Below are 72089 nucleotides of genomic sequence, written 5' to 3'. Positions count from 1 at the left end.
TTGTTTTGTAATTTTTACTTCCTGGTTTTATTTTAATTAGTTAATTGATTAGTTAATAAATTAATGTGGCATGAATCTGGATTAAGGAAGGAAGGAGCAACCATTACAGCTTGTCTGAGTGTCCATTTTTTTTCTGTACTTTTTTCTCTCCTGCATTCCTCCTACAACTAATTTTTGGAAGGAATTAGATTATCTCTCCTCTCTAAAATGTTCCCCATGGCAACTTATTTAATGGAAGAAATTAGATTGTTTGTCAATGGGAATTTCCAGCAATCTGGCTTTTGTTGATTGCAACTGTTTGTTATTCTAGAATGTTCTTCAGTCTTCTCATTTGCCTTACTTGACAGTTAGATATAGAGTTTCATTCATATTTAAGTTTGGTTTATTTATTTGTGTTTGTGAGGCCTACTCCAGAGGGCCTGGCATGCTCTTGGGAGTCATGCTGCTTGGCTGTTTCTCCCCACAGAACTTCTGACCTCATTAATTTACCTTAGAGTATAACATGGAGGTAATTCCCTTCTACTCTTCCTTTTTCCCTAAGCAGTTAAACTGCTATGATGAATGGGAAAATTCTTTCTTGTTGTCTTGTGCCTTTGTCAGTTTGATGGGCAGTTTTGTGTCAACTTGACCCAGGCTAGAGTCATCTGAGAGGAGGTAGCTTCAACTGAGAAAATGTCTCCATAAGATCAGGCTGTACAAAAGCATGTAGGACATTTTCTTAATTAATAATTGGTGGGGGAGGGCCCAGCCCATTGTGGATGGGGCAATGTCTGGGCTGATGGCCTGGGTTCTATAAGAAAGCAATCTGAGCTAACAAGCCAGTAACCAGCACCCCTCCATGGCCTCTGCATCAGCTCCTGTCTCCAGGTTCCTGTCCTGCTTGAGTTCTGTCTTCACTGCTTTTGATAAAGAATTGCTAAACAGAACTTCAAGTGAAATGAACCCTTTCCTCTGCAAGTAGCTTTTGGTCACAATGTTTCATCACAGCAGTAGTAACTCTAACTAGGACAGTTAGATATATATTTTTTAGCCTCTATTTATTTACCAGTTTTTAAGCCATCATTGGCCATGTTTTGCTTTCAATATTACAGACTCATGCTAGGTATTTTTCCCATAAAAAGGATTTATTTAGCCAGGCATGGTGGCTCATGCCTTTAATTCCCGAATTCAGGAGGTAGAGACAGGCAGATCCCTGAGTTCAAGGCTAGCCTGGTCCATACAGCAAGTTCCAGAACAGCCAAAGCTACACAGAGAAAGCCTGTCTTAAAACAAAACAAAACAACAAAGATTTATTTTTATTTACATTTGTTAATGTGTACTCTCGTGTGTGTGTGTGTGTGTGTGTGTGTGTGTGTGTGTGTGTGTGTGTGTATGTGTGTGTGTATGTCTGTGTGTGTGTTTATGCTTGCACAAGAGAGTATTTGGTGACCTGGAGCTACAGTTTCAAGCAGTTCCAGTGTGAGTACTGGGAACTGAACTTGGGATATCTGGAACAGTAACAAATATGCTTAACTCTTGAGCTGCTTCTCCAGCTCTTTCAATCATTTTCATTACTTTCTTGTTAATGTTCATATTGCCCCATTTTGGGTTGGGGGCATGCCTTAGGTTATCTGAGCTCTTTCGATGAATCTTAGGAGTCTTTCTTTAATATTTGCTGTGAAAAAAGCTGTTTCAGGCTCTGCTTGTTTATTAATAAAATCATCCATCTCTCCAGAGAGTAACTTTATTTTCTGAAATAAAAGATAGGAAATATTATGTGTCATAATTATACTTCCAATTCAAAGCGAGCATTGTAGAGATTTTGAATAGGTTCTTTTACTTTACTGTTTTTCTTACTCCTTCATTGGGAGTTCTAATGCACAGGCTGTGATGAAATATTCCATAGGTATTTATTAAGGCTATCTCTTAATGTGAACACAATAGTATTGGAATTACATGTAGCCTCCTGCTAATAATATAATTTCCAAAAATAGCTCAATTTATTCTTCCAGTTCTTTGTGTCATTGCCTTGGATTTTCTTACTAGTGACACAAACCTCTGTTGAATTTCCAAGTCACATTGTACAGTCTTTCCCTCTGCCTGGATAGCTCATCATGGAAACACATGTTTCACTTTCATCACCTTTCTCAGGAGGGCAGTTTGCTTTAACTCAGTGGCAGAGCATTTGCTTGGTATGGATGAGGTCTTTGGCCTAATTCTCAGCATGCAAGAAAACATTTCTAAAAGCTTTTTAAAAATCAAAATTATTTTTTATTACTTAAACCATTTTTCTAATTCAAGAACCAAATAAAGTTGAGTTTTTATAAAATCTAATATCTACTGCTTTTCCTTGTTCCTGATTCCTCCTTTACCTTGATGTCTATTTAAAAGATGTTCATTGCTTTTTGTTTTTAAATGTAAAGTGTCTACAACATCGAAGCAACATTGTTAAATATAAATTGCAACACACAGTATCTACTCATTTTGTCTTGTTATTATTAGTTTAAAAAAAACAAATCAAAGCAGAAAACAAAAACATTTCCCTGGAAACAAACCCTAGTGGTATATAAACATAGTCCCCATTTATTTTTATTGTTACATAGTAGTCCTTTGTGACAATGCAATTCAAACAGTTCTCCACTGAGGTACATTAAGTTTCTCTAACCAACAATCCCAATAGCAAAATGCCTTTTACATCTCTTTCTTTTTTGTCTTTTAAGTGTTTTCCCATATTCCTGTGAAATATGTTTTTGAACATGGAATTGCTAGGTCAGAACATAAATGCTATGAAATTTTACTGTATCCTTTCAAATTATCTCCTGCAGCACTTGAACCATGTTGCTTTCTCTCTATCAGTAGATGGAAGTGCTTTTTACACAATTTGACCAAATATGCTTCCAGAGCTTGTGCCCATGTTATAATTGAAACACATCTGAATTTGCATGTCTTTATTGGTAACAAACTCACTACCACACATGGTTAAACCTGTTTGCTTTTGTCCTAGGAATTGATGTAGATCATCTTTACTAGCCCTTTCCCATTTTTTCTAGCAAATGTTTATTATAGTAGAAATATTAACCATTTATTTAAATATAATTATAACTAAGAAACTTACATAATTGCTTTGCTTACATAGCTAATTTTTTGCCAAGCCTGTTTTTTTCCTTTTCAGTGCTACAAAGGTTTTTTTTGTATTTCTTCCCCCCCCCCCATTCAGCTCTTATATTGGTACTTGTGCTTGGAGATGGGCTGCAAACAGAATCTACATTTTAGAATAGCAATTCAGTATCAGTACCATTCTGGGCTCTGTGTTCTAAGAAAGGTGCATTGGCTTCTGCATGAGAAATTGCCAGATAGGAAACATGATGGTCACCCCTCCCACTAGAATCTTGAAAGACTCTGTTCAGTGGAGAGCTGTTCTCACCAAGGCTGAATCTTTCACAGTGTGCAAGGTGTGGTGTGTTGGGAGAGCAAGCTGTGCAAATAGCCCCTTACCTTGTTTTTAAGGATCTATTTTTACTTATGTGTATACATGTATGTCTGCATGTATGCCACCTGTGAGCAAGTTCTCAGGGAGTGTCCGATTTCCTAGAGCTGGCATTGTGGGTAGTTTCGAGCTGTCTGACACAGGTGCCAGGAATGGAACTCAGATCCTCTGAAAGAGCAACAAGTGCTCCTAGTGTCTGAACTGTCTCTCCATCTCAAGGTGGTCTTTTTTTCCTAAGTGGCTCAGACTGTGATAAGGAATACAGAGTCATCATAGAAAGAAATCTGATCAGAGCCAACAAAATCTTTACAAAGCAGTTAATTTTCACTCTGATACTGGGAGGCACATATTTTTAAAGGCACTTAAAAAAATACAACTAGCTACACTGAGATGCCGTCAGTCATTTAAAACCCATTAGGATCTTTACACTTTAAAATTTTCCTAGGCACTCATGCTTATCTCATTTTCCAGGGCTAGAACTTGATTTCATTTTGGCTGGTGTGCTGCTGTAACTTCCTTATTGGACAAGATGATGTAAGATGGACATTTTGCTTTTTAAGTTGTACAGTCTTCAGAATCATGGGGGAAGGAGAAAAAAATAGTAAGGAGTAATGTTAATAATCCCATCAAAATGCCCTGGTTTGGCTGGTTGGTGGTGGCACATGCCTTTAATTCCAGCACTAGGGAGGCGGAGGCAGGGGGATCTCTTTGAGTTCATAGGGCAGCTTGGTTTACAGAGTGACTTCCAGCACAAGTGTCAAAGCTACATAGAGAAACCCTGTCTGGAAGAAACAAAAAACAAACAAAAAAGAAGAAAATGCCCTGGTTTGATAGAAATAATTTGATTAAGTAAAAAGTGTAACATTTTACTTGACTATTAAGTATTACTTAAGAAATACAGTTTGATTTACCCCTGATACAAGTAGAACAGGATATAATGTCCATCTTTTAAATAACTAGGCATGGTATACTCAAACAAGTGCTGATTCATGGAAAGGAAAAAGTAGATGTCAGGATTCAGAAAAAAAAAGTAGGTAAAATAGAACAGAACAAATATTAAACCAAATTAAAATGCAATAAAACGTAGTACCCAAGGCATATAAAATTCAAGAGAAAACTTGAGATAGTCATATACTTTGCTGAGTGCACACCGAAGCAATGCAAACCAGATACGTTTAAAACATCCCAATGGCAGAATTTGATGAAAACAAAGCAAAGGAAAAAAGTCTCGAGGCTGGACAATTTATAGGAAGAACTAGCCTCAGGCCTACTAGCCGTCTATTATTTTCCTCTTGTTGAAAGTTGTCATTTGGCTCTTCTGGGGGTATTAAGTGTAGCAGCCAGTGTTTGTCACCTTATTTTGCAGGTTCACAAAAGCATTAAAGATAAAAGTGGTCCAGACAGAGCTAGAGCCTTCCAGGTCTAAGGAAGGATTCTGAACTTGGCTGGCCTGCAGTTCCCACTGATGACCAGAGATGGCGCAGAGTGTACAGGGAAGCTAAGGCTAACATGAATCAGAAACTGGAAAGCAACCGTCTGAAGTGTTGTGTGCATGGATCCTTAACTAACCCCAGCAGCATGCTTACCTTCTAGGAGAGGGAATATGGAAGCAGAAGAACAAACCAAAACTACTGGAGTTAGGGGCGTCTCACAGTAAGAAGACTGTAGGAATAAAAATCCCTTTAGAGTAAGGTGGCCGACAGGACAACACAGGAGACAGCAGGGATGCAGACCAAAAGTTTCAGAGAACTTGAGCAAACCTGTGTTTCCTTAGGTGAAATCACCCCTCTTGAAAGAAAGTTTTTATTTGTCGGGTGGACCATGGGAGGTGCCAGGCTTTTATATCCTATATGCTGAGAGAGATTGTACTCCTTCCAGGTTTAACGAACAGAAATCCAAGAGCTGTTTGTGTAGAGTATAGCCGCCAAAGTCTCACGATGCATTTTAAATTTCCTCACCAAAACAGGCACCTTCTAAACTGGCATGTCCATCTTGAGCAAGGAAGAAGGTAACTGTTTTTCTTCTAGATGCACGAGGAGCTGATATATGCACGTACCTGCACTAATATTTGAAAAAAATAAAGGGAGACTTTATATGACAGACAAAGAAAAAAATTTACTTAAGGGCCCCTCCGGTCAGGGCGGCAGTCCTTTAATATAGTGTTCATATCTCTGTGTTACTTAACCGACTTCCAATCATAAGAAGGATTTTGAATGGAAAATAAGTATGTAGCCCCTGCCTCTCTTTTATACCTTCGAGTTCATTACTTTCTCTCTCTTTTTTTTTGTCAGTGTGTGTCCTTAAATCAGCAACAGCAGCAGTACCTATGAACATGTTAGGAATGTGAACCTCCAGAACCCCTTTCTGTCTGTCTGCCTGTTTTCCTGTCTACCTGCCTGCCTGCCTGTCTGTCTGTCTGTCTGTCTGCGTGCGTGCGTGCGTGCGTGCGTGCGTGTGCGTGCGTGTGTGTGTGTGTGTGTGTGTGTGTGTGTTAGGAATGCAGAACTTCAAGAACATCTATCATTTATCTATCATCATCATCTATCTGCATATATATGCAGAAATATATGTATACATAGGTATGTATATATACATGTATTCCTGTTTATATATGTATATATACATATATTTCTGCATATATATGCAGACATATAGATGCTCTTGAGGTTTGCATTCATAACATATATGTATGTGTGTGGATAGATAGATAGATAGATAGATAGATAGATAGATAGATAGATAGATGTGAAGTAAGCAGATGGTGCAGAGTGGCCTAACTATAAACAATGTCCTTAGTCTATGGATAAGAGTTCTAGAGAAGGGGAGTCACCATCACCGGGAGTTGTAGATGGAACTGGAGATAATGCTGAGAGAACTCTTGCTTGCATCTCAGACCAGAATCAACCCAACCTTGGAAACTAAAGGAGTATGCAAGTTGTCATGGAAGGACCATGGTATGTGGTGAAGAGGATTGAGAGGAACTAGTTTCTTAAAACATCTCAGTAGGATGAAGAAATGTGAGTCTAGGTGACTGGTAAACCCAGCAACATGTATACCTGACACGAGTAATTGTGAACATGTACCACTGCTGTAGTTAAGGAAGCCATTCCTGCTGTGGCAGGGCAGCAGTAGTAGAATCAGTCTGGGTGGGTGCCTGAGGGAACACACTGGTACCTCCACACCATGGATGCCATCAGCTGCCTGGAGAATGAGCCCGAGGTAGAACAAGTGCAGAGCCATTGGCGTTATACAGAAAGTTGGGCAGATGAACACTGCTGCTGAAGTCCTCTTCTTTTTTCACATGCACAGGAAAAAAAAAGAGGAAAAGGAAATCAGAACTCCATCTTCTCCATCACTCCAGGAGCTAAAGTTAAAACTCAAGTCTAGTTTTTAAAAGAAAATGTTTTAGACAGACAAAAACTTTAATAACTAGAACTAGGTTTATATTCACTTATCTGTTGGGGGATGGGAAGAATGATGTCATCTAGCAGTGTCAGGAGCAGCTACAGGAGAAAGGTCAAACCAGCTGGTGTTGTCCACCAACTTTTCCTTAAAGAGTTACAAGTATCAGTTTAAATTTCTATGTAAAGACATGTTTACATTTACTACATAAACTATCCTTATCTGCCTACTCCTTGGCAACCAAGAAGAGACCAGTGCTCTTTGTCTTCCTCCCACCCCTGTAGTCATATTCATTTATTGTTTTAGGTATTCTGTTTTCACTTTTCCGTAACCTTATATTAATTTTGGTTAAAGGGATGCAGTTTACTTACTGTTTATAAAAACAAAGTATACCTGACTCTCTGGAAGGAATTGAAAGGACATTGATGTATCTATTTTCTTTTTGTATTTTCTTTTGACATTCCACACATTCTCCCTAGAACAGTCAGTAGAGCATATCTTTTCCAGGTTCCTTTCTCTTGGCTCTCAAGAAAGGTCCAAGGGCAAGGCAGATACTAATCATGTTACACAGATTTTCAGTGGAGAAATGAAATGACTTAAATACTCTAGGACAGAACATGCCCCATCCATTTATTACCATATGCAGGTGGATGGCCAGTGAGGCAATTCACTCAATAAGAATCCATCCTTTTCTATGACTAACAAATGAAGTCACTAAAGATATAAAAGCCTACAATGATGGTAGAATTGAGGGATAAAATGTGGTGGAATGGAATCATTCCAAGAATAATTCCTAGAACTTGCTTAGATACGTTTGTAGGGATTGTTTTTGTTGTTTGTGTTCAAGGTCTTTTTTTTCTTCCTTCCTACAGTTTGCTTCCTAAGACATATCATTATGTGTTTTTAAATTTCAAAGAAGTTGTTAGGCACAAGAAGTAAAACTCGAAGCTGTTAGCTTTGGTGTTTCTATAACAAATTTGACAACAAGGCAAGAGGAAAAAGAATTTGAAACAGTTATCTCAAACATCTTTCACTACCTATGGAGGGTTTTTAAAAAATATTTACTTATTTATTTATTTTACATCCCGACTGACTGCAGTTTCCCTTCCCTCCTCTTCTCCCGGTCTTTTTTGCACAATCTCACCCCCTTCCACCATCCACTCCTCCTTCATTTCTATTCATGGAAATCAACAAAACGTGGCATATTAAGTTGCAGTAAGACTAAGTACTTCTCCTTGTATTAAGGCTGGGCAAGGAGATCCAATATGAGAAATAGGGTCCCCAAAGCCAGTAAATAGCCAGAGATAGCACCTGCTCCCACTGTTAGGAGTCTCACAAGAACACACAGCTACATAACTGTTACATACATGAAGAGAGCCTTGGTTAGTACCATGCAGGGTCTCTAGTTGTTAGTTTAGTCTCTGTGAGTTCCCTTAAGCCCAGGCTAGTTGTTTCTGTGGGTTTTCTTGTGATGTCCTTGACCCCTCTGGCTGTACAATCCTTTCTCTCTTCAGCAGGAATCCCTGAGCTCTGTCCAATGCTTGGTTGTAGGTCTCCGCATTTGTTTCTACTGGTTACTAGATGAAGGCTCTCCAATGACAATGGGGTGGTCAGGAATCTATGAGTTTGGCAGAATATTGTTAGGCATCATTACATTGACTTTTTCTTCTTCAGGCATGTTTAATTCTATCATAGGTCTCTGGGCCATCCAGCCTCTAAGTTCTGACCCTCCAGGCAGTGTCAGGGTTGGGCTCACTTTTGTGGCATGGGTGTCAGGTTGAACCAGTCATTGGTTGGCCATTTCTGCAATCTCTGTGATACCATTACGCTGGCATTATCTCACAGGTGGGTCAGACTGTAGGTCAAAGGTTATGTGGTTGGGTTATTGTCCCAGTCTCTCCACTGGAAGTCTTGTCGGGTCACAGGAGATGTCTAGTTCAGTGTATGTGTCCCTTATTGCCAGGTGACTTAGCTGGGGTCATCCTTGTAGATTCCCTTGCTGAGAGTTTTCTTAGCAACAAGTTTCTACCCGACCCCGAAATGCCCCCCTTCTCCTCCTCTCTTTTAGTACTCTCCTGCTCCATCCCCTCTGCCTGCTCCCTCATATTTCCATTCCCACCCACCACCAGTACACCCACAAAATCTCTTCTATTTTCCCTTCCTAGGGAAATCTGAGTGTCCTTCTTGAGCCCTCCTTGTTACCTAGCCTTTCTGGCTCTGTGGACTGTAGCATGGTTATCCTTTACTGCTAATATCCACTTATAAGTGAACATGGGAGATCTTTCAATCTTCTGATATCATATTTGTCTTTCTGGTTTTGGGTTACCTCATTCAGGATGATTTTTTTCTAGTTCCATCCATTTGCTTGCAAATTTCATGTCATTGCTTTTAATAGCCAAGTACTACTCCATTGTGTAAATGTACTACATTTTCTTTATTTATCCATTCTTCAGTTGAGGGACATCTAGGTTTTCTTCAGGTTCTTGTCATTATAAATAAAGCTTCTGTGAGCATAGTGGAGCAAGTGAACTAGTGGTATGATTGGGCATTCTTTGGGTATATGCCCAAGAGTAGTATAGCTGGGTTTTGAGGTAGATTGACTCCTGATTTTTCTGAGGTGCTGCTATATTGATTTACAAAGTGGCTATAAAGTTTGCACTCCCACCAACAATGGAGGAGTGTTCCACTTGCTTCACATAATCTCCAGCATGAGTTGTCACTTGTGGTTTATTTGTTTGTTTGTTTTTGTTTTTCAAGACAGGGTTTCTCTGTGTAGCTTTGTAAACCAATGGGCCTTGAAGTCAATTTTGGAGAATGTTCCATGAAGTGCTAAGAAGATAGTATATTCTTTCTTTAAGTATATTGTGTGTGTGTGTGTGTGTGTGTGTGTGTGTGTGTGTGTGTGTGTGTGTAATACTCTGTAGATATGTTAGGTCCATTTCAATCATAACACCTGTTAGCTCCAGTACTTCTTTGTTTAGTTTTCGTCTGGATGTTCTATCCACTGGTGAAAGTGGGGTATTGAGGTTTCCCATTATCTTTGTATGAGGATCAGTGTGTGATTTAAGCTTTATTAGTGTTTCTTTTACAAATGTGGGTGCCTTTGTATTTGGGGTACTGCTGTTGAGAGCTGAGATATCTTGGTGGAATTTTCCTTTGATGAGTATGAGTCATCCTTCCAAATCTCTTTCTAATAATTTTGTTTGAAGTCGATTTTGTTAGTTATTAGAATACCTGAACTAGCTGGTTTCTTGGAGCAATTTGCTTGGAAAAATCTCTTTCCAACTCTTTACTCTGAGGTAATGTCTATCTTTGATGTTGAGGTGTGTGTCTTGTATGCAACAGAAGGATAGATCTTGCTTTCCCCTCCATTCTGTTAGAATATGTCTTTATTAGGGAATTGAGTCCATTAATACTGAAAGATGTCAATGACCAATGATTGTTAATTCTTGGTATTTTGTTGTAGTTATTGATGGTGGCAGTGTGTGTGTGTGTGTGTGTGTGTGTGTGTGTGTGTGTGTGTGTGTGTGTTTCTTTCCTTGGTTTATGCTGGTGTGAGATTATTTATTGCCTGTGTTTTCATGGGTATAGTTAACCTCCGGAGGTTGTAGTTTTCCTTTTAGTACCTTCTGTAGAGCTGGATTTGCAGACAGATGTTCTTTAAATTTGACTTTATCATAGACTATCTTGTTTCTTCACCTACAGTGATTGAAAGTTTTACTGGGAATAGTAGTCTGGGATGGAATATGTGGTCTCTTAGAGTCTGCAGGATATCTGTCTAGGCTCTTCTGACTTTGAGAGTCTCCACTGAGAAGTTGGTTATAATCTAATAGGTCAGCTTTTATATGTTATTTGGCCTTTTTCTCTTTTAGCTTTTAATATTCTTTTTTACTCTCCGTGTTTAGTGTTTTATTATTACATGGTAAGGGGTCTTTTTATTGTCCAATCTATTTGGTGTTCTGTAAGCATCTTATACCTTTATAGGCATGTTCTTCTTTAGGTTAGGAAAATTTTCTTCTGTGATTTTGTTAAAAATACTTTCTGGACCTTAGAGTTGGGAATCTTCTCCTTCTTCTATTTCTATTATGCTTAGCTTTTGTCTTTTCATAGTGTCCTAGATTTTCTGGATGTTCTGTATCAGGAACTTTTTAGATTTAACATTTTCTTTAACCTATGTATCTATTTCTTCTGTTGTGTCTTCAGTGCCTGAGATGCTTTCATCTCTTGTATTCTGTTGGTTATGCTTGCATCTGTAGTTCCTGTTCAGTTACCTAGATATTCTATTTCCAGAATTTCCTTAGCTTGTGTTTTCTTTATTGCTTCTATTCCTATTTTCAGGTCTTGAACAGCTTTATTCAATTCCAGCACTTGTTTTTTTTCTTCTTCTTCTTGGTTTCTTGACATTCTTTAAGAGATTTATTGAGTTTCTCCAATTTTTGATTGTCTATTTCTTGATTTCTTTAAGTGATTTATTCATTTTCTCTCTAAGGACCTCTATTGTCATCATGAAGTTGGTTTTTAAGGTAATTTTCTTGTGTTTCCATTGTGTTGGAATAGTCAGGCTTGTTGTAGTGGGATGGCTGGGCTCTGGTGGTGACATAATGTTCTGGATGTTGTTGTTTGTGTTCTTACACTTACGTTTAGGTATTTGGATTTGGAGTGATTATATATCTCAGTGCCAGTTTCTGGGCTTTTCTTTGTTGAATGGGTGTTTTCTTCCTTGGTTTCTGTTTCCTTTCTGATCGTCTGACTGACATGGCCTGTGGTTGAGTAGGGGGCTGGACTTCTGATGACCTGGATGGCTTCTGGTACATCCCACATTTGGGGATGAAGTTCTAGCTATGTGCATGCCATCTAATCTGGTTGGGGGTCCTCTGGGTTCTGAAGGGGGCTTCTGTCTGGTTTTTATGGAATTGGCTTGGTCTGGGTTTCAAGATGCTGGCCTGGCTTCTGATGGGGTGTAAGGCTTCTGCCAGAGGTTTGGACCAGGATACTGTGATGTGGAGAGGGGTAGTTGAGTTGAAGTTATGCTGGGCAAGCATGGGTGTGCTGGCAATCTTACCTGGGGTTCAGGATACTGGCCTGACCTCTGGTGGAAGAGAGGGCTTCCACCAAAGGTGTGGGCTGGGATCTGAGTTTAATTTTTAAAGATAGATTCAGCCTTTAGATATGAAGCAGATTGGCAGGAGGGAGACCACTCATGTGGAAGCAAACACTCATACCTCTTCATTCCCTGTATGAGATCACATTCTGCTCGTGCTTCACAAATTCAAACAGTGTAATATGCAGGAAACTACACACAGTGGGTCCTATACATGCTTCCCATGGGTCCTCTGAGTTGCTGGCAGGGAGGGCAGCTGATGCTTGTGTGCAGCAGCCTTACAACTAGAGCACATGCATTCCTGCTGTCAGACTATTCCACCAGTGTGCGTAAGGCAACAGTCCTCATCCTGAGAACTACAGTCTCTGGACATGATAATGAGATGTAAGAGCCTGTTCTTTTCATTGCAGGATGCTCCACAGCCAAGCTTCACTCAATAAATGTTGGGACAACTCAAAATGCCTCTGAATACGGGGGATGAATACCATGCAATGGAAAGTCTCCAGATTAAGGACATGTTTACTAATAGTTGCCTGCTCGGCATTATGAAAATGAAAGGAGTCGGTGATCCTATGTCCAGATCTTTACAGCTTCCTATATTCCCTGCACAGCCATTTCTGTAACATATGTTATCATGCCTCACCAGCCTGGAAGTTCCTGACTATAAACTGTATGAAACGAAACACCCAAGGGCTTGGTTATGCCATTAACTTACGTTGTGAGGTCTCATCTTTATTCCTTCCTCCCCTTTGTATTTTTCTCTTCCAATTTGCCACATTTTCACTTATTGTGCATGGTGATTTTCTTAAGGATGGAAGTAAGGTTAGTCATGCCTGGAATGTTTCTATTATAAATGTAAGGTGAATGCAGAGGTCACCCAATACCATCTGAGCTACAGTGTAGTTTTCGTGAGGGCTTTGATCATTTATCTACATGCAGCAATGCTCTGAGTCACTCCTACCCTGCTGGGATTCCTATTCCTATCTTACCCACTCCAATCTTGCTACAGTCTCCTTTGATAAATACAAACAACTTGACAGAGAAACAACAATGGGCTCACTACCAGAAAGATAAAAAGATGAGGCAGCTATGTGAAGTGCAGAAAGCCTGGATCTGGTATTCTCCAGCAATAGCAAGAACTAGCAGGTATAAGATATGTAAAAAGCCTCTAACAAGTACAAGCACAGACAGGTCGGTCCTCCTCCAGAGTGAAAGTGGCCACACTGTACCTACTGCTGAACTTGGTATTTCCTTTGCTGTACACCCCAGTAGATCCACACTCTCCAATGCAGCATAACCAGTGTAAAAAGTACTATGAAGTTACTCCTTATGTATTTGTCTTGGTCTGCTTGCTGTTGCTATAACTGAATGCCGCAGAATGGGTAATTTATAAAGAACATGGCTTTGGGGAGCTCATAGGTTTAGAAGTTGAGAAATGCCGTATCAGGATCCAGCCTCTGGGGAAGGCCTCTATGCTACATCACTATAAAGGTCAGTGGTTCTCACCCTGTGGGTTGTGACCCTTTGTCAAACCTCTATCTCCAAAAATGCTTACATTCCCATTCTCATCAGTAGCAAAATTACCATTATGAAGTAACGACAAAAGTAATTTTATCATTAGGACAGTCACCACAACATGCAGAACTGTACTGAAGAGTCATAGCATTAGGAAGTTTGAGAACCACTGATACAGGGAGACAGAGCAAGCATACAAGCTTTGGTCTCTCTTCTTCCTCTCCTTCAAGTCATGGATGCCATCATAGGGCACCAATGTTAGTCACCTGCATAATGTTAATTACTCTCTAAAGGCACTGTATCCAATTACTATTAGCATCTGGCTTTTGGGATTAAGATTCTAATCTTTGACTTACATAGGAGTCACTCAAATCATAGTACTAAAGCTGTGTTTGTAATATAGGGCAAGATGTATCAGGTTATGGCAAATATACGGGAGGACTAGAGTCTCCCTATGTCTGGGTGGCATGTAGACACCTAACAACCACCATGAAAAGTTTCTCTTAAAAGTAAGCACAAAATTAGTCACCTAAAAGGTCATTTGAATCAGGGACACCCAACATAATGGGGGAAAAGTGACTGCAGCTCAACAATTCAAAGCCCAGGGGTGATTGATGTACACATAAACAAAACAGAATATACTCATACAATGGAATACAACTTGCCAATGAAAAAGATCAAACCATCAATTTATGGGACGTGAATGAATCTCAAAAACATTATGCTAAGAAGTTTAGTACAGAAGGCTACCTACTGTGAGGTTCCACTTAGGTGCAGAAAAGTTTAACTTAGGAAGATCCATTGAGGGTTTCAAGAGTTTAGGGCTGAGAAAAAGGACTGAGTAAGAGGAGACAAGGGCTTTATCTGTTCAGGACAGTGGCATGGCGTTGCTTTATGATACAAATGGACCTAGTAATAGACAGAGGTCACTTAAGACTGCTGTCCTACTGTGTACACAGCCTGTTTGTTTAACCTACCTTTAAGAATATAACAATCGAAGTTGCTCTGGATTTCACATGTAATCAGCTTTAACAAGTTAAGCTAATGCATAGCTGTAATCTTAAATTATATACTATTCTGTGCTCTGGACACAGAGCAATGCATGGATGTTATGGTAATCATTTTCTAGAAACAAAAATAGGCTGTTATATATTTTATATTATAAAATAAATAGCCACTATAACATTGAAAGCAGCACATGGCTATTGCTTGCTAAACAATGATATTTGTTGTATTACCTGATATCTTTGTTAATCAGATATCAAGGATAAGTTGGAATCTGTGAGTTAATACCTTCTAAAACTCTGTCAAAGATTTCTGTAAAGATCCCTCATCCCTTGTTGTATGAATGTGCTTCTTTTGGGTATACGTCTAAGAGTGCAATTGCTGGATCTTGCGGTAGACTGATTTCCATTTTCCTGAGGGATTGACTTACTGATTTCCAAAGTGGCTGTACAAGTTTGTACTCCAGCAGTGGAGGAGTGTTCCACTTTTCTCCACATCCTCTCCAGCATAAGTTATCATTGGTGTTTTTGATTTTGGCCATTCTGACTGGAGAAAGATGGTATCTCAGAGCTGTTTTGATTTGCATTTCCCTGATGACTGAGGATGTTGAACACTTTCTTATGTGTCTTTCAGCCATTTTAGATTCCTCTAGTGAGAATTCTCTATTTAGTTCTGTACCCCACTTTTTAATTGGATTATTTGGTGTTTTGGAAACTAGCTTCTTGAGTTCTTTGTAAATTTTGGAGATCAGCCCTCTGTCAGATATGGGGTTGGTGAAGATCTTTTCCCAGTCTGTGGGCTGCCGTTTTGTCTTGTTGACTGTGTCCTTTGCCTTACAGAAGCTTCTCAGTTTCAGGAGGTCCCATTTATGTTCATAGCAGCATTAGTTGTAATAACCTGAACCTGGAAGCAACCTAGATGCCCCTCAATTGAAGAATGGGTACAGAAAATGTGGTACATTTACACAATGGAGTACTACTCAGTGGGAAAAAAAATGGAATCTTGAAATTCCCAGGCAAATGGATCGAACTAGAAGAAACCATTCTGAGCGAGGTAACCCAGTCACAAAAAGACAGTCATGGTATGTACTCACTCATATATGTATTTTAGACATAGAGCAAAGGATTGCCAGCCTACAATCCACACTGCCAGAGAAGCTAGGAAACAAGGAGGACTCTAAGAGAGACATACATGGTCTCCTGAAGAAGGGGAAAGGGACAAGATCTCCTGAGCAAATTGGGAGCATGGGGAGAGGGGGAAGGGAGCTAGGAGAATGAGAAGGGGAGGAGGGGAGAGCTGAGGAGGACATGAGGGAGCAGCAAGGTTGTGTAGGGAGGATAGAGGAGAGCAAAATAAGAGATACCATCAGAGAGGGAGCCAGGATAGGGTTTTTTTTTTTTCTTCTAGTCAGGGTTTCTCTGTGTAGCTTTGGAGCCTATCCTGGCACTCTCTCTGGAGACCAGGCTGGCCTCGAACTCACAGAGATCCACCTGCCTCTGCCTCCGGAGTGCTGGGATTAAAGTCGTGTGCCACCAACACCTGCCGTGCCAGTATAGGTTTAAAGAGAAATCAGGCACTAGGGAAAGGTCTGGAGATCTACAAAGATGACACCAACTAACCATCTAAGCAACAGTGGAGAGGCTACCTTAAATGCCCTCCCCTGATAGTGAGATTGATACTAACTTATAAGCCATCCTATAGCCTTCATCCAGCAGCTGATGGAAGTAGAAACAGGTACCCACAGCTAAACACTGAACTGAACTGGAATCCAGTTGCAGAGAGGGAAGAGTGATGAGCAAAGAGATGAAGACCAGGCTGGTGAAATCCACAGAAATGGCTGACCTGAACAAAGGGGGAGCTCTTGGCCCCCAGACCGATAGCTAGGAAACCAGCATGGAACTGATCCAGACCCAATGAATGTGGGTGTCAGTGAGGAGGCCTTGGAAATCTTTGGGGCCTCTTCTGACTCTATCCCTATGTCTGGACTTTGGGATCCCATTTCATAGAGGGATACCCCCTCGGCCTAGACACATGTGGAGGGGCCTAGGCCCTATCCCAGAGGATATGACAGACTCCAAAGACAACCCCCAATGGAAGGCCTCATTCTCCCTGAGAAGCAGAAATGGCATGGGTTAGGTAGGGTGTTAGTGGGGGCAGGGGAGGAGGGGAAGGAGAGGGAATTGGGATTGACATGTAAAACAATCTTGTTTCTAATTTAAATAAAAAATGGGGAAAAAAGATCCCGAATCCCCCCCCCACACACCTTTGGTGCTGTTCAATAAAAGAGAGGGTAAAGCCCTTTGTGATGGACAGACAAAGCAGACAGACACAGACATAGGGATAGAGTCACAAGATAGCACCAGGCAGGGACAGATTGAGACTCATAACAGACAGGGATGACAGAGATATAGTGAGAGTGATGTGGAGAACTCAGATCCAGATTCATGTTTGATTAAATGACAATGAAGGGAAACAGTTTGATTGCTTTCCTAAATGTGATGCTGATACACTGTCCATGATTCAGAATTAAGTCTGCACATTTGGGAGCCTTCTGCGAGGATCTTTAATGTGTTCAAACTGACTGCACAGTGGGCTTGCTCTACAAGTCAATTTTATAAGTTTACTGAAAATACTGAATTTTACAATTAAAATGGGTAGATTTTGTTGTCTTTATATAAATGATACCTTCATTTGGTAAAACAGGAGACAGATTGCATTTTTTCTTTTTTTTTATTTGAATTAGAAACAAGATTGTTTTACATGTCAATCCCAGTTGCCTCTCCTTCCCCTCCTCCTCTACCCGCCCCCCAACTAAAACCCTACCTATCACATAACCTTTCTGCTCCCCAGGGAGGGTGAGGCCTTCCATAAGGGGTCTTAAGAGTCTGTCATAGCCTTTGGGATAGGGCCTAGGCTCACCCCTGTGTGTCTTGGTTCAGGTTGTATCCCTCTATGGGGAATGGGCTCCCAAATCCACACCTATGCTAGAGATAAGTACTGATCTACTACAGGATGCCCCATGGATTTCTGAGGTCTCCTAACTGACATCCATGTTCCTGGGGTCTGGATGAGTCCCATGCTATTTTCTGAGGTATCAGTCTGGGGACCAAGAGCTCCCTGTTGTTCAGGTCAGCTGTTTCTGTGGGTTTCACCAGCCCGGTCTAGACCCCTTTGCTCATCACTCCTCCTTGTCTGCAACTGGATTCCAGTTCAGTTCAGTGATTAGCTGTGAGTATCTGCTTCTACTTCCACCAGCAGCTGGATGAAGGCTATAGGATGCCATATAAGTCAGTCATCAATCTCACTATCAGGGGAGGGCATTTAAGGTAGTCTCTCCTCTGTTGCTTAGATGGTTAGTTGGTGCCATCTTTGTAGATCTCCAGAGATTTCCCTAGTACCTGATTTCTCTTTAAACCTAAAATGTCTCCCTCTATTATGGCATCTCTTATTTTGCTCTCCTCTATTCTTCCCCTACACAACCTTCCTTCTCCCTCATGTCCCCCTTACCTCTCCTCTTCTCTCCTTCTCATTCTCCTAGCTCCCTCCTCCCTCCCCCCATGCTCCCAATTTGTTCAGGAGATCTTATCCCTTTCCCCTTCTGTGAGAGACCATGTATGTCTCTCTTAGAGTCCTCCTTGTTTCTAGCTTCAACAGATTGCATTCTAACAGAAAGACCTGTGATGCTTGCCTTACTGTTACCTGGAAGCTATGTCATGCTCATGGATCTTCACGGGCCTACAAAGCTTCATCAATAGTCTCTATCTTCCTTGAGAGTCTAATGAGAATTGTAAATGAGTCAAATTTCCCATCTAACACATGGATCTTGTGTAGTAAAAGGCTAACTTTACTCCAACTAGGGGCCAGTTACTGCCTTCTCTTTATTTGACTTTTTGTGCTTGGGCTGGTATCTTTGCTTGCCTGGAGGCACTGGTCACCTATCCCCCAACAGTGTGATTTATGGATCGCTCTGCTCAGAAGGAAATAAAGAGTAAGGTTGTGATCATGACTTCTGGGAGATGGCATGGGTATACATCTCTGAGCCCACCAAAATCTCTAGATCTAGGGCTTAGGGGTACGTGTATTTTCCCAATTGATGCCTAAAGAGTAACCTTTCCTCGACTCCTTAAGAGAAGATAGCAGAGTCTTTATTTGGTATTTTTCCTGACTTTTGTCCTGTGTATGTCTTTCCTTGATTGATTCAAAGTTGCATTCTGTCACTAAAGTAAACTACGCCATGAGGACAACAGCCTTTAGTGAGTTTCCTGAGTCCCTTTGGGAAATTACAGAAACAGAAAGTGGCTTGGAGACTCCAGGTAACCTCGCAGTTGCTTTAAGAAATCAGTATTATTTTGTATGCTGACTATATCTTCTTCATAGGCACTCAGATGAGTTGTCTTGGAGATCATAATTTATTATTTTATTTCAAATCCTTCTGTGTTAAATTTTTAAATAGTTTGTAGACAGAAAAACCTTGAAATATAAAACCCTCATTTATATCCTTCTGGATGTTGGTATTTGATAAATGATTACTAGAGTCACAGAAATATTTTCAAGGCGAGATTTTATCTCTTAGGATGGTAGGCAGTGTTTGGCACTGGACTGAATATTACAGTATAGTTCATATGGACCAATGGGAAAGCCACAGGTGCTGGCTCATCAGAGACACACATATCTGTGCCCTCCTCCAGCTAGTGCTGCTAACATGAACTCAGGTTCTCAGGCTTCTACAGCAAGCCCTTTGCCCATGGAGCCACCTCCCCAGTCTACTCATCTTTATTTTAAAATGATACCTCTCACACTCAAAACATAAACAGCTGCATTGCTCATGACTTGTTTCAGAGGTGACTTAGTGATTCAATTCGTCTCTAAAAAATACATCAAGTAACAATGAAATGTTTTCAATAACTATGCATCAGACATATTACTCATTTTGTTTTGAAATTTTGAGGCACAAATATTGTAACCTAGCTATCAGACACATCTATCATTATTTAGATGCAGGTTTCTGTAATTTTGAAAGTTTACTTCCCTGCTACTATTGCTGGGATCTGCCATAGAATGTCAGTCCAGAACCTGGCAAATTCAGGAAACCTAAGCCTTCAGAACCCCCCTTGCAGAGAGTGTAAATAACCAAAGTGTGATGGGTGACACCTGGCCTAGACATTTTCATTACCCATCTTCCTAGCTGCCTAGACTGACAGATAGCCAGTCATATTTCGAAGTGAATGGTGGAGGAATAAGTTCTGGCAGATTTTGATGTTTTTGTAAAGTGTTACTTATTTCCAGTGGTTTAAGTTTCTGGAGTTGTCTTTCTCGGCTTTCTTAATGCTAAGCAATATTATCATGCTTATTGAAAACACTTGCTTATTTTGTTTACTGGAAACCCCAGTAGCCATCCTCTCTGTGTACAGTTTGCTTCCTTCTTTAAGTCTCTTCCTTTTTTTTTTCTGCATATATAGCTCCCTGGGGCTTTTTGCTTGATTTCTTTTGACTTTCATTTTCCTTTCTTCATGGGGGAATATCAGAGGTTTACCTTTGATCACAGTAGAGAAGCACACTCTCCTTTTAATGAGAGGAGACTGGGTTTAATTAAAGAGGTGCAGGAAGTTGGCTAATACAAATCTCCAGTAAGGGGCAAAGCCTGTTTGTTTGTGAGGTTTTATGTGTCTGACTACAAAAATGAGCTAATGATCTTTCTACTCTTTATCACTAATCCTTCTTGTCGATTAAAAGTCCACATGCCCGGCTCTTCAGAATCATGAGTTAGATACAGCTCTCCTGACTGCTGTGTCTGTGCTGCCTGCCATACACAGCTGGGCTTCCCGGGCACCGCTCTACCTCTCTTCACTCTAGCGTGCATAGTATTTGGACATTTGCACACTTATTATTTCAACTTACCCCGTGAGATTGAGTGACAGGTGTGATTACACAAATGGGAACGAAAATGACATGTGTACCTCAGGCTGTGAGCTAGCAAATGTTTATTCTTAAAAAGGTAGAATCTTGAAGATGTTTCACTTAGCTGTTACCATGTATTTTAAAAATCCAGACTGAATTTAAACTCCAGAAAAATATCTTTGCTCATGCTAATATACAAATAACTGTATTTCAAAATCCCTGTTTCAGTCAGTTTCAGTCAAGCGGTTTCTCCAAGCACTCCCACTCCCCATGTGTGTTTTAGTCCAATAGAGAGAAAAGATACACTATGGACATAGTTTGTTTCCATGAAGCAGTTTGTTCTTTGGTGTTGATCACTGTTAAACTCTGGTCTGTAGCTGGGGTTGTTCTTACATTGAAACTTGTCCCTTTGAAGAAAAACAAATGAATCCAGTGCACACAGGGTAGATTGGCTGCGACCCAGTGGGCCAGGTGGTGGCTTAGTTCACTGGTAGATAATACTGTGGAGCATCTGGAACATTCTGCATTCCACAACCACATTTTAGTCTCATTATTTAAAAAGCAATCAAAAATGGAATAGCAATCAAACCCCCAAGAAACCATGGAAATAAAGAAGCCGAGGCTATGCCGGTCCATCATTTTTATCATCAGATGCAGGTTGGCAAAAGACAGTGATTGAAGTGGAAGCATTTGTGTGTTTCACACAGTTGTCTTCCAGTCTCCAGAGCTTTTGTCATCTGTGGCAGAATGACTGCATCCTACTAAGCACACTTCAGAAGGGTGACAGATTCTTAATTACGAGAGGGGATTTGATCACAGTGTATCAGAACAGTGCTAGAAGGCATTTTCCCACTTGGTTTGGCTATGATATGATGTCTTTCCTCATTTAAAATAAGCCTCCACAGACAGAAAATATATGCACTTTTAACCTGTTAAAATTTCTTTAAGATATTCATAAAAGTTGTGTGTGTGTGTGTGTGTGTGTGTGTGTGTGTGTGTGTGTGTGTGTGGGTGTGTGTGTGTGTGTGTGTGTGTGTGTGTGTGTGTGTGTGTGTGTGTGTGTGTGTGTGTGTGTGTGTTCGCGCACGCACGCGCACATGCATTTCCTTTATGTGGGAATTAAAAGGTCTCAAACTTACAAGTAAGCTTCCATTCCGTGTGGGATTCAGAGGTGGCATGACTTTCATTGGTCTACAGAGCGAGTTCCAGGGCAGGCTCCAAAGCTACACAGAGAAACCTGTCTCCAAACAAACAAACAAAACCAAGTTTATAACCAAGGTTTGTTTTTATTTATTTACTTAGCTTGTAAGATTTTGATACCAATGTTCTAGATTCTTCCAGAGTTGGACCATATGGACAGAAAGGAGTCAAGGGGAAGGGAAAATCCTTGCTTGTTTGTTCTATGGTGGATATTCATCATCAGCACCAGATTCACTTGGCATGAATTAATGGAGATGTTTTCTCCCATGCAGGGCTTCTGCAGGACCCTTAAGAGTCACCCCAGTGTTTCCATTTCTCACCCTAGAATCCCAAAGTAGAAGCAATAAGCGTCTGCATTTTTTTTATTATTTACCTCCTTTTCAGCTCCTCATCACAAGATGATACCATTTCCCTGACATCTGTTGAGTCCTCCTGATGGCATCTTTAAATTAGACTGTAACAAACACTCTTCAAAATTGGTCTGTGTTTAGTGCCAAGGAAATATTTGTTCATTGTCCCAGTAAGATCAGGATGTATACGGACCACCCATTGCTGCTATTGTTTAACATTGAAACCCTTAACATTGCTCTCTTGAGGGCTAGGGAGATGGCTCAGAGGTTAAGAACACCAGCGGCTCTTCCAGAGGTCCTGAATACAATTCCCAGCCACCACATGGTAGCTGACAACCATCCCTTATGAGATCTGGTGCCCTCTACTGGTGTGCAGATATATATGGAAGCAGAACGTTGTATACATAATAAATTAAAAAAAAAAACATTGCTCTCTTGAGTCTTCTAAATGAACTATAGCCAGCCTTCTCTGCTACCCCAAATGCTCAGACACCAAGCCATGTTCTTAATTGTCATCTTAAACCCTTAGATTAAAGTAGTAAGTAGTCCACACCTGTTGCTCTGTCACATGATACGTTCCTTAAAGTTTCCTTTCCCCCAATACTTGATTCTGTATTTTTAAGGAATGTGAGGAGCTGGTTTCAAAACCAGATTCCTGACTACGGCTCACAAATCCTGCATCTTACTGTGGAATTTGATATGTATTTTCTTCACCCAGAGACTTAAAAATATCATGTTGTCTATTTTATATAATATGCATTCTCCTTTGATTAGAACTGTTTCATAATTGTTACGGCATATTCTTAATAAAAAACTACAAGGTAGGTGTTGGATGCTGTGGTCCACTAAGAGGATAATAGCACCAATTTAGTGACTTTGGAATGGGAGTGTGTGTGTGTGTGTGTGTGTGTGTGTGTGTGTGTGTGTGTGTGTGTGTGTTAGAGAGAGACAGAGAGACAGGCACAGGCACAGACAGGAGACACACAGATAGAGACACAAAGATGTACACACAGAGAAAGTCTGTTTCGATAAGGAAAATATTAACAGAGTTTGTACAGGGAAGTTCATACACACTGCTCTCAGAACTATAAGATTTCGGGGGAACACCACTCAGTATTGGGCAATGAGTGTTTATAGACAGAAAGGGTCTGAAGAACCTGCAAACAAACTAGGAATGAAAGTGGGCCAGTCATTTTCAAGTCCTTTGCTTGTGAAGATCAAAGCACATAGAGTTCAAAAAACAAACAAACAAAAAAACATGCTGGCCTAACTGTCTTGTTTGTAGAATTGGCTGGTGTTTTTCATTTGAGTTCTCTCCATTCAGATAAACTCAGTTGGAGTATTGTAGATTTGAACTTCAAACAGGAGTGTTTCCATTTGACTTGGTTATTGCAGACTAGTGTTAGAGCACAGTTCAAATCAACAGCCTCCTTCAAAATTGTTTAGTGACATGCACACACTAATCTTAGGTTTTTTTGGGTTGTCCAAGGACTTTGGAACCAAAATGCCATTTAAGACTTATTTTAATTCTAATTATGTGTAAGTATATGTGTTATGTGGGGTATACACATATTCTTTTCTAATAAGACATCTAGCCACCTGCTTAGAGAAGTTTTCCACTGATTTAAAGAAGTGAGCCACAGATTTCAAGCATATAATACTCTGTAGTTAGCTGCAGTAGAGATACTCTAACCTAGATTTCCAGAATATATTTATTATTTATCACTGATATTTTATCTTCTTTGGCTACTATTTCCTCTTTACTTTCCCAGTCCTTCAGCAATCACTATTTTACTCCTCTTCTATAAGCATGTTTGTGTTAATTCCACAAAGAAGGCCAAGGTTCTCCCTGGCTCATTTCACTCATCTTCTCTGTCCACTAGTGTTGCCAATGAAAGGATTGCTTGTTGTTTCTTAGGACTAAATGATATCCAAGACATGTTCTTTTCCCTCAATAGATTGACCAAGTATTCCTTCAGTTGTGAACAGGCATGAATTTTTGAACTTTAAGCTGATGGATAGTTCCATTTGTATATGAAAACAGTGTGCTCATATATATTTTAAAACACCTTGTGGGGCTAGAGAGATGGTTTAGCAGTTATGAGTACTTGCTGCTCTTGCAGAGGAGCTGACTTCAGTTCCCAGCCCCCACATCAGGTAGCTCACAGTCTCCTATAAGTAGTTCCAGGTGACCCAATGCCCTCTTCTGGTCTCTGCAGGTACCTGCACTCACACTCAAGACACAGATACCTCCATATATAAAATAAAATAAATCTTAATAGAAGCTTGCAATGTCTTCTTTGTTTCAAACTTTTTTCAATTCAGATCACTATAGTTTAATACCTAATAGGACAGGCTCATCTTTCTTACCTAACTCTGATCACTCATATGAGTGGAATTCATGCTTTCTTTATATTTTTACATTTATGGCCAAATCTCAGATTGGAATTGTTACACAGAAATTTAATAGATCAAAATGAATGTCCAAAAGATGCTTGTGGGTAATAAGTAATTTTTAGGTATTTTGGAATAATGAAACATTAAAAACAAAGGAAAAGAGGATATTGGAGTCCAGGCTTTAGTCATGTCTAACTCAAAATAACTTTCTAACCCTGTGCCACTTAGTGAGTGCATCCTGTCGTTGACATGCTGAGAAGAAATAGTAAATATTTCACAGATGGACACCAGATTCATTGTCTCTGATTTCCTTTTATTACCCCAACTACTAAGTTGTTTTAAATTGACCAATCTCTTTTTGGTAAGACAGATTATCACCTCCCTTGACTAATCAAATACCCCCAAATCAATCTCCTCTCCTTCTCAAATTGTGTTTTTCATTTTAACTGTTTGAAATCCTTGAGACCCTGGAAGACATTCCAGCTTGCCCGAAACACTTTTGTGCTGAATCACACTTCTGATCAACCCAAACTCTCTTTGGTTCAATCAGTTTGTGCCTCTTAAGGAAGTAAAGTTAGAAATGCCTTTATACACATATTAGGGGGAAAGGAGAACAGTTTTTGAAAAGCTTGAAGAAGAGAGACCCATGAAGTAAACGGGATTTCAGGCAAGAAAGAAGCACGCACTGTGTGTCTTTTAACACTAACCTGAAAGAAACTTATCCAGACAGATATGACACTTTCAACACAGGCAAAGCACATATATGTGAAAGGCACACACAAAAAGGCCTGAAGAAGAACACAGGACACGTGACTGCAGTGAGTCACTATGTCTGTTTTATCTGTAGAGGGGCAAATAGTGCAAAGCCTTTTTCTTTCAGTATTCTAAAATGGTATTAAACTGTTCTTTGGTCTAGTTTTCTTCCTTGTTATTGTCTTACTTTGGATCTCAATTGTAATGGATGTATGTGCTATGTATGTGGTTTCCTCTCCAAACCAGTCCTTTTAAACCTTCCAATTCAACCCTCCATGTCCTCTTTCAATAATAACTTTGTCCACAAAAAATAAAATCAAAATGAAAGAAAATACAATCTGAAGATCGGTTTTTATTCACAGATACTGTCACCATGAACAATGAGTTATGTGTGTCTCACTTCCCACAACCCCATTGTCTGGGATTTGGAGACTGACTCTCCATCTCTTTATTTGTCACGAGCTCTCTTTTTTTGTCATCAAGATCCAGGACCTGTTCTGTGGAGGTTGGTAGCCTGCTCTACTTAGGGAGGTTTTCTTTAAGTAGATGGATTTAGAGTTTTGATTTATTTTAAATTTTTACACTAAAAGTTTATTCATTTTAAATTTATTTAAGATGGTTTATTTTAAATTTTTATTACATTTCTATGTCTATTTAAAATTTTTATCATGTTTATAGATTTACTTTGAATTTTTATTGCATGTATATATTTTCATGTGCCAAATCATATATGTGGAGGTTAGAGAAGAATTTGCAGGAGACAGCATACTTCTTCTGCCACTTGAGTCACAGAGATTGAAGGCAGGTCATCAGGGTTGAAAACAAGTGAACTGACCATCTTGCCAGGCCTGAAGGAGAGATTTATTCCTATGAACAAGTAGAGGATGCATGTCAAGTCTCTTGGTCTTCAATGCCCGTAAGTAGACTAAGGGTTGAGGTGAGTCAAGGAAGTCTGAATGAATGTTTAAGATGTTTGAGAAAGTAACAATCACCTTTTTTATAGCAATATTTTTATCAAGTATGAAAATACAGATCCCCAGTCATAACACCTTGTGGGGCTATGGCAAGAGGATCACTTCAGACCTGAAATACAAGGCCATCCCTGGCAACTGAGCAAGACCAGGTCATACAAGTTACACAAAAAACAAAACTAAAAAGTTTAAAGACACTTTCATGCCCACATCTATTTCTTGATGGCCAATATAAATAAAACAATGGTGGAACCTTACAAATTCTACTCATTCACTATTTATTTTGGGTTATTATTAATAAATTAATTTTAAATATGTCAGTTTGGCATAGTAAAGCAACCAAATATGATTATTAGATAATTATACTGGGAATGAACTTTAAATCCTGCCTTCAAGGAACATCAATAATAATGAGGAGGAGGACTTTCTTACCAAGGCAGTAATTAGGATGTTTAAGAAAACAAAGCAACATAGAAACTTCAAACCTTACAATAAATAGATATTAAGAGTCAGAGCAATTTAGAATCTTCATTGTATATTTAGCTCACAAAACAGACACACAATAATTTGAAAAGCATTTATCTTTGAAGTAAATTTAAATATGCCATTGTAAGCCTGCTTGAGAAAAATTGTTAAGGCATTTTAAGTCTGGTTTCTATGGAAACCTGTGCTTTGATAACTGATGGATTCAAATGATTCATTTCTACTCACACAGGGACCATTTTATGAATAAATGATGACAGAACCAAAGAAGAGGGCTGCAAATGATTAAGAAATGTCCCCTCAAATATTAATCTCCTTAGGTATTGTAGGTATGAGAAATAAAAGCAGAGATTGCAAGTTCATTTCTATTCTTATTCAATGGATGGCTGCTGATTGCCTGATGGCTGCCACATCCTGTCCAAGTGGCTATAGCAGTGAGCAAAAAGGAGAAAATTTAAATGAACATAACTTAGGCATAACTTTACTAGCAAACTTTAGATGTAATTAGACCCTTGAGCCTCAGTCCTCTGCTTTTTAAAAAAAACTTATCTATATTCATGAATAGCTTAACAAATGCATTTTTGATGCTTTTTGGTGAAAAATATCTGAAGCATTTTTAAAAACTTGTTAACCTTTACTCAGTTAGTGTGGAACATGTAGCTTGTTTCTGTTTTCCTTCTTTGCTCTGTTTCAGTGGGTCCCAGACAGGCTTTTAGGGTGACAACGAAAGCCTCACAATGTTTTTAGCAGCAGTACTTGCAGTGTGACAGGTTGACCAGGACACTCTTTGAGCAGTGGCATTTTGAAAATTGATAGTCTTATGGTTGACCTACTTAATTATGAATCAGCATCATATCTGAATATGGTACACAAAGATAAATGTTGTCACAAGGATCTGAAATGAGTGGAATAAAATACTGTATGTGTTGCTTGATAGATGTGTGCATATTAAACATATGATTTTCATAAGTTTAAGATCAAATACAAATTTTTAATTTAGTAGGAAAATATAATCTGTTATAGTCAACAAAAATATTTAAAGCAATAATAACTTGGCTCCATTATTATAACATGCATTAATTCCTTCTTTACCTACCTTTGTCTATAAAATAAGAGTTGGGTGATGTTAGCATGTTTCTTCTACTCTCTTCTGCTCACATCTGGATTCTATGATTGTATAACTTGTGAACTTATAGAACTTGAAGTTTTCCGTAACCTCAATGACTAATCTAACTCCTTTTATATGAAGAGTACAATAGTATACTGTAGCACACTTCCATGATTGTAAGTTTTGTTTACCTTGATTATTTTCTATGCTATATCGAAGAATAAAGGAATGAATTAATCCCCAGATAGCTAACTACAATTTCTCCTTTCTCTACATTTTTGTTTACTAAGTACGACTTAGGTAATGTTAGAATGTTGGTTGTTTTTGTTCTACTGTCTTCTGCTAACTTCTGGGTTCTATTATTGTCCAACTCATGAATTTTTCAAAGACAGAGACAATGTCGGCAGAAGCATTAATTCTATAGCAGGAAGAATTTTGGCTTAAGTAAGCTATTACAATCTGTTTTGTGGATTGGCAGTTCAGCTCTGTGGAACATGAATTAGGATTGTAAACTGATGTAATTATAAACAAGACATGGTTCAGCTTGAGTTCCAGTTTGAATAAAACTCTAACTCCATTTTTTTTCTGAGATCATCTCAATGCTGATTCTTCACCATGGTCTAATTTCATAAAATCTCTTGACCAAAAGCAATTTAGTGGAGAGATGGTTTACTCTGCTTTCGAGGTAATAGTCCCTCATTAATGGAAGTCAAGGCAGAGGCTTGAAACAGCCTAGTCACATCCAAAACCAAGAGCAGACATGCATGCATGCCTGGCACTCAGATAGTTTTCTGTTCTCTTATAAGGTCTACGGCCCAACCGTGCATGATAAAGCTAACTTTTGGTCCAGCATCAATTAAGCCAATCAAGACAATCCTCAACAAATATGCCCATAGGCCATTCTGATCTGTAGAGTTCCTCACTGAAACTCTACGCAGGTGATTCTAGGTAGTGCCAAGTTGATTATAAACTAATCGTCACATCATGTTAATAAAATGCCTTCAGTGTTTCATTAATTTCTTATCAGAGCACCATATGGTTGCATAAAAATATAAAGATTATGAACCAAAGACCGAAGCTTCACTCTATTTGAAAAACCAAATAAAACTAAACAAAACAATGTGCCCACTCATTGCCATTTTCTCTGGATACTCTCTTCTTATTTTAGGTCTCTGTCCTATATGCTGCCTGTATCCAACACCAGTAGGAAAATGTGAGCTTTGCTCTGGAGCCCGGTGAGGCTAAGTTCAAACTAAGTGAGAAGGGCCAGTTGTAGAAGCATGGAATATGTATGATACAACAGCTCAAAGTACTTAACATTGGAATCAGGAGAGATTGGATATTAAAGATTTTCAAGACACCTTTTCTGGTCTAGCACCCACAACAAAACCAAGTTACTCTCAGGAAGATAAAAGACAGGTAGAAGGTTGACATTGGAATGTGTATTTTGATAATCTTCATGGAAATAATTTGTAGTTAACGGTAAATTGAAAACAAAATTTATTTTGTCATGTTTCCTTCATGGAACTAACGTGGGGGATTATGCAACTGTAATACTAAAGAAATCCTGGCTTGATCATTCCCAGAAAAATGGAATGAATTGCCACATTAAATGATTGAAAGCTATAGAAAGAAACTTAGTTTAATTTAGTTGTCACTGTAAAAAACATAGGCAACAGCTTCCAATACATATTTAACAAGACACACTTCACTAGACTGATAGATGGCTCTAAAATTGTATTTTTGTGTAATCACAAAGATAGATCTTTCTCTAAATCAGAAGATGGAGGGAACTGCAGTAACTAAGTCAACAGGGATATCTAGGCTGGAGAATGGAATTGTGTGAGATCAAAAGAGTTTGACAAAGAACAATCCTGAGAAGCAGAAAGAAGGAGCCAAAAAGGTTGGAGAGCCTGCAACTCACGAGGAGATGTACTCATTCTAAAGGGCGAGTTGGGAGAGTTTTCAGTCCCTCCCACATTAGAAGACTAGAGACAGGACAGTAATATGTACTCTGCATGAAGACCTGTAACAGATGTTCATGTGGGAAGAAAGTGATGACAAGATGGAAGTATCCTCATGATGAGGCTCAAGTGAAACTGCTGTCTATAAAGATAAGTCCCAGTTTGTTGTTCAAGCTATATGGCCATACCTGAACGATGAAGGCAGAATACTTGCTGGTGTTGTATCTTTAAGACTAGAGTAAGGGAACAGATTCTCTGTCTTCCCGTGGAATATTCCTAAGGGAGGCAGAGGAGACTTCCATCAAATCAACCACATAGCACCTAATGAAATTTGGATCTTGACAGAATTTGAGTAAGCCTTTGCTTATTGGCTTCAGTGTTGAATGTAGGTAAACAACTCTATGTGGCAATCGTGTTGGATTAGGTTATGAACTATTCTATGCCTCCCTTTCCTCAGTTGTAAGGTAGGGCTGCTGATGAATCCTGACTCAGGATAATTATGAGGTGCTGGTGAAATTCCTAATGCAGAGTATGAACTTAGAATCTGAAGTCATTCTGCAGTGGCACACAAGGAGAGACCAAGGAACTAACCCAGTTGTGAATTGGCAGATACTGAATTCAGTGGCACATGAATGCCAAAAGAAGTTTGTCATTACCAGCATATTACAATGGGACAGACAGCTCCTTCAATCTCTATGAATTATAGTCATTTGCTCTTAAGTTATTATTAGCTTTCATTTTGAAATAAAATACAGTTATTTGATTACAGTGGTGCTCTTTCTGTGTTAGCTTGTGTGGACTAGAGAAGGTTACTTAAGCTTTATTGATTTTCTTTTCTTATCTGTAAAGCCATGGCTCAAACAAGGTGGTCACTAAAGTTCTTCCCTGATGTAACAGTCTATGTGTCTATTTACGTTTCCCTCTTAATTTCCCTATTACCGGATGAAGAGAAATGTCATAGGCATCTTAGGCAAACACACTCTTTTCTCTCTTATAGATTACCATTAAATGCAGGCTGATGGATTGATTAAAATGTCAGCATAAATTCCATTTCTCTCTAGATTTGAGTGAGTTACTCCTGCCTTTGGGCAACTGCTCTAGAGATTATTTTCACAACTGACTGAGTGGTAATAAAGTTACCAACAGTTCCTCAGGAAAATAATTTCCATCCCTATGATTTTCAGATATGTATCTATGAGGAAGTGGCAAATATGGTGTTGAAATCTCAATAAGATGAATGATTCTTGTGAGATTCTTCATAAAGAACTCCCAGGAAGCCCTTGCCAGTAAGACACAAAATGAGTCAGGAGGGGAGAAAATCCCAGGAAGCCCACAGAGAAACATCTGCTAAAACCTTGTCTTCTCTGGACATTTTCCCCATAAATGCTCAGAGCCCACAGAATTGATACGTTTTACTGAGGGTGAATGTCATGTAAATAGACCAACAGTGAGATTCTAGGGAGAGGCAAAGAGCAAGAGTGGATTCAGTCAAGACAAGCATAGGTAGGTTGGCGAGATGGTTGGATGGGAACAAGGCTTCAAGTACAAGCAGGAGGGTCTGAGTCCAGGTTTCCAGCACCCCCACAAATGAGGGGAACATTCCTGTGATACCAGCACTGGCCGGATGGAGGCAAGCAGACCTGGGGCTTGTTGATCTGGCATCTTGGCCAAATACAGGTCTTCAAGTTCAGGGAGAGACTATTAAAAAAAAGTGCATAATGAGAAAACACCTGATACATCTGACACCCAGGTGTCAAACTTTGGCTTCTTCATGTGCACACACAGATGAATGAATACACCTCTGTACATACGTGCACATAGATGCATACCCCAGATGTGTAATTGTACAACAATGACTGGGGGTGCTGTGACTAGAATTCTGTGTTAGGCTGGCTGGGAATGAACCAATCCCAATATACTATTAATTATTTTTAAATTTTATTTTTACATATGTACATGTGTGTTGGGGGTCGGGGATATGCATGTGAATACAGGTACCTCTAGAGGCCAGAAGATGGTGTCAGGTTCTGGGAACCAAATGTAGGTCCCCTGGAAGAGAAGCAAGTGCTATTAACCCATGAGCCATCTCTCCAGCCCCTCAAGCTGTTGTGCAAAAAGATTCCTTAGCCCCCACCCTGTTATTAAACATAGAGTCTTTACTAATATGGTGTAATCTGAATACAGTTTCCCTCCCTCTACTCCTCCCAGTTCTTTCCCACATCCTCTCCCATCTGGATCTACTTCCTTTATGTTAGAAAAAGAACAGACTTCTAAGAGACAACAACCAAATATAACACAATTTAATAAGATAAAATGAAACTGTCTTGTCAACGTTGGACAAGGCAAGCCAACAGAGAAATAAAAGAGCCCAAAGAGAAGGCCCAAGAATGAGAGTCCCACTCATTTACCCATTGAGGAGTCCCACAAAAGTACTAAACTGGAAGCTAGAGTATACATTCAGAGGGCCTGGTGCAGACCGTGTAGGACCTGTGCATGCTGCCTCAGTGCCTGTGAGCTCATCTGAGCCTTGCTCAGTTGTTTTAGAGGCCCATGGTGTCTTCTGTTCCCTCTGTCTCCCCAACTACTTCTGCATCCTCTTCTGAGGGGTTCCCTGAGCTCTGAGGGGATGGGTTAGATGGAGACATCCCCTTTTGGTCTATGTAATTCAAAGTCTTTCTCTTTCTCTGTGTGTGTAATGTCTGTCTGTGGGTTTCTGTATTTGTTCCCACCTGATGCAAGAGGAAGCTTCTCTGATGATGGTTGGATAAGGCACTGATCTGTGAGTATAGCAGAACATCCTTAGGAGATATCTTATTGGTACATTTTTATCTTAGACCAGTAATATTTGAGTTTGCCCCAGGTCTCTGGGCTATCTAGTTTCTGACTCTTGGTCACCCAAGAAGTGTCAGGTGTGGGTTCCATCTTATGGTGTGGGTCTTGAGTCAAATTAGGCATCAGTTGGTAGCTTCCACAAACTTTGTGTTACCATTGCCCAAGCATATTTTGTAAGCAAGACAGATTGTAGATAATAGGATTTGTAGTTGGGTTGTTTATTACTTTTCTCTTTTGGTAGCTTGCAGAGTACCTTTCTGTGTCACAGACACTAGCACATGTGGGTAGTTCTATGTAGGCACCATCCTGACCTCTCCATGTTCAATGAGTCATGTGGGTATTTAGATCTAAGATGAGTGTATAGATATGTCTCTATCTGGATCTGTAGATCTTCATTATCCATTAGCATTCTTTCCAAATACGTATCTCGTGTGTGTGTGTGTGTGTGTGTGTGTGTGTGTGTGTGTGTGTGTGTGTGCATGTGTACGCCTACTTCATGTTTTGGTACTGTTGTAACTGATACTTTTCTTTTCAGATTAAAATTCCCATGACTGATACATAGGAACTGCATTGGCTTTTGTAGATTAAGCTTGTGTTACTTGACCTAGATAGACAGTTTTTCCCCACAGAGGTTTATTTTTCCAAATAATTTGAAATATTCTAGATAGACCATATGTCTTCTATGAGTTAAAGGGACAATTATTTCTTGTTTCTTTTATGCATCTTGTGTATAACTTTTACCTGTTTTTCTTGTAGTATTGTAATAATTAGTACTTGGCAATTTTGAATAGAGATGGTGAAAGAAGCATGCCTATGTGTAGTCTTAAGAGAGAGAGCATTCAGTCTCTCACCAGTAAATTTTGCTTTAGTTGAAGATTTTGTAAATACTCTGATAATTCAAGGAAGTTCCTTTCCTTTCTGAGTTTCTTTATTTTTCATCACAATAGAACTATGAACTTTGTCAAATGTCATTTCTATATTTATAGTTAGGGTCTTATGGCTTTCTCAATTCAGTCTGGTAATGTGGTAAATTACATTGATGGGTTTGAAAATGCAGTATGCCAAGCTTACTGATGATGTGTTATCTGATTTTACATGATTCTTGATGAAGTTGTCTAAAATTTCATTGAGGATTTTATTTATATAAAAAGTCCATTGTTCTTTTCTAATGTCTTTATCGAATATGGGTGTTAGGGTAATGACTCTCCCTGTTAAATGGTTAAATATCTCCTCCTTTCTCTGCCTCTGTTTTTTTTTTTTTTTTTTTTTGTAGAGAATGTACAGAATTGGTTTCATGGTTTCTTTGCATGATGAGCAGAACTAACTAGCAAAAGATTCTGGTCTTGGTGACTTCTTTTGTGGCAAGTTTTAAAAGATGATCTAATTTTTATTCCAGAAATTCAAATGTCCTCTCTCTCTCTGAATGACTTGGTAGTTTGTCTTTATAAGTGATTGGACTAATTAATATAAGCTACTGAGTCTGTGAGCAGACTGCTTCATTGCTCCATGCCTTGCCACTTCTGATGTTCTCTTGAGGCATCTAGCATTCTGCTGTTTTGTTGGCTTTAAAGTTAAACACAAGTATGCAACACTGAACTTTAGGATGTGACCTGGGAAATAAACCATCTGTCTATGACAAGTGACTGTTCCTTAAGGTTCTTTTTTGAAACAATCTAAATAACTAATGGATTTCCCCTTTGAAATTGCAGTGCACTGTCTTCCGGCATCTCTCTCCTGTTGTCGGATTTGAAGTGCTTGATGTTCTCCCTGCTGCTCAGGCTCCAAATTTCAGTCATCCCAGTTATACTTAGATGTTACGACCTAGTAAGCCTGGCTGTGGGCATTCCCTAACAGCCTCATTTGTGAATGGCCTCATAGAGATTTACAGTCAATATGTTTGTTCTTTTGGACCAGGAGTGCTGTATTGTGTTGAGATTCCTCAAGAGCCTAACAACTTATTTGTTTTCACACTAGAAAACAATTTATTATCAATAAACACACTTTTTCTGGGGTTACTCAATGAGAAAGTGAATTTGTTCTACTGCTTCTACGAGCACAGTTTGTACAGTTCTACGTTTCTTAGTATAGATGTGGGTCTTGGAATAGGGACATGTATTTTCTTCCTATCATTTTTCATTTTGAAGATCAAAGAAATTACTGGTTCAAGAGAAATCAGGGCTAAAGTTACACATATTTTACAAAGATATCATAATAACTGCCAAAAGGGTATGGACATGATCAAACACAATTTAGTAAATATGCAGAAAACAGCCACTGGGGTTGCAATCTCTGTTGAATGTCAGCGTTATTTGATTTACAGTTATCTCCATTTCAGCTCAGCCATGGTACACAATGATGAACCCTTTGGTAAATATCATTCCATTTACAAGGGAACAAGGGTCACCAACTCAGTCAGGATAACAACAGTGACTTGAATTCCTTCCCATAAGTGGAAGACCTAGAATTTGATTGAACATGACCCTTTTTAAACATCAATCAATGTGCTGTTTAAGGAACCTAGAGTGCTTCATCTAAAGCATTAGCTAGGAAGTGCTTTTACCTTGTGTTCTATTGTTTCCTGGAATTCCTTACCCACAGAATTTCTTTTGGTATGTGTTGTACATTTAAAATTCCTTATTTTTGAATATAGTTGTGAGTCTAATGTTGGGATGTGATTTGGTAATGTACACCATTTTTATAATAAACTTTTATTGGGAGATGGTATCAATTTCTGAGATTCAGCCTATATAGTTCTTGTTGGAGGAAGTTTTATGACTTTGTAAGACAACTTTGATATTCAGTATAATCATGCAAGGGTCTTGCAAAAACAGTTTTAGTAGTCAGAATAAGAATCCTGGACTGTTATGTGACCATAAAATATAATTTGTTGCTTGTTGAAGAATTGGGGAAACATTTTGGTTAGTCTCAGTGTGACTCTGTAACTGTAGTTGTCAGGACCTGGAAAGCAACCTGGTCAATACACCTCTGGGGTCTGTCTGTCTTGCATATGTTTCTGTAAGCAAGATGGATTCCAAAGTATGCATTATTGTTTGCTTGGTCATTAGTTTTCTTTAAAAATGAATTGGATAAAATTAGTGTATTGTTTTTAACTATTCTATAATTTTTGTGCCACTTACTCTTTAAGGGCTATCACTGTATGTACATACACACACACACACACACACACACACACACACACACACACACACACAATTTTCTTTGTAAGTAGTATAGAGGAGTATATAATTTAAGGTTAAATCTGTGAATTAAGTTTAGGTTGTAAAAACTTGGGCAATCCAACACATGATTAAGTTGGTTATATTATTCTCTGGAAAACAGATTAAACGTAAACAGGCTGAGTACACAGTAGTACACCAAGTTGTGTACATAGTCTTAAATGATTTTCAGGGTGTGGGAAAAGACCATTCTGAAAACTGTTTTTGCAAAACCCTTCTGTGATTATCTGAGTATCAAAGGAGTCTTTCAAAGTCATGAAAGGAAAGTCATGAAGGAAAGACTTGTATAGGTTGCATCTTGGAAGTTGATGCCACATCATAACAAATGTTCTGAAAAGTCAATAGATGTTTTCAGAAAATTTATCATCGCACAAACACCCCCAGGACTCTGAAGGAAGGTTCAGATCATGGCTATCTCTGGGACCTTAACTGTTTCCCAAAGGTCTAGTCTGTTGAAGGCTTAGTTCTAGAAGGGTGTTATTGGGAGACTATGAAGCATTGGGATAGTGGAGCTTTGGGAGAGGCCTTAGGTCATTGGAAGCATGCCTTTGAAGGGGAGAGTAGAACCTTGGCCCTTCCTATCCTTCATCCACTTCCTAGTTATGAAATCACCTAGTTATGAGATCAGCACTTCTGTGTCACATTCTCTCACCATGATGTGCTATTATTCCACAGGCCCAAAGTAACAGGGTCAACTTTTTTGTAGATCAAACTGTGACCACGGGAAAGCTTTTCTTTTTGTTAGTTAGTTAATGCAGGTATTCCATTATAGTAACAGAAGACTAGCATGGCCACATTGGATTCTGGCCTCCAACAATGATAATACAGAGTATTGTGTTGTTTCTCCAGTGTAAGTCTTAAAATGACAGAAATCAAAATGCCAATCAAAACAAAAAATCTTTCTCCTCATGTAAATTGCAGAGGATGCTGGACTTGAGGCAGTGAAGGAGATTAACAGATTATCAGTGATGCTCAGACTCATTTTTATTAAATAATTCCCATAAAAACCTGGATAGGTTGCTTTTGAACTTTCCTTTAGCTATATATTTGTTCTGGCTAGTTTTATGTCAACTTAACACAAACTAGAGTCACCTGAGAGGAGAGAACCTCAATTGGGAAAATGTCTCCACAAGATCATGCTGTATACTAGTCTGTATGACGTTTTCTTAATTAGTGATTGATGTGGGAGGGCCCAGGCAAATGTGAGTGGGGCCACTCCTGGGCTGATGGTCATGGGTAGACAAGAAATCAGACTGAACAAGCCATCAGGATCAGGCCAGTAAGCAGTATTCCTCCACATGACCTCTGCATCAGCTCTGGCCATCTGTTCCTGTCTTGAGTTTCTACCTTGACTTTTCCTTTATTGTGATGGACTGTGAAATATAACTAAGGCAATGTTCTATAATTTGTGTCCAAGTTTTATCATATGTTGCTTTTAGTTTTGATATTTTGTCTTTCTTCCTGTTCTTTCCTCCCTCCTTCTGCCTCCCCTTCATTTCTCTCTTTCTTGATTTCACATTCCCAGTATCTGTAAACTCCTACTAAACATTCTGGAGTATGCTAGACTCCCCATGCTTTGGAGAATGCTAGGCAACACAGTCAGTAAGACAAAACAACAGCCCACAGAATGGGAAAAGATCTTCACCAACCCCACATCTGACAGAGGGCTGATTTCCAAAATATACAATGAACCCAAGAAGCTAGCCACTAAAACACCAAACAATGAAATTAAAAAGTGGGATGCAGAACTAAATAGAGAATTCTCAACAGAGGAATCTGAAATGGCTGAAAGGCACTTAAGAAAGTGCTGAAAATCCTTGGCCATCAGAGAAATGCAACTCAAAACAACTCTGAGATACCATCTTACACCGGCCAGAATGTCTAAAATCAAAAACACCAATGACAAACTATGCTGGAGAGGATGTGGAGAAAAAAGGAACACTCCTCCATTGCTGGTGGGTGTGCAAACTTGTAAGACCACTTTGGAAATCAGTATGGCGGTTGCTCAGAAAAATGGAGATCAGTCTACCTCAAAATCCAGTAATTCCTCTCTTGGGCATATACCCAAATAATGCACGTCCATACAACAAGGACATATGTTCAACGATGTTCATAGCAACATTGTTTTTTTTTTGTAATAGCCAGAACATGGAAGCAACCTAGATGATTCAAATGGCTTAAAGAAAAAGAGTACATAAATTTGTATAAATTATATCTAGTAATTCAGATAAATGACTAAATATGAAACTTATTAATAATTTTTAAGGAGAAATATTAAAAACTATAACAAATTGATGATGACATGATTTTTTGCTAATTGAATTTGGAAACCATAAATCTGCCTACCTACAGATTATTTTTCTTTTTTAATTTAAATTAATATTGTCTATGAAAGACTAGACTAGATAAATGATTATACAATATTTATAGCAACAACTGCCTTTAGTCACAGGAATTCAAGTTGTTGATACAGTCTTTTTTTTACATTTTTTATTTGAATTAGAAGCAAGATTGTTTTACATGACAATCCCATTTCCCTTGTCCCTCCCGTCCTCTAGTACCACCCCCCCCAACTAAAACACTACCTATCACATATTCATTCTGCTTCCCCTGAATGGTGAGGCCTTCCATAGGGTGTCATCAGAGTCTATCATATCTTTTGGGATAGGGCCTAAGCCCACCCCAGTGTGTCTTGGCTCAGGGAGTATTCCTCTATGTGGAATGGGCTCCCAAAGTCCACAACTATGTTAGGGATAAGTACTGAACTACTCCAGGAGGTCCGGTAAATTTCCTAGATTTCCTCACTGAAACCCATGTTCCTGGTGTCTGGGTCAGTCCCATGCTGGTATCCCAGCTATCAGTCTGGGGAGCAAGAGTTCCCTGATGTTCAGGTCAGCTGTTTCTGTGGGTTTCACCAGCCTGGTCTGGACCCCTGTGCTCTTCACTCATCCTTCTCTGCATCTGGGTTCTAGTTCAGTTCAGTGGTTAGTTGTGGGTGTCTGTTTCTACTTCCACCAGCTGCTGGATGCTATCAGGTGGCATATAAGTCAGTCATCAATCTCATTATCCAGGGAGGGCATTTAAGGTAGCCTCTCCTCTCTTGCTTAGATTGTTACCTGGTGTCATCATTGTAGATCTTCAGACATTTCCCTAGTGTCCAATTTCTTTGTAAACCTAAAATGTCTCCCTCTATTATGGTATCTCCATTCTTGTTATCATATAGTCTTCCCCTGACTCAAGTTTTCTGCTCCCTCATCCTCTGCATCCCTCCTCTTCTCCCCTTCTCATTCTCCTAGCTCCCTCTCCCCTCTTTCCATGCTTCCAATTTTCTCAGGAGATCTTGACCCTTTCCCCTTCTCCAGGGGACTATGTATGTCTCTCTTAGGGTCCTCTTTGTTTACTAACCTCTCTGGCAGTGTGGATTTTAGGCTGGTAATCCTTTGCTCTATGTCTAAAATCCACATACCATGTTTGTCTTTTGTGATTGGATTACCTCGTTCAGAATGGTTTCTTCTAGTTTCATCCATTTTCCTACATATTTCAATATTCCATTGCTTTTTCCACTGAGTAGAACTCCATTGTGTAAATGTACCACATTTTCTCTATCCATTATTCAGTTGAGGGGCATCTAGGCTACTTCCAATTTCTGGCTATTACAAATAGTGCTGCTATGAACATCATTGAACAGATGTCCTTGTTGTATGAATGTACTTCTTTGGGGTACATGCCTAAGAGTGGAATTGCTGGATCTTGTGGTAGACTGATTCCCATTTTCTTGAGGAGTCACCATACTGATTTCCAAAGTGGGTGTACAAGTTGGCACTCCCTTTCTCCACATCCTCTCCAGCATAAACTGTCATTGGTGTTTTTGATTTTGGCCAGTCTGACAGGAGTAAGGTGGTATCTCAGAGTTGTTTTGATTTGCATTTCCCTGATGGCTAAGGATGTTGAACACCTTCTTATGTGTCTTTCAGCCATTTTAGATTCCTCTATTGAGAATTGTCTATTTAGTTCTGTACCCCACTTTTTAATTGGATTGTTTTGGAGACTAGCTTCTTCAGTTCTTTGTATATTGTGGAGATGAGCCTCTGTCAGATGTGGGGTTGGTGAATATCTTTTCCCAGTCTGTGGGCTGCCGTTTTGTCTTGCTAACTGTGTCCTTTGCTTTACATTAGCATCTCAGTTTCAGGAAGTCCCATTTATCAATTGTTGATCTCAGTGTCTGTGCTACCGGTATAATGTTCAGGAAGCAGTCTCCTGCACCAATTAATTCAAGGGTAGTTCCCACTTTGTCTTCTAATAAGTTCAGTGTGGCTGGATTTATGTTGAGGTCTTTGATACATTTTGACTTAAGTTTTGTGCATGGCAATAGGCTTGGATCTATCTGCAATCTTGTACATGTCTGCATCCAGTTATGCCAGCACCATTTGGTGAAGATGTTCTCTTTGTTCCAGTGTATAAATTTGGATTGTTTGTCAAAAATCAGGTGTTTGTAGGTGTGTGGGTTAATATCAGGGTTTTCAACTCTATTACATTGGTCTACCTGTCGATTTTTGTGCCAATACCAAGCTGTTTTCAGGACTATAGCTCTGTAATAGAGCTTGAAGTCAGGGATGGTGGTGCCTCCAGAAGTTCCTTTATTGTACAGGGTTGTTTTGGCTATCCTGGGTCTTTTGTTTCTCCATATAAAGTTGAGAATTGATCTTTCAAGGTCAGTGAAGAATTGTGTTGGGATTTAAATGGGAATTGCATTGGATCTGTATATTGCTTTTGGCAAGATTGCCATTTTTACTATGTTGATCCTATCTATCCAAGAGCATGGGAGATCTTTCCATTTTCTGGTATCTTCTCTAATTTCTTTCTGTAGATATTCAAAATTCTTATGGTACAAGTCTCTCACTTTTTTGGTTAGTGTTACCCCAAGGTACTTTATTTTGTTTGTGGCAATTGTAAAGGGTGATGTTTCTCTGATTTCTTTCTCCACCAATGCGATATCGGTATATAGTAAGGCTACAGATTTTTTTTGAGTTAATGTTGTATCCAGCAACTTTGCTGAAGGTGTTTATCAGTTGTAGGAGTTCCCTGGTAGAGTTTTTGGGTCACTTATGTAGACTATCATATCATCTGCAAATAGTGAGAGTTTGACTTCTTCCTTTCTGATTTGTATTCCCTTGATCTCCTTTTGTTGTCTTATTGCTCTAGCTAGAACTTCAAGGACAATCAATATTGAAGAAGTATGGATAGAGTGAACAGCCTTGACTTGTCCCTGATTTTAAAGGAATTGCATTGAGTTTCTCTCCATTTAATTTGATGTTGGCTGTCAGTTTGCTGTATATTGCTTTTATTATGTTGCAGTATGTTCATGTTATCCCTGATTTCTCCAAGACCTTTATCATGAAGGGGTGTTGGATTTTGTCAAAAGGTTTTTCGGCATCTATTATGATAATCATGTGGTTTTTTTTCCCTCAGTCTGTTTACATTTTGGATTACATTGATGGATTTTCGTATGTTGAACCATTCTTGCATCCCTTGGATGAAGCCTACTTGATTGTGGTGGATGATTTCTCTCATGCGTTCTTGGATTTGATTTGCCAGTATTTTATTGAGAATTTTAGCATCAATGTTCATGAGGGATATTGGTCTGTAGTTCTCTTTCTTATTTGTGACTTTGTGTGGCTTGGTTTTTGAAGCCTCATAAAAAGAGTTTGGCAATGACCCTTCTGCTTCTATTGTGTGTGGAGTACTTTGAGGAGAATTGGTATTAGCTGTTCCTTGAATTTCTGGTTGAATTCTGCAGTGAAGCCATCTGGCCCTGGGCTTTTTTTGGTTGGGAGACTTTTGATGACTGCTTCTATTTCATTAGGGGTAATAGGTTTTTTAAGTTGCTTATCTGTTCTTGATTTAATTTTGGTAAGTGAAATCTGTCCAGAAAATTGTCCATTTCCTTTAGATTTTCGAATTTTGAGGAATACAGGTTTTCGAAGTATGACCTGATGATTCTCTGGATTTCCTCTGTGTCTGTTGTTATGTCCCCCTTTCATTCCTGATTTTATTAATTTGCATGTTCACTCTTTGTTGTTTGGTAAGTTTGGATAAAGGTTTGTCTATCTTGTTGATTTTCTCAAAGAACCAACTCTTCGTTATATTGATTCTTTGTGTTTTTCTCCTAGTTTCCATTTTATTGATTTCAGCCCTCAATTTGATTATTTACTGGCTTCTGCTCCTCTGGGATGTATTGGCTTCTTTGTTTTCTAACGCTTTCAGTTGTGCTGTTAATTCTCTAGTGTGACTATTCTCCTGTTTCTTTATGTGGGCACTTAGAGCTATGAATTTTCCTCTTAGCACTGCTTTAAACTGTCCATAGTTTTGGGTATGTTGTGTCTTCATTCTCATTGAATTTTAGGAAATCTTTAATTTCTTGTTTTTATTTTTTTTATTTCTTCCTTGACTCAGGAATTGTGCAACTGGGTGTTACTTAATTTCCATGAGTTTGTGGGTTTTCTGTAATTCGTGTTGTTGTTGAATTCTAACTTTAAAGCATGGTGGTCTGATAAGATACAGGGGGTTATTTCATTTTTTTTTTTTTTACCTGTTGAGGTTTGTTATGTTGTCAAGTATATGGTTGATTTTAGAGCAGGTTCCATGTGGAGCTGAGAAGAAGGTAAATTGTTTTGTATTTGGATGGAATGTTCTATAGATATCTGTTAAGTCCAATTATGCCATAACTTCTATTAGTTCCTTTGTTTCTTTGTTAAGTTTCTGTCTGGTGTTCCTGTCCAGTGGTGAGAGTGGGGTGTTGAAGTCTCCCACTATAAGTGTGTGTGGTTTTATGTGTGATTTGAGTTTTAGTAATGTTTCTTTTACCAATGTGGATGCCTTTGTATTTGGGGCATAAATATTAAGAATTGAGACTTCATCCTGATGGGTTTCTCCTGTGATGAGTAGGAAGTGACCTCCTTCATCTCTTTTGATTGATTTTAGTTTAAAGTTGATTTGTTGGATATTACGATTGCTAATTAGGATTCCATTTGATTGGAAAATCTTTTCCCAACCTTTAATTCTTGGGTATCTTCTGTCTTTGAAGTTGAGGTGTGTTTCTTGTATGCAGCAGAAGGATGGATTCGGTCTTCTTATCCATTCTGCTAATCTGTGTCCTTTTGTAGGTGAGTTAAGAACATTAATGTTGAGGGTTATTAATGAATGTTGATTGTTCATTCTTGTTTGTTTTTTATTTGATGATGGTGGTGACATTATGTGTGGTAGTCTATTGCTTTTTCCTTTTGGCTGTTGGTAAAGTGGGATTATCTATTGCTTATATTTCTCTTGTTTTAGTTAACTTCCTTGCGTTTCAGTTTTCCTTCTGGAACTTTCTGTAGGGCTGGATTAGTGGATGTATATTGTTTGAATCTGGTTTTGTCAGGGAATATATTATTTTATCCATCTATATTGATTGAAAGCTTTTCTGGGTATAGTAGTCTAGGCTGGCATCCATGGTCTCTTAGTGTAGGCAGAATATCTATCCAGGACCTTCTGGCTTTCAAAGTTTCCATGAAATAGTCAGGTGTAATTCTGATAGGTTTGCCTTTATATGTTACTTGACCTTTTTCCTTTTCTGCTTTTTTTATTTTCTCTTTATTCTGTATGTTTGGTGTTTTGATTATTATGTGGCAAGGAGACTTTTTTTTTGGTTCAGTCTATTTGGTGTTCTGAAGGCTTCTTGTATTTTCATTGGCATGTCTTTCTTTAGGTTGGGAACTTTTTCTTCTTTGATTTTGTTGAATATGTTTTCTGGTCCTTTGAGTTGGATTTCTTCACCTTCTTCTTTACCTATTATTCTGAGGTTTGGTCTTTTCATGGTATCCCATATTTCCTAGATGTTTTTTGTTAGGGATTTGTTGGACTTAAGATTTTCTTTGGTTGATGTATTTATTTCTCCTAGTGTATCTTCAACTTCTGAGATTCTCTCTTCCATCTCTTATATTCTGTTGGTTATGCTTGTGTCTGTAGTTTCTGATTGTTTACCCAGATTTTCTATTTCCAACATTGTCTCAGATTGTGCTTTCTTTATTGTCTCTATTTCAGTTTTTAGGTCTTGAACTGTTTCCTTGAGAGATTTGTTGACATCTTGTATTTTTTGGTTTGTTTTTTCTTCCATTTCTTAAGAGATTTTCTCATGTCCTCTTTGATGCCCTCTATCATTTTCATGAAGATGTGTTTAAGGTCATTCTCGTTTGCTTCATCTGCATTGTGATGTTCAGGTCTTGCTGGTATATGTTTCCTAGTCTCCAGTGGTGTCATATTGGGTTTTCTGTTGTTGAATGTGCTTTTACATTGTCCTCTTCTCATCCTTTCTTCTGGTGGGTGTAGCAGGAGTCTCTTCCTCTCCTGGTGGGTATGGGGCCAAGGGTCCCTTCTGGTAGATGCAAACAGTTCCAATACTCTGATGTCTGTCCTCTTCTCGTGAATGAAGGTGGCACTGTCACCAGCGCCTTGGTAGTGTCTGGGTGTGTTGGATCCTGGTGCTGAGTTTGGATCTGGCAAGCAGTCCCCTGGTGCCAGATGTTTAGCAGCAGGGCCGCACAAGTGGAACTGTAAACCACCCCTGGCCTACCTGAGCCAATGGATTGAGGCCTAACTGCTACCTGGCCTTGGCAGTGTCCCGGTGTGCTGGATCCTGCTGCTGAGTTCAGATCCTGCAAGCAGACTCCTGGTGTCAGTAGCTTTGCAGCAGGGCCACATAAGCTGAACCCTATTATTTTTCAAAATAGTAAAATTTGCATTTCTAACTATCATGATCTTTTTAACTTCTTTCTTCTTTCTTCTTCTTCTTTCTTTTTTCTTCTTTCTTTCTTTCCTTCTTCCTTCCTTCCTTCCTTCCTTCCTTCCTTCCTTCCTTGCTTGCTTTCTTTCCTTTTTCTTTCCATGGCTGTGATAAAATACTCTGACAAAGGCAACTTAAAGGAGAGAGGTTTTGTTTTGCCCTATAACTCAGTGTTTATATGGTCCTTCACAGCAGGGGAAGCATGCCTGCAAGAGCCTAAAAGCAGAGGGAGAGACTTGGAAGTGGGGCGGGGCATAAATCTTAATGACCACCCTCTTGGCAGGCTTCCTCCAGCAACCACCTCCTAAACATCTCAAAACCTTCTTCATTTTTTTAAAAGATTTTATTTATTTATTTATTTATTTATTATGTATACAGTCTTCTGCCTACATGCCAGCAGAGGGCACCAGATCTCATTCAAGGTGGTTGTGAGCCACCATTCGGTTGCTGGGAATTGAACTCAGGACCTCTAGAAGAACAGTCAGTGCTCTTAACCACTGAGCCATCTTTCCAGCCCCTATGTTAAGCAATGCTGTTGACTGGAGACTAAGTGTTCAAACACAGGGGCCTGTGGGGGTCCATTTCACATTCAAATCACAGCATTCACTCATATTATATCTGGACTTATTTACATGTTTATATACACAAGCAGAAGAAAAAAAATTGCTTCATATTATAATATGTCCTTTAGCTGATAAGATATTATTGAAAAGTCAAATTACCTAATACTCCTTTTCCTTTATTTAAATATTTTTCATAGCAATATATTTTGATCATATTCCTTCTACTTCCACAATGCCCCCAGATTCCTCCTACCTTCCTACCCACAAACAAACAAACAAAACCACAATAAGACAAAAAAAAATACCAACGAAAGCAATAAACATGGAGTTTGTTTGGTGTTGTCCTACCACTCCTGAGCATGAGGCCTACTCTGGAGTATGATTGACAAACCCAGTGTCACTCCATTGAGAACACTGAATTTCCCTTTCCCAGCATGTATCAAAGGAAAATACCTTTTTAGTTAGGGGTGGGACATTGTGTCCACTTCCCCTGCTTTGAACTTAAGCAGGTCTTCTGCATGCTGCCACAGTCTCTTTGAGTTCAGATTTATGTCAGCCCTGTTATGTCTTAGAATCAGCGTGAATATTCCTTAAAAGATGAAAATCAATCTTTTCTTTTTTAAAAAGATAATGCATATGGGTGTCATGACATATACATCTGTGCACTACATGTGTGCCTGGTGCCTGAAGAGGTGAGAAGAGGATGTCAGATCCCTGGTGCTCGGAAGACTTTGTGCGAATTCTTGCATAAAATTAGGAAGTTGAAGCACTGTGGTGTCATGCAAATTATCTAAGACCAAGGGCTTTTGAGAGACACTAAGGACTTTTTAAGACACATGTTGTATCATCTCAGAACTTGGCTTTCTAGTCTACCATATAACTCAACCTCAGACCAGTCCAGTACAATCCAGAAAATATATGTTTTTCATATTGAATCTGTACAATAAACCCATGAAGTTGTCATTTCTTATACAAAGGAAACCTCAAATTCACACAGGATGAGATCCAAATGAAACACAGTTAATGGGGGAATTTCTCATTTTGTTATAATCCAACATCTTTGTTATTGAAGCATTTGGGGCTATAAATGCTTTTCTCAAAAAATAAGACTCTATACACAATAGCTAGATTTTATGTCTTGCCAAAATTATCTTGTAACTTTGCTTTGTTGGAAAGAAAGCTATGGTCATGTTTTATTATTTTAAAGGAATACCGTAAGCTTAAACAAATTTGTAGAGAATAATAAAACTTAACACCCATGTACTCACCATGTTAAATTTTCTAAATCTTACTATTTTAAAATAATTGGTTTAGATCTCTTTTTTGTTTCTTTTCTTATTATATAAGAAACAAAATATTAATTTGAAAATATTCTAATTTCCAAATATGATGGCTTGTATTACAATCAGTTCAAGACTCATTCCATCATTGATTCATAGTTTGGATGTTCCAATTAATTTAAGAAACTTATAGTTTGTGGAGCTGTCAATCATTACTATCCATGCTATTCACTGGGACTCATTTCCTTCCCTTGCACCAATCTCAAAACCCAGTCTCCTTGCTCATTAAAGCCAACAACACATTCCCACTCCCAGAAGCCCTCCTGTCATTTCATTGACTTGCTGCTGCAGTTTTCTATTCGATATTTTTGCTCTTAAATGTATCCATAATTTAAATGATTTCTCTTAATCTTGCTGATCTATTTTTGGGATGAAGTATGCATTTGTCCCCGTCCCCATGCTTATTTTCAGTTTGCCTTGCAATACTTACTTTAATTACTTTTCAATATATCTAACTGTCTTTATGCTATAGTGTTGGATTTCATGTGAAATATTGTATTTTAACCAATAAACATCTTGTTTCTTTCTTTTGACTAGCACAAAATTAATATTATTATGCAGCAACTTGATAGCTTATGCAGAGAACCCTGTACTCTGCCCCTCAATTATTTTAGAGTTAGCCACAATGCACATACCATGTTTATTTTTCTAGATTAATTTTTAATCATTTATCCATGTTGAAAATCCATTGGAATTGGTTGTATGTGGCATTCTGGCTAATTTATTAAATTTCATGCTTTTGTATAGAATCATCTCCACATACCACTGGGGACAGATCTGAGGTCTGTCTTTCCTGGGAAGCTGATTTCCAAGGCCCACATCAATTAATTGGTACAGACTATTTTCTGAGTATGGGCCAGATATGTGGCTGGAGGAACAAGAGGGCTGGCTGTGCATGATCTTCTTTCCTGACTCTGGGCTCTCATGTGGCCATGGCTCAATCAATTGGTTTTCCTTGGGCAGCTTCTGCTGTTGTTTAGTCTACAGTCAGATGGGTAGCCGGTGTTTTCCTTCCTCCTCCAAAAAAGGGGATGGTTCCCATCCTCACTAACCCCAGAAGTCCCAATTTTCCCAATTTGTTACATCAGAAACAACTCTGGGTCCTTCAATGCCCCTTAAATGAAACCTCAGATTCCTCCCAGGATGTGACTCACATGTCACTCAACCTAAGAAGTTAGCAGTTTCACTTAATTGTGTGTGAGTTACTAATTTTTAGGTTTTCACTGATCTTCTGAAAATAATTTTGGCTGATTATTCTTAGGTTTTTCTCGTTGGTATTTATTTTTTTAGGGGAAAACATGCATGAATGCTGTTGGATCCTACATATTTTATTTTTCTTTCTTTCCTCTTTTCTTTTTCTTCTTTTTTGAAATGCTATCTCTCTCTTATGTAGCTCTGGCTGTTCTGGAACTCACTAGACCAGGTTGACCTGAAACTCACAGGAATCTTTCTTTCTCTGCCTCTGAGTGCTGGGAATAAAGGTGTGCGCCACCATACCTGGCTCGCATATACTTTCTACAGGCCTATAAATGCTACTATGTTTCCCCCAAAGGGGTTCCAAATGTACACTCAGAAATATTCATACCTGTCCTCAAGCAGGATGTCCTTCAGCAGATATACATAGTAGATAATTAGGGAAATAAGGGGATACTGTGATACTAATGGACAGAAGGAAAAATGAGCATCTTGGTGGTCTGCGGTTTTTCAACATAGCAAATGCCTAAGTGAATATTCTTCCTTCATTAAGTGTTAAGAGAGCACAATCAAATGAAAAAAAGTCTCTCTTAAGAATAAACACCATGCACAGAGCTATTAAAACAAAAACATGATTCCATGTGCATTCTCACAGTATCAGTTCAGGTTTGCATATAAGATGAGACACTTGTTAGATACTTCAAATTAGACAGTGAAGGGCATCTGGCTCAGTGTTCATTACACTGTGCTCTGCTCAGACTGGTGCTTTTAAGCTAGTGCTCTTTGGACCATCCTCAGGGCCCTTAGAGCTTGTCTTCACATGGGACTGGAAACTGGTTTCCCTCTGTAACTCTGCTTTCCCCCTTTCATGCTGTTCACCCTCCCACATCCCAGGGGACTTCGGACCTCCTATTGCTTAAGGGAGATTCTGATGAGCCACCATTCTCCCTGTCAGCCTCATTTCTCTTTCCAGCGACAAGGCCAACAGCCCAGCCCATGATGCATATGCCCTCATTCTATGTTCTCTCTCTCTCTGCTTTCTGCCTTGAGGCTCTCCTAACACAAACATGGGGAACTACATTTCAAACACTCAAACTCTGGCTGAGATTCTGAGTGAAGGCACTGGCTGATCTATTAACCTGTGGAGGACTACGTCTGATGGATGAACACTTTCCTGGTCTACCATCAAAAGACATACTGTTTTAAGTGATTCTCACAAGGTTTTGGGGGAAGCAGACTCAGGTAACCTAAGCTGGTGACTAGCTCATTAATGAAAAGTATTGCTGGCACTGCCATCTCCCTCACTGACACTCTGTTTCCCATTGTCCTCATTGCTGAAACACTTCTTAAACAAAACTTTTGTCCTTAGTTTCGTTTTCAAGTATTTTAAAGGGGAACCCAGACTCAGACGCCGACTTCACCCAATTGCCAGGATGAAGTGTCATTTAAACTATAAAAAAGCTGAAATGAACATTTTTTACCTGTAAGTCCTTGTTTTGTTCTCAACTTCTTACTTGGTGATGGCTTGATATCTGTTGTATATTGAGTAGTTTGGCCAAATTAGTTAGCATATGCATCTCTTCATATACTTTGTGGCTATGTAAGTTTGTGATGAGATTTAAAATCAGCTTTCTTATAAAATTTTAAGTATTCAACCAAATGTTATTAACTACAGACTTCTTGGTAATGCTAGATTTCAACCTACAGAATTAAGACTTTGTACATTTGATCAACACTTTCCCATTTACCTTCCCCTGGCCCTCGTTAACCAACATCATGCTCTCTGATTCTATTAACTGGACTTTTGGTCTTTATTATTTTTTCGTTTTGTAGTTTTATTAAGGTACTAAACATGGACAACAATGGAATATGTTTTTCTTGTTCAGCGTATTTTTGATGCATATGTACACTGTAAAATGGTTACCATTCATTAGTCTACTTAGGACTTTACATGCCTCAGTTTGAGTAGTTCTCTTGCTTTTGTGGTAAAGACATCTATATCTTCTGAATCTCAAGGATGCAGCATAGTGTTGCTATGATGATCACTGTGAGCACATTAGAGCCTCAGATCTTGTTCAAGCTATATTAGTGAATGGGTGATAAATCCTATTTCCTACTTTTCTGTGCCTTTGGCAAGCAAAATCCCAATTCTACCTTTCTATGATCCAGTGGGTTTGACCTTTTTAGATTTCCACATATACATGATGTGGTATAACAATTCCTTTTATCCATATCATTTGAGTGTAATCTCAAGATTCCTCATGTGGTTTTTAAAGGCTGAATTATTATGGCTTATTATGGCTGAATACTATTCCATTGTAAGTGTGTGTGTTTGTTTGTGTGTGTGTGTGTGTGTGTGTGTGTGTGTACATTAGTACTACCAAAAGTTAACTATCTGTTCATACATCCATACAATTGAGCAGTATACCGATTCTGATTACTAGGGATTCTGCTACAGTGAACGGCAGAAGAGATATTTCTTTGAGGTATTCTTCTAATTTCTTTCAGATTATTTACACCAAAATGGGAATTACAGATGCTTGTGTACCTCCATGTAGGTGCTGAGAACCTGGGTCCTCTGCAAGAGCAGAAAGTACTCTTAAATGCTGAGTCATCTCTCCAACCTCAACACTACCACATTTTTGTATGCTGTCAAAAACATTTATATCTTTAAATTTTTATTTAATGTGGACTGATTTGCTCTGATTAGCAGTTCTTGATCTTTAGGACACATGTGCACAAATACATAAACATACACACATGCATGCATGCACACACAGTATTTTAGCTGTGAATTTTATGACATGTCTATTAGGAACGGAGGAAAGTGAAGACACCTTGGGGGTGTCTAAAATTTGGGGTCCTATTCAGTTATCTCAAATGTAACAGTGGTCATCACTTGGTCTCCTCATCTGAAACAGGGACTTGTGTTACTTTTTACTTCTGATTATTCTTTTCTTAATAAATATGAAGGGGAAGTTGCTAATATGTAAATAAAGATGCTGAAAATTTGTCCACAAATTATATTCACACTGTCTCTTCCTCTTTGCTCACTTTTGTGTATATGACCATGTTTTGTGTTTTATTTTTTAGATTTTATTAAAACAAACAATGAATTCATACCTTAAAACAACAAAAGGGTTTAGGACCAAATGTAAAATGAAATGAAGCTATAACCTATAATTTTAAATATTTATAACTACAGTGAGATTAAATCTAACAAATACAAAATAACTTTGGCCTTTTGACATTTAATTTGTTGTAAAAGTATTGTGACAACTGTGATTCATTTATGTATGTTCTACTTGAATAAATACTTCCAATCTTATTACTCACTTAGAAAGACTACAAACCGGACAGACATCCTGGAATTATGAACTAAGGGGACAAAGAAGACTCTGAGCATAGTTCCATTACAAAAGAGAAAATGAAACATAGGGAGATGTCAAAGCTTGCATGGCAGTTTGTAAGAGTACAAGACACACTCTGAGTGTGGAGGGACCAGCCTCATGTGGTGTCTTTTCACTAGCATTTCAGAATGAAATGTGTAGTGTGGCAGGATAATCTTTTGAGGCACTGTGAGATGTGTCTTTGTTTTGCTTCATCTGCCTGGGGCACCTTCTGATTGGTTTAATAAATAGATGAATTGTCAATAGCTGGGCAGTAGAGAATAGGTGGGACTTCTGCACAGAGATAGGTACTCTAGGTAAGAATCTGGCAAGGGGGATTTCACCAGTGAGACACAGAGGGAGTTATATGTACAGAATAGAAGAGAGGTAAAGAGCCATGCATCAGAATGTAGATTAATAGGAACAGGTTAATTAGAGCTCTCAGAGCTAGCTGGGAACAACTCTAAACTAAATAATTAATAACAAGCCCCTGTGTCATTATTTGGGGCTTGGTGGTCCAAAGAAAGTCCAACAAGAAAGTTTGGCTACAATGTAGGGCTAGTCTCTACTTGTCTACACATGTACATGGCCTTGCACTTACTTTTATTGTATTTGAGGATGCAAGTTAAGTTTACATTTTAAAATGTCCTAGTTGAATAAATTACAATCTACCCTTTTAGTCTATCAATATCAAAATGTTTAATCTCAAATGTGTCCCATCCTCTTACGTTAATCTATCCCTGTACAAATATCAAGTGATGGTTCTGGATGAGGGGAAAAGAATGGTTCAGATTTCTAAACTCTCTGAGTTGTTGAGAACTAAGCCACATGTTTGAGATATCCAGGAAATTCAAATCCAATCTAACAGCCTGCCTGTAACTTTAAATTTCTAGTCATCTCAAGTCTTCCTGTGCAGTTATACACTTAATGAAAACAGACCAACCATTTTTTTACTCAGTCTGAAAGGTAAGAGTGATCTAGTTGTTAGCCTTTGCTTAACAGCGCTTGGGACATGTAAGTTGTGTATGAGTAGGTTAGAATATAAGATTTATAATCCTTATATAGTTTTTCACTGTCTGTTTAAAAGATGACCATATTGGCTACTTGCAGGAGAATGGCTGTCACTTTATGAGCATATAGAGGAGAGGTGGTGAGTACATGAGCTGATTCCTGAAGAGTCTAAAGCAGAGGTGCCGCTCAGCAGGCTTAACACAGTGGTGACACTATTAAAATAGACATTTGTCTCTTTGACCACTAGGAGCTGCTACAAGCAAAATGGAGAAGGATGCAATTTTAATGTCTTACAGGTCTGATGTTTAGGTTCTAGGTGATACAAACATTTGTAAGGGATGCAAAAGCCCCGACTTTTTGGCTAGTGGGGTTAGAGAAGAATGAATTGTCTTTTACTTTTCATTTTGGTTGGTAGCAGTTTATTTGTGTTCAAATTTTAGACTTTGTACTGATTTTAGGAACTAATACAGTGCATGCAACTACAGCCCCATGAAGAAGAGAGGTGACTGTTGTTTTTATTTAAATTTATGTCTTATGATTTTACTATAAAGACTCAGGAGTCAGAGTCTGGAGTGAAACCTACTAGCTCAGAGAGATTGAGGAACAACTGTCTGACCTTCCTCCTTAGCTAGTGTTTCAGAAAGAAAGCTCTTTGCCTGCCATTTCAATCCAAAAAGACTCTTTGTCCCTCCCTTATCCTGTGCGTGTTTCTGTCAGTCTTCCTGACTCCCTCTTTACCCTCTATGGCTGCACACTGTCAGCTAGCTGCTGGCTCTGCCTTCTGACCTTAGGCTTTTATTTAATTAACACAAACTTGGGGGTTCACAGTATGATCAAATATCCCACAACAAGTGACCAGACCCTGAGAACAGGAAAGCACAGTTAAACCTAGGGTCTTTCATTTTCTACCTCTTTGACATTGGCCATTTACTTTTCTAAGAGTTTACTAATCTGCCAGGTGTGATTATTGTGAAGAATACATATGGAAATGAGTTAGTATAATAGTATTGACTTTCGACTTTCTAAAATAGAGGGTACTCTGAACTAAGTGGGGCCAAAAAATGTGTATGTGCTCTCTCTCTCTCTCTCTCTCTCTCTCTCTCTCTCTCTCTCTCTCTCGCGCGCGCGCGCGCGCGCACACACACACACACACACTCACACACACACACACACACACACACACACACATGCAATTACACAACAAATATGCCTTGCTTTTCATAAATGTCTCTGAGGTTTTCCATGGTGATTAATGTATTCATACTTCTTTTGTTCCATTTCTAATTTTTTGTATGCTATATCATATTGCGTTCACTCATTTCTTAAACCATTTTTTTCAGCTAGGTAAGATGTTGTAAATATTACTGCTATGAATGTTCACATATGTTTCATGAGTACATGTGTTTTAATTTCCCTTAAACACAAAGAGTAGAATTGTTGACATCTGCTAAATCTATGCCTAGCATTTTAGGAATTACCAAATAGTTTCTAAAAGTAGCAGTACCACTGGCATCGCTCCCCCCCCTCTCTCTCTGTATGTGTGTGTGTGTGTGTGTGTGTGTGTGTGTGTGTGTGTGTGTGTGTGTTATGTACATGAGTGTGGATGTGTGCGCATGTGAATGTACATGCACAAGTGTATGTTAGTGTGGAAGCCAGGGGTCAACATCAGTTCCTCAGCTGATCTCCATCTTAGTTTTGGGACAGGACCTCCTACTGAAACAGGAGCTCATTGGTTTGCCTGGGCTGGATGACCAGTGGACTCCAGGGCCTCCCTTCTCCACCCTCCTGCACTGACATTATAGAAGTGCACTATACCTAGCTTCTACATGTCTGCCAGGTTTCTAAATTCAGTTCTTCATTTGCACTCTGCTGACCTCGTCACATCCCCTAGCCTCCCACCTGCTTTTGATGAGCTATATAATGTGAGGTGAGAACAACTTTTGGGTTTTCCTGTAGAGAATACTGGGCCATTAGATTAAGTAATGGGTTCTCCTAGGTGGTCTGAGAGATTCAGGTCTTCATAAGCTGCCAGGCAGCTTGGTAGAAATTAAGCAACTTGTCAGTTTTATCTCTAACTCCCTGAGAACTAAGATCATTCAACCCTTAATGGACCAGTTTTACAGTTAGAGGAATATTATGGGTTTGAAGGAAATTATCTTCCTGTTTTTATTAACTCAGGACATCAGAGAAGTACAGAAAGATACTACACATAATTGCCTTTTATTAAAAAGTGCCAATAAAGTAGCTAAATATTATTTTTAAAACGGTCAATTGTCTGCTCAACAGTAGTGCTGGGAGGACATATACGTGGAAGTGTGTGTTTGTATGTGACTGTGTGTATGCATGTGTGTATGTGTGTGTGCATGTGTGCACATATGTGAGCATGGGTATGCATGTGCGCATGCTGTGTGAGTGTGGGAATGTGTGTTAGCTTGTAGGATGGCAGTCCATGAGGTTTATACACCAAATGAGTGTAGGGCCATGAAATAAGCTGCTTGCCTTTAAATAAGCTCTTCTACTCATTCTCACATCTCCACACCTGAAGTAGTGGTGGAGTAGTATGCAATCATGCCATTAACAGCATCAATTTCCTCGGGAGCTGGGACTCCAGTGAAGTCAGTTTTTCTCAAGTCAATCACTTCTCAACATGACAAAATTTTTAATTAAGTGGAGGCATTGGTACAACGTACAACCATTGCTTTTTAAAGCTCTTTCATTTAGAGTTACAGAAATCAGTCACTTTTATTTTCTAGAATGCTATAGTGTCATTTTCTTCAAGTTCAGAGATAAGGGTTTTTAAGCTTGTTCATGGACAGTCACTAACTCTTCTAAAGCAGCTCATTGTAATGATCATAAAAATAGTATGGAGTTCAACCTGGAAACCAGACTTGCAAATGGCAGAGATAATTCCACCCCCCCCCCAGTCTACACTGTCAGCCTATACATAGTAAGTTGAGTTCTCACAATGATTTAAGGGCTATTGGACACCTTGACTACAGGTTTTTATTTATAAATAAGAATGCATTTGCAAATAAGTTTCATATAGTGTACAAGAACTGGTAGAAGAGCCTGAAGCATTAGAAAGGATGCCATCTGTTTTTATTTTGGAATGAATAAGCATAGTGTGCTGTAGTGAAAATAACCAGAGAATAAATGAGTCTACGCACTCACTTAAGCTGCAGTAAAGTCTGGTAGTTCTTTTGGTGTGTCATCTGTCAAAGTCAGGTAATTTCCATCAGAGTGGGTGTTTGTATTAAATAAGGAGAGCAGTTTACAGACCAAGCAATCCATTAATGTCATGAAACAAAAGAAAATTATACACTTTGCACAAAGTATTTTTGAAAGGCAAACCACGCCACTAGCAATTTTGAGAATGGATTAAACATTTCTCTGTGACTGTTTTGCATGCTGTGGCCATAACCAGAGCTGCACATCAATTGCTGGCATAGCAGAAACTTTAGTAAAATCAACTCTTTAGTCATACATGTGTGCATATTTGTATGTCATGTGTGTGCTTGTATGTTATATGTACTCACAGGAGGAGTGTATGAACATGTGTATATTTCATGGCCCTAGATTCATTCTGTGTATAAACCTCATAAATTTTCACTCTTGTGATGGTTTTCTACAAGCTTACATACATACACACAAAAGTGCATGCACACACACATGCACACATACATATTCATACACACACACACACACACACACACACACACACTCACAAATATAGCCCCAGGCACTGTAGTTGAGTATGCAGACAATCACTCTAAGATATTATTTTGTCACCTTATTGGCAAATTTTAATAAAAGAAAATTATATGTAGTAGCTTTTTTGTACTTCTCTGATGTTCCAAGTTAATTTAAAATTGTTTTGAGTTAACGTATTTGAGATCTTTCTGGATAGTGCTTCCTCTTTTTAAATTAGAGACAGAGTCTTTCACTTTACCTAGAGTCCATGAATTCAGTTATATTGGCCAGTGAATGATCCCAAGGACTATTCTATCTCTGTCCTCCTAGCAGTAGGGTTATAGATATGAGCTGCCCACTACTGGGTAAATGCCTGGATTGAACTTGAGTGCTCATGCTTCCTCAGCAGGCAATCTACCCACCGAGTCATCTGCCCAGCACTGACAAGCACAAACATTTTAACAAGATAGCTTACATTTCAAGAGAGTGTGTTAGAACATACAGATACATCACACCTTATTATGACAAGCCTACAGGTAAAACTCAATGAAATATAGGAATGCAATTATTAATGTGGGAATAATGGTAGAGCACTCAGGACTTGACAGCATCAACTTATGAGGGAAAGGTGAAAATCAATACACGCTGCTGGACAAAGGCAAAACAGTAAAATGAAAAAGTCTGGGAAATTGTTCTTCATTTTTATGGCTTAAAAGTATGCAGAAATTGTACTACTTCCTTCTTGTTTATTTACATATAACCATTGTTGGGAGCCATACAGCTTGGCATGAACCTTTAGGCCAAACATGGCAGGCCACAGGGTTATAGAACTGTCTTTTGATTATAAATGGCATCTATCTAGAAGCATGAGCACCCAGAAGGAACAACATGACCCAGACATCAATCCTTTGTTCCAACCACAGGCCCACTGACCTAAGCAACCCTCCTGCATCCCACCACTCACCTCAGTAACCCTCCCTCTTCCCACCACCCATGAACTTTTCACCCTCCGAACATCCTCTTTCCATAGTTTTCTAACATTCTGCTTGAACTAACACCTGGCTCTTGGCCTCTTCTTCCCCTCCCCTTTGCCCCATACTACTTATATAAGCTAGCCTGGAAAAAATAAAATTTGCCACTTGATCAGAATCCTGTCTTGTGGTCATTCTCTTGTGTCTCTTGTCCCCATTGCCCTCCCTGGACTTCTTGCTCTAGGTTGCTGTTCCGAGGGTTGGGAAAACTACAAACCATATCTAAAACATTGCTGAAATACTGTGGACAACATTCATAACACATATAGCAGTTCTCTGTAGCAAACTAGACTTGTAGGTACACTTTCCAGTTAGCATGACTCTGAGTCCCTGTATCATACTCTATCATACAAGAGTAAGACACGTCAAGATATCCTTGCAAATGTGATGTCAGAGGAAATTTAATGTGCCTCTTGGCAACTCTGAGATGTTTGGAATGGTCCTGAAGTTTCTTGAGGAAACGCTTGGCAGTTGGGTGACATGGTTGACTTGTTGATAAACCATCCAGTTTTAGTTTTTACTCTGAGTGCTGTCCTGGTTAGCATTTACTGCCAACTTGACAGAATCTATCCCCATGGTTTCTGCCCCAGTTTCTGTTTTGAGTTTCTTCCCTGACTGCCTTCAGTAATAGACTGTTACAAGGAAGCATAAGCTAAAATAAAACCCTTCCCTCCCTATGCTGCTTCAGGACAGAGTGTTTTATGACAGCAACCTAAAAGCAAACTAATGCATCTGATCATGCTGTTTGGGGAAAGAGGGTAGTGGAAGCATTTGGAATTCGGAGCTGGAGAAGCCACTGAGTGCTTGGACCTGAATGTTCTGTTCTGTGTGAGCTTATGAGACAAAGGTTTTGAGAAAAATGCAAACAGTGGGGGATGGCTTGTGGTGTTGCAGAGGGAAGTTTGAGGGGTTGCAAAGATTCTATTTGGAATTTCTGTGTGATGTTTTGTATTTTAAAAAAACCTGTGGTTACTGGTCTTTCTGGGGCTGAAGAATCAGCTGTAATTATTAGGAAACCAGAACTACTGAAATGAAACCTGTGCTTTTCTGGGACAATGAATGCCGGTCAGCTGTATCTGAAATACCAACCATGAGTGATAAGAGACTAGCATGATTTATGTAAAATCTTCTGAAATGTATTTTCTCAGGGTCAACATACAGAAGCTGTGGTCAGAGAGACCAATACTTCATCTCAAACTATTAACCAGATTTTGGCAATGTGTAAAAAATTTCCCACCTGATGCAGGGCTTGAAGACATGAGAGGTGCAAGGCTGATGGGGCCACAGTAAGTTGTTGAGGCATAGAACCATGCAGTAGAGTAGAAATACCTGAAGAGAGGCCAGGAGATGCTATTGGTAAAATAAAGCATCAATAGCAGTGGAGGTCTAAGGATGTCAGAGATGCTAGTACCATAGGGCATCCACAAGAGAGAGTAGGTAGATTGAACTGAGCTGGACTGAGTCTAGAAGATAAGCTGTGTGTGCTATGGATGGCATGGACCACAGACACTAGCGAGGCTTTCCAAAACCTTTGGGTTTTCAAGGACCATGAGTGCTTTCCAGATGTTGGACATTGAGACATAATATTTGATTTACACAGTTAGATTTGGGTTTTTTGTTTGTTTTTTGCTTTGCTTTGCTTCATTTTTAATTACATTATTTTTCTTTTTTAAGTAAGAAAGTCTCTAGGTCTTGTGAGTGTTACAGAAGCCCACAGGTAAAAGATTTTTGAAGTTTTAAAAGATGCTATTTGGAATTTTCTAAGGACTGTGGGACTTTTAAATTTTGTGCTGTATTTTCACCATAATATTAATATGAGATCTTGAGGACAAACAAGAAAGGGAAGGTTATGGTTTAAAAGTGGTGTGTTTGTGGGTCAAGTTGGCAAGGGGTGGAGTGTTCTGGTTACTTTTTATTGTTAATTTTGACACAACCTAGCATCCTATAAAGAGGGAACCCCAAATAAAGAATTGTCTAGATCAGATTGGCCTGTTGGCAGGATTGTGGACCATTGTTTTCAGTGCTAATGTATGTTGGAGTGCCCAGTCCATTGTGAACAGTACCACCCATAGTCAAGGTAAGAAATCTGAGTGTAGCCAGAGAGCAAGCCACTAAGCAGCCTTCATCCATGGTTTCTGCCCCAAGTTCCCAGCTTGAGTCCCTGCCTTGTCTTCCCTCAGTGATCACTGTCACTGGAAGGGTATGCTGAAATAAATAAACCCTATCTTCTAGTAGTTTTTGGTCAGAATGATTTACAACGGTAACAGAAAACAAAATAGAACAGATGCCCCATGATATCAAATACATTTCTAAAACTATTGTTCAAATACTTGCCCAACATAAATGTTCACATTGTAAAGCACCCAGAAGCACAGTACACACAATGCACCCGTTTGCTGAATCAAAGTAAAATTGGTTCAGTCTCATAAATGCTAGCAAACACTAAGTATTTTATTGAAAGGGCTGTACACGGAGTGGGGTAGCATGTGGAACATAGTCTCTTACGTTTTCAGACCCCACAATGAGAGGTCGCCCCTTTGTGATACTACTGGATTTAGTACTCCCTGGGTGGTGAGATGACAGTTTCCTCAGGTTTTCTTCAGCAATTTGCTTTGGTACATGCTGATTTTCCGTACTCCCCTCTTAACACAGCCTTTTAATTCAGAATGACAATGCATGGTATTGACTGGCTAGGTCAGTGCTCCGTTCAGAAATCTCCCCCCTTTTATGAGATAAACAGTGAGCTTTTCCAGAATCATTGTTTGATGTCTTCTCTGATGGCAGACATTTAAGTGTGAGCCTTTTGAGGTACCTTGAGCTGAAATCTCACATAGTCATGGCTAACAAGCATGGCACCAAAGTGTGAATTCAAGCTTCATAGGGAAAAATAGTTTAGTAAGCGTGTAGTGGCATCTTGTTTCCCGAGTAGACTTTTGGTGGTGGCCGCATCCTAAGGGCCTGGCTTCAGGTGTGCAGAGGAGGGCTTGGCTTACTCTCTTGGGCAGTAGTCAGGACTCTGGAAGGGCAATCTTCACATATGAAGCCATGCTCTTAGGATGCGGCCACCACCGCAAGTCTACTGGTGAAACAAGATGCCCCTACATAAGTGCATCTTGTACATCTACAGAACTATATAACATCCTTCTGTTTTTTATCATTTTTTTATTTGTAAAACAATCTTATTGACATACAAATCCAAGTTCCTTCTCCCTCCCATCCTTCCTCTTCCCCCATCTTCTCGCCCACCCCCTCACACCCATCCACTCCTCAGAGAGTGTGAGGCTTCCCATGGGAAATCAACATCCTTTTGTTTAAACAAGGACTTTATTTTCAGAAAATTCTAGTGATCCTGAAAATTCCAAGCGAAAGCCGTTGAGATTTTTGTTAAGGTCAGTGACTATGAGTATCCATAGCCTCCCAACAGTGATGATGTGTTGTAACTGATCAACCTGCACTGATGGGCCATTCTTACTCTAGTCTAAATTCATTGTTTTCCACTGGGTTTTCTGTATTACACAATTGTAGATAAGTGTGCAATTACATATGTTAACTACTGTTGCTTTCAGTCAGAATATTTACACTGACTTAAATAACCTGGAAGCTAGTATTTTACTGTCTCTAGAGTTTGCCTGCCTTAGAATGCCATAAGTTTAAAATCTTATGTATGAATCCATTTCAGATTGCTTCCCCCCACATAATAATGTGAATTTAAGTTTCTTTTATGTTTTTTTTTTATTCATGGCTACATAACTCATCTCTTTCTAGTGCAAGCTAACATTTAATTGCTTGCATGTATTATGACTTTATTATCCACATCTGCTGAAGAATATTTTGATTGCTTATAAGGTTTGGCAAGTTTGAATAATTCTACATTAAGTGCCTACATGTGGCTTTTTGCATAGTTATGTGATTTAAAGTTTCTTGGGCAGGCTTATGTTACATGCTGGACTGTGTGATAAGAATGTGATGTACTCTTAGAAGAAACTGCTCAATTGTCGTTCCATAGTGAAACTACCAGCTTGTTTTGCATTCCCTTCAGCAATGGGTGAGAACTTCTGCTGCCAGGATTTGCTGTCTGCATTACATCTCTCTTTTAAAATATAAATCTTGGTGCTCACATCTCTTGCAGCATTGATTTTGGTAGATACCATGACAGTGTTACAGCTGGGTCATTATTTCACTTCTACCACAGTTTTACGTGTAACTTTCCAGAAGTTGTGAATTTTGCCTAGAAATACAATACTCTGTGACAAGAAAGTCATTATGCTTCCTTGTAGAAATCTATTCTTTATAATAGTTACTGGGATGAGTGAGGCTTATACAGATGCCATTTTTTTTAATGGTGAGCAGCATCCCAGACAGTAACTCATCAAAGCAATATTACTTAAAATAAATATTGAATAAGCACTAGCACATAGTCTTCCTCTAGACATATGCGGTAGGAAGATGAACAGAAATGTCAGATTTTCCCTCTGAGAGCTTAAAGTTTGACAAAGAAGATATAGACTTTAATACAGCAACCACACCAATGATCCTATAATTAAAAGTATGATTAATTGGGTGAAGGAATTTAAGAATGTGTATCATAAGGAGACCTCCTCAAGTTTGGCCGAGTATGATTGTTGTTTTTCATTCAGTAAAGTGGCTGAACCTTAAACAACTGCTGTTCCAACCAGCAATTGCATCTCTGCAACTACCAGCATTGGTTTGTCCTCACAGGCCGCAGCCAGGTGGGAACTCACCAGCTGTGTCATAGCCACTAAAGGAAACTTTATCTAAATCTCTATCCTTCTATAGAACTCAGGGTTGAAGGTTGAGGTGAAATCCTGCTAGCTCAGAGAGGCTGACTAACAAGCAGCTAACCTCTCCTTGCTCTTAAACACAAGGCTTAAAATGTACAGGAGACAGCTGGCAGTGTGGGTCTAGCTCAGAAGTATTCTGAAGATGTTATGAACTAAAGAGTAGCTCTCACAATAACTTCAGAGCAACAGTGAGAGTGAGAATGAGAGACTCTTTGGGGAGGAGAGTCAGGTCCATAAATTATTATGTAAAATACTTTTTGAAGGGAGATTTTTCTCTTATCAGTTTTAAAGATGCCACTGTAAAATGTCTTTCTGCAGTCATGACAAGCACCTAAGGTACAGGAAATTATAAGGTAAAAGGTTGATTTTCATTCATTGCTTCAGAGATTCTGACCCTTGTCCCATTGGCACTACAACTTTGATTGTGGTAATAACACATGCTGCCATGATGGTACTTGGGGTAGGGATAGGGAGGGCCTTCTCACACTCATTGTCCAGGAAACAGAGAGAAAGAGAGAGAGAGAGAGAGAGAGAGAGAGAGAGAGAGAGAGAGAGAGAGAGAGAGAATGAGGTACGTTTCCAACATCCTTTTCGAATGTATGAATTCCATGGTCTAACTTTTCTCACTAGGCATCAACAACTTTAAAATAGCATCACAGGCCGGCAACCAAACCTTTGGGGGGGGGGTCAGGAGAATGTTTGAAATGCAAACCATGATATTATTCCTCTGGCTGTCAAAGGCTCATGCATATTTCATGATGCAAAAATACATTTAGTTCCTCTCTGGGGGATCCCCAAAGTCTTAATTGTTTCTATCATACTCAAGTGTCTAAGTTCAATATCTCTTCTGAGCCTCACGCAAACTCTACTTTTAGCTCCATATATATCATACATATATGCACCCAAATCATATATGTCAAAGATACAATAGCACAATATAACCACTATAATCATTCTAAGACAAAAGAAAGAGTAGGAGGCATCAGACCAAAGAAAGATAAAAACTCCACAAATGAAAATTAAGTTTTGTGCCTGCATCTTCAGCACTCGGGGCATATAATGGAAGTAAGTGCATACCACAAGCTTGTACAGTTCCACCTCTATGCCCCTGCTTGCTATGGAACACAAAGCCCATCTCCTGAGCCATCTCTACTGGCTGCTTGTATCTCCCTGACAGCCATTTCCTATTTCTGGCATTGCTACCTTCCTGGGGTTTACATTACAGCTTTATTCTACACTCACTCCTTCTCTTATTGCCCAGCTAAGAGAAACTTGTGATGAATCTGACCCGGTAACATTCTGTTCCATTGAAATCTGAATTTGTTTCAATGCACCAATAACTCATGAGTCCTTTGGATTATGCTGAAGTCTGGTTTCTGTACGATGTTCTTAGGCTGACTGAACCATGATTGCAGTAACATCTGAGTGCCCAGATAGCTGACAAAGGCAAAACCACTATGAGGTAACAGTTCTCTATGCAAGTTGAATGCCTGGGTTGTCTCTTCTCGAATGAAAGTCTTCGAAACAAGTTTATAATCTTGCATCTGTGAGGGTATAAATCAATTTTATCTTACTGATTTCTGGGAGGTCTTCAATATTCATCATCACTGATACAATGTAGTTGGCTATTTGTAACGGCGTCAGTCTCTAAACCGTCTTTGGATCCAACTCAAATACACCAATTCTGACCAAACTATGTTTTTCAGTTCTTTCTTGCCTATCCATATTCTCACTTCAAATCTGGCTAGAAGCAGCCAGAAATACCCATGCCACTGTCTGAATGCTGTTCTTCTCCACAGCCTCCTTGGTTATATAAAGTACTCCATTACACAGTTTGAACTCGCCTGCACAAGAAGGCTCCTGGCATGGATGTAAGGGAGATCAATTCTTTGTCTAGAAGTTTGTGGTCTACAACAGTGGCTTCTGTTCCACATGGGCCCCATTGAATCTGAAACCTGGAAGTAAGGAACCATTTCTATTAGCATTTAGTCTTGTGCCTCCTCATCAGATTTGTCCAATGAGATCTGCTACAATTGAAACTGAAAAGCTGATGGGGATGTCCTTCTGTATGCTGTGAATATATGTTTCTCTCATTTGTTGGTGAATAAATACCTATTGGCCAGTAGCAAGACAGGAAATATAGGTGGAACCACCAGACTAGGACTGCTGGGAAGAGTAAAACACAGAGAGTCACCAGAAGAGACATCATGTAGCCGCTGAAGGAGTAACAGACCGGAGTATTATGGGTAAGTCATAGCCCCCTTGTGGCAATACATAGTTTAATAGAAATAGAAGCCTGAGTCATTGGTCAAACAGTTTATAATTAATATAAGCCTCTGTGTGTTTATTTGGACTAAATGGCTGCTGGAGCAGGTAGGACAGAAAGTTCCATCTACAGCTTCTGTGTAGCAAAGGACACTGTCATTCAAACAAAGCAGCCGTCTACAAAATCAGAAAGATTTTAACAACTGCACATCTGATAGAAGGCTGATATCCATAAGGAGTAAAAAATAAAAGATATAAAGAAAACAGATAGCTCATTTAAAATGGAGTAAAGATCTAAACAGCGAATTCTCAAAAGAGAAAACTCAGATGGTTGAAAAACACTTAAAGAAATGTTCAACATCCTTAGCCATCAGGGAAATGCAAATCAAAGCTACTTGGAGATTCCTTATACCTTACACCTGTCAGAATGACTAAGATGAACAAAACAAGTGGCAGCTCATGCTTGCAAGGATGCAGAGTAAGAGGAACACAAATCCATTACTGGTGAGAGTGCAAATTCGTATAGCCACTATGGAAATCACTGTGACAGTTCCTCAGGAAGATGGGAACAGATCTACTTCAAGATTCAGCTATATCACTCTTGGTCATATTCCCAAAGGATATTTCATCACTACTCTATCCATAATATCCAAAAATGGGAAACAACCTAGATATGTGGTATATTTACACAATGGAGTATTATTAAGCTGTCAAAAATGATGTCATGAACTTCTCAGGCAAATGGATAGACCTAGAAAAAATCATCCTAACAGAATGTCACAAACCCAGAAAGAAAAATATGGTATATATTTGCTTATATGTGGTATATGTGGATATTAGCTTTTAACTCAATAAGCAAGCTATATCCATAGAACTATAGAGGTTAGGTGTTTTCCTGTACTCTTTCCCGGCAGCCACCTGGATCCCACCACTACTTCAGTCCCCAAATAACACACTAGACACTATATTAATTATAAAGCTGTTGGCTGGTGATTATGGCTTCTTATTGACTAGCTCTGTCCAAGTTAACCCATTTCTAATAATCTAAGTATTTCCATGTGGTCTTCTCTTACAAGAGAATAGGTCTGGACACCTCTTGCATCCTACATGGTGACTGACTCCACCTATGTTTCCCAGAACCCTTCACCTCTCCTAGTACCACCTATCTTGCTTCCCTATTGGCCAACAGAGCTTTATTCATTAACCAATAAGTGAAACATTATTTACAGAATGTCATCTCCCATCAGTTAGGTATAGAGTAAATGACTAGGAGAGAAAGATAAATCTCTGTAGTGAAGGGAAATAGAATAGTTATAGTTTTATTGGGAGGGATGATGGAGGCAGAGGAGCAAGTGGGTATGGAGTAATATGGGAAGAGACAACTAAAATTAAGTGTTGTGGAATATAGTTTAAGGTTCATTACATTTGTCTATGCTGTGGAATATTTGTTTAATGATGCAAAGATGTGTTGCATTGTTTTATGTTTCATTTGTTTAACTCGGTGAAGTTGCGTTACTTTGCCTGTCTAAAACACCTGATGGTCTAAAAAGAGCTGAATGGCCAATAGTCCACACAGGAAAAATGATAGGCAGGACTAGCAGGCAGAGAGAATATATAAGAAAGGAGGGAGGGGAGAGAAAAGGAGTCATAGAGGAGGAAACCAGGAGCCAGTCATGTAACCACACAGCCAGGCATGGAGTAAGAAGGAAAGAAAGGTATATAAGAATAGAGAAAGATGAAATCCCAGAGGCAAAGATAGATGGGATAATTTAAGCAAAGCTGGCTAGAAATAAGCCCAAGCTAAGGCAAGGCATTCATAAATAAGAATAAGCCTCCTTGTGTTGATTTAAGAGTTGGGTGGTGGGCTCCCAAAAAAGTAAAAAAAAAAAAAAAAGAACTATAATTAAAGGCCACTGAGGAGTGCCACAGACACTTAATACAGTAGGAGCTTCCTAAAATAAATTCATATATGTGTAGGGAGTAATCCTGCGTACCAAATGGGCATGGTCAGCACTACAGGTACTTGGGATTATGCCCTACATATATGAAGGTGATAAGCAAGATTACTCCCTACATATATGAAAGTGATATAAATGAAATCACCAAACAATGGGAGAGACTGGCTAGCTCTCTCTTAATTATTAACCCAGAACTACTAATCTGTATATTTCTACATTGTCTTATCTTAGTGGAGAATGCTCCAGCATGCTATCCTTTTAGCATCTACATGGTGTCTCCTGGTGGCTTCTCTCCGCATTCTTTCCCCAGGCTTCTCCTGGTCTGGTAGCCCAGCCTATACTTCCTGCTTGGTTACTAACCAATCAGTGTTTTACTCATCAACCAATAAGAGAAGCATATATACAGAAGAACATCCCCCATCCCTGCAATATAAAAGGGCTCAAAAGCTATCACTCCATTTCTGATCTTTTATTAGGTCATTCCAGAGTTCAAAAAAAAAAAAAAAAAAGGATTATTTCAATGTCAGATACGTGTTAATTTTTCTCTGTGGTAAAAAAGTCCCTTTACATTTTACTCACAGAAAATTCAAATTATTCCAAATAGGAGGTTGGTAGAGAAGAACACTGGTACTCAACATTGCTCTCCTGGGTGCTAACCCTTTCCTTTTGACCCATAGTGTTCATTATTCACAGACAATGTGGTTTAAGTACTTCCAGCCACTAGCATATAATGAGTATTACTTGGTTTAGAGTTTGTTCACTTGCTTTGGGAATTAAGAGTTATTATCTTCCCCTTTACTAGAAATCTTATTTTCAGATATCATTGTTAGAAAAATGTTGCATCAATATCTAGTTTTTAATATACACTTACTGGTGTGTACTCACAGTTTCAGAGACACCTGACTACTGTTTAAGTAAGGGTAGCTAATTTTGGCACTCCCACCTTTTCTATATGTCAGGATGGATCATAAACCTGGAGCAACAGGCTTTGTTGTGAGATCCTGTAACATGATGTCTGTGTTAAAAAGACATTGACAGTGACACAAAATAGCTTTTCATAGTAGAATGGATGGATGACAGGTACTTTTTGTCTCCATAATTATTCATTTCCCACATTTGTCAAGTGTCCAATGGGACTACAAAATAACCCATTTTTTTTCTGAACTTTCTTTTCTTCTAATGCTGGGATTCATTTCCAACCAGGATATCCTGGTACCAGTTTATATTTAACTTCAAACAGTCCCAACCTGTCTCTGATTTACAAAGCACTTTATAGTTACCTTTTTTCTTATTTTTCAAGATTTCTTTGACCCCTCTGTTACATATTTATTGAGCAGTTTCTAAATGGATAGCAGGATTCTAGATGACACACTTAAAGTGGAGTCATGCTTTTAAAAAATGATTGTACAGGCAAATGTGTTACATCATATCTATAAAATATATTTTTATTTCTCACAGCTGTTTTATCATCCTGGGTATTGATATATTTTCATTTACTAAGCCATCATTTCTTCATGTCAATTTATTCTGTACCACCTAACTATATGTTGAGGCATTTGGGGAAGAAATTGAGGAAGTACATTGAGCTTGTCCTGAAAATTCATCACTTCATTTGAGAAAGAAAAACTTGTAAATACATATATCGCCCAGATTCTCTTCTTCATGATTTTGGATATGATTTCTGCTGGCGGTGGTGGCACACACCTTTAATCCCAGCACTCAGGAGGCAGAGGCAGGTGGAGCTCTGTGAGTTTGAGACCAGCCTGGTCTACAAGAGCTAGTTCCAGGACAGCCTCCAAAGCCACAGAGAAATCCTGTCTCAAAAAAACAAAAAACAAAACAAAAAAATTGACAGTTAAGTAAACTGTCAATAGAGACGTTTTACATATCTGAGGAGCCTTCTGCTGCAACAAGACGGAGACAGCTGGTCATTTCCTTTCATGAGGTGTATCTGTCTCTAAGTCTCCTCTAAATCCAGGCACTGGAAGCTTCCCTGAGTCGCTGAGGTCATCTTTTTTACATTGGAATGTAACCTTACTTTGAAAAGCTAATAATCCTTCTCTTATATATAGTATGCATACTTGGGAAAGGACAACACAATGAGTGTATCTAAATATTACATGGCTCATGTGGCTTCTGACAACCTTGCATCATGACTGAGAGATGGCTGCTGCACAGCACGAAGATGTCCTGTGTGCCTCTGCTACCCAACAGCCTTCAATGCCATCTGTACATGAGTATGGATGAACCAAAACACATGAAGGGGTTATCCTGGGTCAAAAGGTGATTTTCATAAGCAATTTATGTGCAATAACAACAAAATGAACAACTTGGCTGGCAGCTGCTCAGCTTGGCAAAGATCACTAACACTTTCCAGAGCAGCAGAAGGTAGAAGATGAAATGGAATACTGCAGTTGAAAAATACTGGGCCTAATTGGCCCTATGTTTTTTTGCTGTTCCTGACCGCATCGATCTTATTGACTAGTAGACACAGTCAAGAACATTGCTCTAAACTATGTAGGACATTTCAAGGTTGTCTTAAAACATGGCAGGCTTCCTTTATTGTATTTCTCTCTAGTAACTTATTTTATATCTTTTTCTAAAAAATATATTTCTTGGCATCATATTCCTTAAACGCATGGTAAACTATACTTAGACAAAATAAGAGTAAACAAAACCCTTTGTGATAGACTGCTTGACTCTAACATTAAACAAAAAGGAAAAAAAAAACCGACAACAAATCTAATTTCTCCTCTTATTATTACTTTGCCCCTGAGAACAACGTCCACGTCACCTTCACCCTCCAGATGTGCTATCATTCTCTTTCCAGTACCATATAAATTTTAGTAGGCTTTCTGCCCTACAATCCATACTCAGCATCTTCTTTTAAGCCAACATTTATTCCCATGGGCTTGCATGTGGAGTAGATGGATAAAGATTCTGTAAGGCCTTCATACTTCGTTAGTCAAACCATTTTTCAAAAAGCCTGATTTCCTCTAATACTAAAATGCCTGTCTTTAAGTGTTTCTAAAATCTTCTATACTGATGTTAGAAAGGAATCTTTGTCAGTGTGCACATAAAATGCCCTAGGATGAGCCTCGGTGAGTAGAACTAGAGACTCAAAGTATCTAATCAACATTTTATATCTCCACGTATTTAAAAGAGAATAGAAGGTGAGACATTCATGTAGGCTTGTGCAAACGTTTAACAGCCTGTCAAGATGTTGTAACCTACAAAGTTCAAGTTTGAAACGTGCACAATTGAGTTATACATCAGTTACAAAAGAAGAATCTCAGGTTTTAATTATATTTATAGTTTTGTGTAGGGCCACAATTACAGTCATCCTGGAGCACATGAGGCATGTCGACTGCATATTGACATGCCTGGTGAGAACATAATCATCTGTTGTTTTGTAGCCGGCTTTGCCTCCCCTGCCCCAAGAATCTCTGGGTAATAAACAGAGTGCACATGAATTGACATCAGAGGAGCAGCAGCCACCCCAGCCCCTGACACAATGCCCATTGCATTGTTTCTCATAGATCTATTTGCTGTCTTTACATGGAAAACAGCACAACTCCAGCACCACCTATGTTCCAACTCCATTAGATAATCACATGTATGTAGTACTGTTTAATGTCCCCCAATAACTATGACAGAGCCATGATTCAGCCTGTGAAGCAGACATTTGAAGAAATTAAGTCTAAAGAATATAGCCAGCTCCTTTGCAGATATATAGCCATGAGGTGACAGAGGCAACATTTGGAATCAGGTTTCTCTGGGAAGTTTGTTATGCTATTATTCACCATCTACTCTTATTTTGCCCTGGAAAAGATAAGCCCACAGTTCACCATTCACATATTCTTGCCTTAATTTCCATTGATCTGAATGTGTATTGAGTCCTTACTTGGTACAACAATCCCAAATGGTGTTAAAAGCAGATGTCAGGTCTTGGCGAGTTCACAAACCAGCCTTTGATGCAGCCATTTCCACTTCCACAGCACCTACTTTTCCTGAAGAGCCTTTAAAACACTTTCAGTCCTTTGTCAAAGCAGCAATTAGCTATGGACTGGTGCTTTGAAATTAACTGCTGTTATGACAGCAAGACAATGCCTAAAGAGAGAAGGACATTGAGATACTAGCCATGGTGATTTTTCCATATGAAGAGAAAGCAGTGATTTATAGCAGTGGTCTAAGAATCCAGGAAAGATTATTTCTAAAATTGTGTATCTGCCATGTTTCTGGATTCTCTTTGAGCCCAACTTCCCTCACATGCTCAGATGTGGGTAGACACAGGACATAATATGAAAAGATAGTTTATACTGTATCAAGATATCAAGTTCCAGTTCAAGACTACTGATGCTTCAAAGTGTGATGACCTGGAGTCGCATAACCAAAGGAGAGTCAAGAGAGCAGTTTATTTCTATAGTAAAATACGATTTAGACTCTGAAAACCAAAGAGTATATGGTGGCCCAGTCAGGGTTGAGACTACAGAGAGAGGAGTATTAGCATTGCAATATAGATGAAAGTTCCTTTCCCACCTGGTCTCTCAGCTGATTAGCCCCAAATAAGCACACATATGCTATATTAATTATAAAATGTTGGACAATGGCTCAGGCTTCTTATTGACTAGCTCTCTCTTAATTATTAATCCATTTGTATTAATCTAAGTATCTCCTTGTGGTCTTACCTTACTGGAGAAGGGTCTGGACCTGTTACTCCTTCCTTGGCTACATGGTGTCTCCTAGTAGCATCTGTGTCCTCTGGCTAGAATTCTACTCATCTCATAGCACTGCCTAAACTTCCTGCCTGGCTACTGGCCAATCAGTGTTTTATTCATCAACCAATAAGAGAAACAAATAAACAGAAAGACATCTCCCATCATTGTAATAATTAGACCATGAATTAACAAAGCTGACCAGTGAAAGTTTAATATCTAAGCATACAACAGCAGCAAGAAAATCAGTGTATCTGATTCTTCCATGGGGACATGCCAAATACTTCTCTGATTGTTCAGGATGTATGTAGATTTGTTTCCAGATCTCTGCCTTAATTATTTTCCAAACCTCTGTGTTATGTCGTTATCTTTCATGCTGTTGTTTGATTCTGAAATGTACCCCATAGACCCATGATTTGAACACTTTATCTTTAGAATATGAGACTATTTTGAACAATATGGGACATTTTAGGAAGGTCCTAAAGACTAGAGGAGGGTCTTTGAAGGTTAAACCTACCTCCAGTTCAAGTCTAATTTCTCTGCTTTCTGGTCTATTGACATGTGAAACCCTACCTGCTGCTGTGACCTGAGATGACAAGTCCCCCTTCCAGGATGAACTGTAACTCTCTGAAAGCAGAAGCCAAGACAAGCTAATGCTTTCTTAAATCAACACATTAGATAATATGTTTCAAGGATGTGAGAAGAATGAACACAGCCACTTCTAACTACATGTAATGTTGTGGACACTCTCAAATACCCTTCCTTAGCTAAGATGTCTCTACCTTTCGGATTCACAGCACTAGAGGTCTTCTGGCACTTCTACCTCAGATCTGTCCCACAGATGCCTGAAGGCCATGCTGATCCTCCCTCTGAAAATGCACTCTTTCTATCCTCTGCTCCCACTCTCTTAAAAAAATTCCTTTAGCCTATGTTCTTGGATAAATGTAGATTTTTTTTCTCTAGGTATCTGATTCCAAAGCACCAGCCTTATCCTTAGCTCATCTTCATGCCAAGGTATCTATTTTCTCTATCTCCTGAGTTGTTCCCCATTTCATTTACTTCACCCAATTCTCTTATTTCCTATTATGTAGCCTCTTATCGTGTCTCTTTGGTACTATCAAATCTTGACAGAGACTATGCTTTCAAGTTAAATTCATACCTGTCAATTTATACTAGGCTGTGCTCTCTCAATTCTATTCTCAGCCCCAGTAGCACCTCAAGTTTGGAGTGAATGACATTTCTCTTTTCTTTGAAGGAATAGTACCTTTTCACCAAATCTTTAAATTAAATTTATGGACTTCATTATGCTGGGCTTAGCTGAATCAGCCTCTTTAAAAAATCTATAAGATAAGGAAAGTGAACAATGATGTTGACTAGTTCAGGCCTGAGAGACAGTGATGCTTTTGTTGACAGTCTGGGGCTGACTTGTCTTCCAGCTGAATAAAATCAGGGCACTTCTATTAAGAAAAACAAATACATGCTAAGTGGGTAAATTGTCACTTCACAGAGAAAGATTAAGTTAGTTACTGGTATGTTTAGCTTTAGTTGGGCACAACCTAGGAAGAGGTTCTCAATGAGGAAATGTCTTGACCAGGTTGGCCTGTGAACATCCTTATGGGAGATGTCTTG

Source organism: Cricetulus griseus, chromosome 2 (assembly GCF_003668045.3).
Source record: "Cricetulus griseus strain 17A/GY chromosome 2, alternate assembly CriGri-PICRH-1.0, whole genome shotgun sequence".
NCBI lineage: Eukaryota > Metazoa > Chordata > Mammalia > Rodentia > Cricetidae > Cricetulus > Cricetulus griseus.
The sequence above is the reverse complement of the archived record's forward strand: the minus strand, read 5'-3'. Positions refer to the sequence as shown.